We start from the raw sequence: 56,016 nt of genomic DNA on the forward strand, positions 1-56,016 counted from the left end.
GATGTATATTTCAAATCTGTCATGTGTTGAAGGGAGAAAATTAAGCTTTTCAGAAAGCACATCTTTAAAGTATGGTTCCAGTATGTTACAGTAAGTTGATGGATATTTCAAATCTGTCATGTGTTGAAGGGAGGAAATGATAGAGAAACACTGTCCTATATTTGGCAAGCCAAGAGTCTGACTTTATAACATCTTAAAATCTGCTTCTACTTATTAAAAAAAAACAAAAACTCAAGTTTCTCCCTTAAAAAGCAAAATTAATATGTACAGCCTAGTCATAGTGTGAAGCCATGCTGGTAAACGTTCCTTCATGATTAATACCCAAGAGTTTTCCCAGGCTCATCTTACCACCCTGGCCCTGTGGCCAACCCTATCTATCACAGCTGGGAAAGGCTACCTTTTGAATGCTCTTTTTTTTAACTGCAGCCTTGACCTCCTGGACTCAAGCAATCCTCTCCTACCTCAGCCTCCACGCCCAGCTGATTTTTGTGTATTTTCTAGAGACAGGGTTTCACCATGTTGCCCAGGCTGGTCTCGAACTCCTGGGCTCAAGTAAGCCACCCACTTTGGCCTCCCAAAGTGCTGGGATTAGAGGCGTTAGCCACCGTGCCCAGCCTGATCTTCTTTCTATAAAAACAAAACAGGCCGGGCGCGGTGGCTCAAGCCTGTAATCCCAGCACTTTGGGAGGCCGAGGCGGGTGGATCACGAGGTCAGGAGATCGAGACCATCCTGGCTAACATGATGAAACCCCGTCTCTACTAAAAATACAAAAAACTAGCCGGGCGTGGTGGCGGGCGCCTGTAGTCCCAGCTACTCGGAGGCTGAGGCGGGAGAATGGCGTGAACCCGGGAGGTGGAGCTTGCAGTGAGCCGATATCGCGCCACTGCACTCCAGCCTGGGCGACAGAGCGAGACTCCGTCTCAAAAAAAAAAAAAAAAAAAAACAACAACAAAATGTATACATAGATGAACAACATCAGTCGTCCACCAGGATGCCTCCTGTGACGGTTAATTTTACGTCAAGTTGGCAGAACCACAGTACGCAAATATGTGGTCAAACATTATTCCAGATGTTTCCATGAGGATGTTTTTGGATGACATTAACATTTAATAGGTGGACTTTTGAGTAAAGCTGATTGCCCTCCACAGGCCTGACTAGAACAAGACTGACCTCCCCCTAGCTAGAGGGAATGCAGCAGACAGCTTTCAGACTTGAACCGCAACGTCAGCTTTTTCCTGGGTCTTCAGCCTTAAATGGCAGCAATGACTCTTTTCTGTGTCTCTAGCCTGCCAGTCCACCATGCAGATTTTGGATTTGCTGGCCTCCTTAACTATGAGACAATTCCTTAAAATAAACCTCTTTATCCACACACCCTTTAGTTCTATTTATTTGGAGAACCCTGACTGATACACTTCCTCCAATCACTTTGTACCACTGCTGTGCACACACACCTGCCCCTTCACTCAACTTCAACCCGCTTTCACTTTCAAATGCCCACACTGAAGCGTCATCTTGAGAGCACTGCCTTTGTTCAGCCTATTAAACTGCTCTGCCTGCATGTGCAGAGCTAGGCGTGCCTGCACACTTAACATCCTCTTCAGCAGCCACATGAAAAACAGGGTAAGTGTATGCAAGCCCAGCTCCCTTATCTCCGGCAGCGATAACTCTGAGGTATCACCTATACTCCCTAACTCTCCTGTGAAGTCATACTGAAACGATCTTTTGCAAAGGTCTGCCTCAGCTTTCATCCTTCTTGGCTTCCATTTCCTATCTTGCTTGCTCCACTTCTTTACCAAAGTTTAGAGCCAAAACGAAGTTAACAGCCTATCGTTTCTTCCTGCCTTTTCTGATCCATTTTGATCCACTGCACTAATCTCTCTAAAATACACATCACGTCATTTTTTTTTTTTTTTTTTTTTTTTTTTTTTTTTTTTTTGAGACGTAGTCTCACCCTGGTGCCCAGGCTGGAGTGCAATGGCGGATCTCGGCTCACTGCAACCTCCGCTTCCCGGGTTCAAACGATTCAGCCTCCCCAGTAGCTGGGATTACAGGCGCGCACCACCACGCCTGACTAATTTTTTGTATATTTAGTAGAGACGGGGTTTCACCATGTTGGCCAGGCTGGTCTCGAACTCCTGACCTTGTGGTCCGCCCGCTTCGGTCTCACATCACTCTTTAAATTAAAAATGCGTTTACCATAAAGTCCAAACGCCTCAATACGGTATTGAAAGCTATATTTTAGCAGCTGCATCCCTCTCCCGCCTCATCCCAATTCACCCCTACGCACTTTACTGAACTTTGGGTTCTCTCAACCCAGAAACCGTTCTGCCTGGAAGGCGCTTCCCTCCTCAAATCCTCACTGTGTGTGACGCCTCCTCCAGGCCCCGCTCAACTGACATTCGCACACCCAGACGTCTGCCGTGGGCTTTTCGCCTCTTCCGAGCGGGCGGACGGTCCTGTTAAGACCCAAGACATTCCTGTTTCGCTCAGGTTAAAACCCTGAAGTACGTGGTCCGCTCATTTGGATTTGGCTCCTGCAGCCACACCTTTCGCCCCAGCACGAGACCTCGATTTCCCGGAGTCGCCATCCCGTGGCCCAAAAACAGACCAGCGCGCTACCCCGCCTCTGACGCTGCGCCGGGGGCGGGGCGGGACGGGAGGGCTGCGCCGGGGGCGGGGCGGGACGGGCGGGCTGCGCCGGGGGCGGGGCGGGACGGGCGGGCTGCGCCGGCGCAGGGCGGGCAGTAGGCGGGGCCTGGCGTGGAGCGCGCGTTCGCTGTGGAAACGCGTCAGGCTGTCTGCCGTGGTGAAGGAGCGGAAAAGTCCGGGCCACAGTGAGTACCAGAATCCGGTGAGATCGAGGCGCGGAGCCGGGGCTCCTCAGAGCGTTTGGTTCCATTGCATTCCCCTCGCAGCCGCAGCCTGGAGCCCCCTGCGGCTCGGCCTGGGGCAGGAGACACACCTTCCAGGCTATTAAATTAGTATTTGTAAAAATACACTGCAAACTTGGGAAGAAATTGCCACCTCGCGGCCTGTGCAGCGGCTCACACCTGTAGGCCCAGTTAGTCGGGAGGCTGAGGCGGGCGGATCACTTAAGGTCAGGAGTTCGGGACCACCCTGGGCAACATGTCGAGCCCTCCCCCCCACCACAAAAAAAATCCAAAAATTAGCCGGGCGTGTTAGTGCACGTCTGTAATCCCAGCTGCTCGGAGGCTGAGGCAGGAGAATCACTTGAACCAGGAGGCAGAGGTTGCAGTGAGCCCAGATCCCGCCACTGCACTCTAGCCTGGGAGACAAGAACACAACTTAAAAAAAAAAAAGGAAAGAAAAAAACCTTGGCACATAGTTTTAAAAGATTATTGGAAGTCTTCCTTAGTAAAGCATTTACTAAACATTTTTTCTTTTGGTCTGTGAACTAGGCTGGGAAACATTTCCTTCCTCAGTAATTTTCCACAGATTCTAAAGAATTGCGGTAGAGGGGCCGGGCGCGGTGGCTCAAGCCTGTAATCCCAGCACTTTGGGAGGCCGAGACGGGCGGATCACAAGGTCAGGAGATCGAGACCATCCTGGCTAACACGGTGAAACCCCGTCTCTATTAAGAAATACAAAAAACTAGCCGGGCGCGGTGGCGGGCGCCTGTAGTCCCAGCTACACGGGAGGCTGAGGCAGGAGAATGGCGTGAACCCGGGAGGCGGAGCTTGCAGTGAGCTGAGATCCGGCCACTGCACTCCAGCCTGGGTGACAGAGCGAGACTCCGTCTCAAAAAAAAAAAAAAAAAAAAAAGAATTGCGGTAGAGAGAATTTTACCTGAGCCACAAAGAGCTTCCTGCAAGTGGGTACTGGTGGGGATTGCAACTTTAAATCCAACTAGAAAAGATTTGTCTATAGAAGAAAACACCCTCTTAGTTCGTAGGTAATGCCTAATACATTTTAGCAGTAATTTTAACATACACCACTTTTTTCAGCCACTTACTGACAGTCTTAACAAAAATGGGAAGCAGTTACCAGCATCTTCTATGTAGCTATGTGTTCAGCATTATGTCAGGTTCTAGGAGGAATCAAAGAAAAATGATTCCTGCCCTCTGGAAGTCTGCACAGTCTTCTGTCTTTAAAACAAAATTAGTGCATTCTGGGGCCGTTTCTTGACGATGGCACTTTGGGAGTCCCCATATAGTTCTGGGTAGTCATTAACTGAGCATGGTATTGTGTTCTTGTGAAAAACAGTAAGTTCAGGCCATGCGCAGTGGCTCACGCCTGTAATCCCAGCACTTTGGGAGGCCAAGGCAGGCGGATCACAAGGTCAGGAGATCGAGACCATCCTGGCTAACACGGTGAAACCCCGTCTCTACTAAAAATACAAAAAAATTGCCAGGTGTGGTGGCGGGCGCCTGTAGTCCCAGCTACTGGGGAAGCTGAGGCAGGAGAATCGCTTGAACCTGGGAGGTGGAGGTTGCAGTGAAGCAAGATCACGCCACTGCACTCCAGCCTGGGCAACACAGACTGCATCTAAAAAGAAGAGAAAAGGGGCCTGGTGCGGTGGCTCACGCCTGTAATCCCAGCACTTTGGGAGACCGAGGTGTGCAGATCACGAGGTCAGGAGATTGAGACCATCCTGGCTAACACGGTGAAACCCCATCTCTACTAAAAATAGAAAAAATTAGCCGGGCGCAGTGGCAGGTGCCTGTAGTCCCAGCTACTCGGGAGGCTGAAGCAGGAGAATGGCGTGAACCCGGGAGACGGAGCTTGCAGTGAACCTAGATTGCACCACTGCACTCCAGCCTGGGTGACAGAGCGAGACTCTGTCTCAAAAAAAAAAAAAAGAAAAGAAAAATGAGCTCTAACACATCACTAAGTGTTCAGTGTGTGAGAGTATAATGTGAATCTGAGTCTGCACTGGGCACTTAGGTGGGCACCAAGGAGACCCTTGTTCCTAACTTCTCCAGATGAGAATCTAAGCCATGATATCAAAACATTTACCTCAAGTGAACTTTACCAGTGGTGAGACGAGTGAGCCTTCTAGAGCATAATTCTCCAAGTGCCTTCCTGAACACTTTATGTATCAGAAGTTACCTGGGATGGTTGTGAAAAATGCAGAACCTGGGTTCCCCCTCCCCGAACCTACAAAATCAGACCCACTGTTGATGAATGCAGCAGTGTATAAAAAGAAAGTTGATGCATCCATTTTTACCAAGCATGCACTGCACAAAACATCCATACTCTGTAACCTGCCCTGTTAGTCTCTGAATGGTTTATTCTTACCCCTGTAACATCATCTTATTCTCTCCCCCTTTCCTGCTAAGCTACAGTTACACTTAGTGCTTTCATTGCTTTAAAAAAAAGTCAAGCTGTGGCCTTTGCAATCCCAGCGCTTTGGGAGGCTGAGGCGGGCAGATCATGAGGTCAGGAGATCGAGACCATCCTGGTTAACACGGTAAAACCCTGTCTCTACTAAAAATACAAAAAATTAACCAGGCATGATGGGGGGCGCCTGTAGTCCCAGCTACTCAGGAGGCTAAGGCAGGAAAATGGCATGAACCCAGGAGACGGAGCTTGCAGTGAGCCGAGATCGCGCCACTGCACTCCAGCCTGGGCAACAGAGCAAGACTACATCTCAAAGAAAAAAAAAAAGTCAAGCTGTTTACTGTTGCAAGGCCCTGGCTCTTCTATCTGGATACTTCTGTGTAGGAAGCTGCTTCCTTCTACCACCTTGAAAAAAGTCTGTTGTTTTCAGTGCTATCACCTTAGAAAAGCCTTTCCTATTGGCCGGGCACGGTGGCTCACGCCTGTAATCCCAGCACTTTGGGAGGCCGAGGCAGGTGGATCACAAGGTCAGGAGTTCAAGACCAGCCTAGCCAATATGGTGAAACCCCATCTCTACTAAAAATACAAAAATGAGCCAGGCGTGGTGGCAGCTGCCTGTAGTCCCAGCTACTCAGGAGGCTGAGGCAGGAGCATCACTTGAACCCAGGAGGAAGAGGTTACAGTGAGCCGAGATTCCACCACTGCACTCCAGCCTGGGTGACAGAGGGAGACTCTGTCTCAAAAAAAAAGAAAAACCTTTCCTAATCACCCTTTCTCAAGAAGTCTTCCCCCTGCATTCTCTCAGTTTCCCTCTTGGCACTTAACACTCTTTTTGATTACTTACATGTTTATTTGTTTGTATATTGTGCTGCCTAAGGCCATGAAGGCAAGCGTGATACGTGTTTTGTTTACTATTGCCTATCTAGTACTTTTAATATTGTCACCATGTAATACTTATGTATACTGAATGAATGAATGAGCACCTAGCCTGCTTACAAGACTTCTGAGATTCCATGTGACTGTCCTTCCACTTAGCCATTCAATCTTATCTTCTTCAACTTGGATCTCCCTATCTAGCCAGGCAGTTTTCTTACTAATGCCTCATGCCAGATAACTTAATGCTTCCGATGCTCAGAATTCCCTCACGAACCCTTCGGTTATCCATATTTTTCACATCCTTCTACTGCAGTTTGTGCCTTCTGAAGCCTTCACCAGCTATTTCAGCCCTCAATGATAACTTTGTTCTTTGGCCTATGTGAAAGTTGTCAAATTCAAAATGGAGTCACTTGTGTCAAACCCTGGTATAATGGAGCTAGGGAAGGCAATGAAGGGAGGGCTCTCACACATGATTAGACTGATAACAGGAACTATCACAAAAATTTTTTTCCAAACCAAAGCTTACTACATGTGTCACACAAGGATAGCTAGCAGCACAAGGACAGCTAGCCATTATATGAGAGCACCTGCCTGACACACCCAGTCCAAAACTGGAAGAGCCTAACCGTAACTCCAGGATTACAAGTCCTACCTAACAACTGCTGACACTCATCAATCAGAACACACCAGCTATAAGACGCTGCCAGTGCCAATGAACTTTCCTTAAAGAAACAACTTTGAGGCCGGGCGCGGTGGCTCAAGCCTGTAATCCCAGCACTTTGGGAGGCCGAGGCGGGCGGATCACAAGGTCAGGAGATCGAGACCACAGTGAAACCCCGTCTCTACTAAAAATACAAAAAATTAGCCGGGCGCGGTGGCGGGCGCCTGTAGTCCCAGCTACTCAGGAGGCTGAGGCAGGAGAATGGCGGGAACCCGGGAGGCGGAGCTTGCAGTGAGCCGAGATCGCGCCACTGCACTCCAGCCTGGGCAACAGCGTGAGACTCCGTCTCAAAAAAAAAAAAAAAAAAAAGAAACAACTTTGAGGCTGAGCATGGTGGCTTAGGCTTGTAATCCCAGCACTTTGGGAGGCCGAGGCAGGCAGATCACAAGGTCAAGAGATTGAGACCATCCTGGCCAACATGGTGAAACCCCGTCTCTACTAAAAATACAAAAATTAGCTGGGCTTGGTTGGCCAGCACCTGTAGTCCCAGCTACTCAGGAGGCTGAGGCAGGAGAATTGCTTGAACCGGGGAGGCAGAGATTGCAGTGAGCCGAGATCGCGCCACTGCACTCCACCCTGGCGACAGAGCCAGACTCTGTCTCAACAACAACAACAACAACAACTTTGAAAAACCTTCTCTTTCTCCAATAAAACCCTAACTTTTTTGTTGTTGTTCGCAGGACATACTGGATGCTGCCCTGGTCTGTATATCCTAATCACCATCCTACTTATATGTTATTCCCAAATAAAACCTTTTTACTTGGAGATCTGTGTCTCTATGTTCATTGACCCTTGACCAACGTGGTTTGAACTGTGTGGGTTCACGTTTTTTTGCGGGGGGAGGATACAAGGCCTTACCTGTCACCCAGGCTGGAGTACAATGGCACTATCTCGGCTCACTGCAGCCTCGACCTCCCAGGCTCAAGCAGTCCTCCCACCTCAGCCTTCCAAGTAGCTGGGACTACAGGCACATGCCACCACACCCAGCTAATTTTTGTATTTTTTGTATAGACGGGATTTCACCATGTTGCCCAGGCTAGTCTTAAACTCCTGAGTTCAAGCAGCCCACCCACCTGAGCTTCCCAAAGTGCTGGGATTACAGATCTGAATGTGTGGGTCCACTTATACATGGATTTTTTTCAATAAAATATTGGAAAATTTTTGGAGATTTGTGACAGTTTGAAAAAGGATGAACCGCATAGCCTAGAAATACCATCACTTTGGGAGGTTGAGGCAGGAGGATCACTTGAGCCGACAAGTTCAAGGCTGCAGTGATCTGTGATGACACCACCACACTCCAGCCTTGGTGACAGAGCAAGACCTTGTCCTTAATTAAAAAATAATAATAAAATAAATTTTTAAAAAAGTAAAAATCAGCCAGGCTCAGTGGCTCGCACCTATAATCCCAGCACACTTTGGGAGGCTAAGATGGGTGGATCATTTGAGGTCAGGAGTTCGAGAGTAGCCTGGCCAACATGGTGAAACCCCATCTCTACTAAAAGTACAGAAAAATTAGCTGGGTGTGGTAGCACATGCCTGTAATCTCAGCTACTTGGGAGGCTGAGGCAGGAAAATCGCTTGAGCCCAGGAGGTGGAGGTTGCAATGAGCCGAGATTGTGCCGTTGCACTCCAGCCTGGGCAACAAGAGCGAAACTCCATCTCAATAAATAAATAGGAAAAAATCATAACTGCATGAATTAACTGTAGTACTTACTGTAGTACTATAATAATTTTGTAGCCATATTTTTTTTTTTTTTTTTTTGAGACGGAGTCTCGCTGTGTCGCCCAGGCTGGAGTGCAGTGGCCAGATCTCAGCTCACTGCAAGCTCCGCCTCCCGGGTTTTACGCCATTCTCCTGCCTCAGCCTCCCGAGTAGCTGGGACTACAGGCGCCCGCCACCTCGCCCGGCTAGTTTTTTGTATTTTTTAGTAGAGATGGGGTTTCAGCGGGTTAGCCAGGATGGTCTCGATCTCCTAACCTTGTGATCCGCCCGTCTCGGCCTCCAAAAGTGCTGGGATTACAGGCTTGAGCCACTGCGCCCGGCCTGTAGCCATCTTCTGTTGCTATTGTGGTGAGATCAAGTGTTGTGTATAGCCACTTGAAATGTCATGTGACACTAGTCATGCCTGTATGGGCATTTTGTCTCCAGTAAATTGAATATCACAGTAAAAAATGATCTCTCCTGGTTCTCAAAAATATATGCTACTCACAACACTTAGAGGCACTTCATATGGGTCCCATGGAGTTATTAAAGGTTTAGAGTAAACATGCTATACTTGCTGTACTGTAAACCTTTAATAACTCCATGGGATCCACATGAAGTGCCACCAGTGATGCTGTAAGTGCTCCCAAGAAGCAGAGAAAAGTCGTAATATTATGAGAAAAAGTTAAATTGTTTGACATGTACTGTAGATTGAGGTCTGCAGCTGCGGTTGCCTGCCATTTCAGACAGGTGATTCATCTTGTAAACAGATGATGTTAACTTACGGTATTGATAAATAGAGTACAGTACTGTAAATGTATTTTCTCTTCCATATCTTTTTTTTTTTTTTTTTTGAGACAGGGTCTAACAGTCTCCCAGGCTGGAGTGCAGTGGCACAGTTATAGCTCACTGCAGCCTCAAACTCCTGCGCTCAAGCGATCCTCCCACCTCAGCCTCCCAAGTAGCTGGGACTACTGGCACCATACATGGCTAATTTTTTTAATTTTTGTAGAGGTAAAGTCTCACTTTGTTGCCCAAGCTGGTCTTCAATTCCTGACCTCAAGTGATCCTCCTGCCTCAGGTTCCCAAAGTTCTGGGGTTATTAGTGTGAGTCACCATGCCTGGCCTTTATGATTTTCTTAATAACATTTTCTTTTCTCTAGCTTACTTTATTATAAGAATACAGAATATAATATACATAACATACAAAATGTGTGTTAATCAACTGTTTATGTTATCAGTGAGGCTTCTGGTCAACAGTAGGCTATTAAGTTTTTGGGAAGTCAAAAGTTACACATAGATTTTTAACTATGTGGGAGCTTGGTACCCCAACCCCTGTGTTGTTCAAGGGTCAGTTACATTTTTTAATATATATTAACAGCCCCTATAGCTTTTTTGTTTTTGTTTGAGACAAAGTCTCTATCTTTTGTGCAGGCTGGAGTGCAGTGGTGCACTCTCAGCTCACTGCAACCTCCTCCTCTCAGGTTCAAGCGATTCTCATGTCTCAGCCTCCCGAGTAGCTGGGATTACAGCCACCTGCCACTATGCCCAGCTAATTTTTTTATTTTTTAGTAGAGACGGGGTTTCACCATGTTGGTCCGGCTGGTCTCGAACTCCTGACATCAAGTGATCCACCCACCTCTCTGACCTCCCAAAATGCTGGGATTACAGGCGTGAGCCACGGCACTCGGCCAGCCCTTGTAGTTTGAATCTGACTCTAACCAGTATGTGATTAATTGCTTCCTAGTTAGTCTTGGCCACTCACTAAGCATGTAAGTGCTTGAATGTCCCTTGTTTTCCAGGTATACTGTTGAGCAGTCTTTGAGTTCTACGTAAGGACATCGTCCCTATCTGCTTTAGCAGTAACTCCTAAGCCTGTTCCAGTAGTGGAGAACAATGAACTGTGTGATGTTTATCAGCAATAACTGGGCCCCACTTAAACCTTATCAATGTATTAATTCACACTTATAAGCTATGGTGTTGTGAATGCTCAAAGCTCTATAAAGATATTTTCATTTGTCATTGCATCTAATAATTTTTTATTATCAATAAAAGTAGTATTTGTGAATGATGGTGGAAAATCAAACCTTAAGGTTTGTAAGTTTTCACATATTGATAGATTAGAATTCCAATCTTAATCAGCATTGACTTTTTTTTATAAGACAACCTTGATGAGGTTAGATTTGCTTTGTTTTATTTTATTTTATTTTTTATTTTATTATTTTTTTTTTTTGAGATAGTCTCACTCTCTCGCCCGGGCTGGAGTGCAGTGGCACCATCTCGGCTCACTGCAACCTCTGCCTCCTGAGTTCAAGCGATTCTCTTGCCTGAGCCTCCCAAGTAGCCAGGATTACAGGCGCCCACCACCACGCCCAGCCAATTTTTTCTGTATTTTTAGTAGAGACGAGGTTTCACCGTGTTGGCCAGCCTGGTCTCAAACTCCTGACCTCAGGTGATCCACCCAGCTCGGCCTCCCAAAGTGCTGGGATTACAGGCGTGAGCCCCTGCTCCTGCCTGTGCTTTATTTTAGGATTTCAGGATTGATCACATTCATGTTAAATGAGGCTTTCAAGCAGTGTGAATGAAACTGCCCCCGAAGAAAGATAAGGCAGATGTGGTATCTGTACCCAAACAAACCTAGAGAAGATTGGGCGTTAGCGTTGTTTTAAGCAGATATGTAGTTCAGCTTAAACTTGATACACTGTGGTGTGCCCCCACCCCCAATCCCACCCAGGCCAATCTCTTAGGAATTGTGGAAATGGCTTTCACTCCTGGAGATGAGGTAAAGGACAGCCACTGGATATGTCACTGACCCACAGGAACAGTGAGGCAGTAGGAAGGAAAGCTGCAGGGCACTGATGAGTATTAGCTTTACTGACAGCAGTTACTGGATAGATCATCAAGCCCCACAAGTGTTTGATGGGTTTTTCACGTCTGCACCGTTGGAAGGACTTTTGTGTATTGGTATGTTCAGGTATATGTGATAGTTGTAAGCCTTCAGTAGACTAGAAGGGACTTATTTATCATGAACAGCACCACAGAGAATTTCACCAATAAATTTGTGTGCAGTAACCAAGTTGTGGAAAGAGTATCTCTTTTATCGCTTCTAACAAAGCCTCTGTTGTTCCCAGACTGGTCTTAACATAGGATTTAATGTGGTAACAGAAGTGTCTATGCTTATCAGATATAGCTGCTTATCAGTTTGTAGCAGAAGGTTAGCCATCTGTTTGGTTTCTGGTAAAAAAAAAAAAAAAAAAAAAAAAATTCTTTAACAGAGAGCATCATCAGCTCTTTACATCTATAACAGGCATTTACTGTTTGTAATACTTATGTTTAAGGGAAACTGATAGAGATAGTGTATCCAAATCCACCTGTATGTCTTCAGAACAGGAGAAATTGCTTACCAGTGTTCTTTCTACGTTTATTTTCCAGTTTATATAAAATATGAAAAGGGGAATAACAGTAAAGAATTTGAAAGCCATAAACTTACAAATGTCGTTCTGTAAGAATCATTGTTTTGTTATTGAGTACCTTTAGATTGTTCTGCGAGCTAAAACTTTTCAGGACTTTTGTGTGCTAGCATTTTCTAAGTAGAAAGTGTTACACTTAATGACTACTTCATTGCGACACAATTCACATAGGCTAATGTTCACCTTTTTAAAGTGAATGATTCCACATTTAAAGTTTTCGGTATATTCACCAAGTTGTGCATTGATCTCTACTGTATAATTTCAGAACATTTTATCATTGTCTTAGTCTTAGCTTATGCAAGAGGAGGAACTGAGTGGCTGCAGGTGTGACTGAATCCAAGGTGCCTTAGTATGTTTTCTGTTGCTATAACTGAATATCTGAGACTGGATAATGTATTTGAAAAATAAATTTATTTGTTACAGTTTGGGATTCTCGGAAATCCCAGGTCAAGGAGCCATACCTGGTCGACTTCTGGTGCGGGCCACATGCTGTGTCTTCATGTGGCAGAAGACATCGCATGCCAAGAGAGAGCCAACCTGGCTTTTATAACAGACCCAGTCTCGTGATAACCAACCCATTCCCCTGATAACCCATCCATCCATTAACACCTGAATGGATTAACTCATTCATGACAGTGAAGCCCTGGAGACCCAGTAACCTCTTAAAGGCCCCACCTCTTAGTGTTGTTACATCGAGGATTAAGTTTCAACCCGAGTTTTGGAGGGGACAAGCATTCAAACCATAGCAGTCATCCCAAAAAGAAACCTCATAGCCATTAGTAGTCACTCACCATTGCCCTCTACCCTCAGTCCCAGATAACCACTAATCCTTCTTTCCCTATGAATTTTTTTCTGCTTTCTTTGACTTAGCATAATGTTTTTAGGGTTCATCCATGTTACAACTTGTATCAGAACTTCGTTCCTTTATAGGGCCAAGTAATATTTCACTGTACAAATAATCACATTTTGTTGATCCATTCATCAGAGGATGGACATTTGGGTGGTTTCCCGTTTATGGCCATTATGAATAATGCTGCTGTGAAGATGTGCCTAGAAGTTTTTGACAATGTGTTCTCAGTTCTCTTGTGTATATACTTAGGAGTGGCGTTGCTGGTCACGTGGTAACTCTATGTTTAATTTTTGAGGAACTCCCAGGCTGTTTTTCAATGTGGCTTTACCATTTTAGATTCCTACCAGCCAGTGTACGAGAGTGCCAGTTTTTCTGCCTTCTTACCAGCACTTTTTACCGTCCATCTTTTAAATTATAGCCTTCCAAGTACATATGAAGTGATACCTCATTGTGCATTCAATTGGGATTTCCCTAATGATTAGTGATTTTAAGTAGTGCTTATAGGCCGTTTGTAGATCTTCTTTGGAGAAATGTCCATTAAGATCCATTGTGCCCATGGCCGGGGACGGTGGCTCACGCCTGGAATCCCAGCACTTTGGGAGGCCAAGGTGGGCAGATCACGAGGTCCGGAGATGGAGACCATCCTAGATAACACATTGAAACCCCCTCTCTACTAAAAATACAAAAAATTAGCCGGGGGTGGTGGCGGCGCCTGTAGTCCCAGGTACTGGGGAGGCTGAGGCAGGAGAATGGCATGAACCTGGGAGGCGGAGCTTGCAGTGATTCGGGTCGCACCACTGCACTCCAGCCTGGGCGACGGCGAGATTCCGTCTCAATCAATCAATCAATCAATCAATAAAATTTTTAAAAATCCATTGTGCCCACTTTTAATTGCATTGTCTCTTTATTGTTGAGTTGTAAGAATTTCTTATGTATTCTGGATATAAGGCCCTTACAAAATACATGATTTTTATGGATTTATGCTTTCTTTTCTTTTAAGAGTTGTCTCGTTTTCACTCTTATTTAGGTACCTGATTTGTTTTGAGTTGATTTTTGTATATGGTGGAATGCAGGGGTCCAGTTTCACATATTTGATTGGAGATACCTAGTTCCCCTAACAGCATTTATTGAAAAGTTTATTCTTTCCCTTTCAAGTTGTCTTGGCATACTGGTCAAAAATCAACTAAGCATGCATGTAATGGTTTATTTCTGGACTCTTAGTTTTACTCCATTGGTGTAGGTCTGTCTGCCCTTGTACTAGTACCACTCTGACTGTCTTGAATACTGTATCTTCATAGCTATGAAATTGGGAAATGTTCTTTTTTTTTTTTTTTTTTGAGACAGAGTGTGGCTCTGTCCCCCAGGCTGGAGGGCAGTGGCGCGATCTGGGCTCACTGCAAGCTCTGCCTCCCTGGTTCACACCATTCTCCTGCCTCAGCCTCCCAAGGAGCTGGGACTACAGGCGCTGCCACCACGCCCAGCTGATTTTTTTTGTTGTTGTTGTATTTTTAGTAGAGACAGGGTTTCACCGTGTTAGCCAGGATGGTCTCGATCTCCTGACCTCGTGATCTGCCCACCTCGGCCTCCCAAAGTGCTGGGATTACAGGCGTGAGCCACCGCGCCTGGCCGGGAAATGTCCTTTTTCAAGACTGTTTCGGCTATCTGTTGCCTCTTCAGTTTTCACATGAATTTTAAGATCAGCTTATCCATTTGTTTTTTTTTTTTTTTTCCGAGATGGAGTCTCTCCCTGTCGCCCAGGCTGGAGCGCAATGGCATGATCTCAGTTCACTGCAACCTCCGCCTCCGGGGTTCAAGCCATTCCCCTGCCTCAGCCTCCCAAGCAGCTGGGATTAGAGGCACAGGCCACCATGCCCAGCTAAATTTTTGTAGCTTTAGCACAGACGGGTTTTCAACATATTGGCCAGTCTGGTCTCAAACTCCTGACCTTGTGATCCACCTGCCCCGGTCTCCCAAAGTGCTGGGATTACAGGTGTGAGCCATTGTGCCTGGCCCAGCTTATCCATTTCTAAGCTAGCTGAGATTCTTACATGTATTGCATTGAATCAATTTGGAGAGTATTGCCATCTATAAAATACTATTTCTTCTGTTCTATGAACATGGGATATCTTTCCATTTATTTGGATCTTCTTTAATTTCTTAAAATATTTTGTAGCTTTTTGCATACAAGTTTTGCATTTATTTTATTTTTTATTTTTTTGAAACAGGGTCTCATTCTGTTGCCCAAGCTGGAGTACAGTGGCACAAACATGGCTCACTGCAACCTCAATCTGCTAGACTCAAGTGATCCTCTGCCTCAGCCTCCTGAGTAGTTGGGACCACAAGCGTGTGCCACACCTGACTAACTTTTTTTATTTTTTATTTTATTTTATTTTTTTGAGATGGAGTCCCGCTTTGTCACCCAGGCTAGAGTGCACTGGTGTGATCTTGGCTCACTGCAACCTCTGCTTTCTGGGTTCAAGCATTTCTCCTGCCTCAGCCTCCCGAATAGCTGGGATTACAGGTGCCCACCACCATGCTGGCAAATTATTTTGTATTTTTAGTAGATACAGGGCTTCACCATGTTGGCCAGGCTGTTTTCAAACTCCTGATCTCAAGTAATATGCCCACCTCAGCCTCCCAAAGTGCTGAGATTACAGGCGTGAGCCACCGCGCCCCGCCAAACTTTTTTTGTTTTCACTTTTTGTAGAAACAGGGTCTCATTATGTTGCCCAGGCTGGTCTCAAACTCCTGAGCTGGAACCATTCTCTCACTTCAGCCTCCCAAAGTGCTGGAATTATAGGCATGAGCCACTGTATCGGGCCTATCCCTGAGTATTTTGTTCTTTTTTACACTATTGTATGTGGAATTGTTCTCTTAAATTTATTTTTGCATTGTTCTTTGTTAGTGTGTGGAAATACAATTGATCTTTGTATATTGATTTTATGTCCTGCAACCTTCTGAATTCATGTATTGGCTTTAATGATTTTTTTTCTGTGTGTGTGTGGATTCCTTAGAATTTTCTGCCAGTAAGATCATGTCACCTGTAAATAGAAGAGTTTTATTAATTTTAGATGGTTTATCTAAGGAAGGAAAGAATGGTCCTCACATTGAAAGACAGACTCTAAGAAAGAAGAAAGCAGATACTTTATAACTATTACTTTAAATTCAGCCTTAGAACTTATAATTTGTACAGCTCCTTAAGGAGAGCCTTAAATAGAATGTGTTTAATCATTTATTAGTTATATTTTTATTTTTCTTGGCAGAAGGAAAAATTAAGGCAAAATGGTTTTGTATTTTTAAATCATGACTCAGTCATGAGTCAGGAACTGCTTATGTTCAAATCCTGCCTCCTTCATTTATTAGCTAACCTTAACTTCTTTATACTTAATTTTCTTACCTCTAAAATGAGAATGATACTAGTACCTACTTTTAAGGTTGTTACGAAGATTAAATGATTTCATATATGATTCTTAGTATCTGGCACATAGTCAGTGCTGTATAAATGTGAGCTGTTCCTGGTATTAGTTGAGCAGCAACCAGACCAAGAATCTTTTTGTTGCCTTTCTTAGTGACTATGCCAACTTGGAGAAAACCTGGCAGAGCTTATTGTGATGGCAGTTATGACTCATTACTTAATGGCACTCCTCTCTCCTGCTAGTATCAGTAGAGATCACCACAGTCAAGGCACAGGAGTGTTTGGAGTTGTCAAATTAAAGTCTCAGTGTAATGGCAAGAATACATATTGCTTGTTGTCAATCATTAAACACCAGAAATATCAAACTCCTGTTTTCTTTTTCTTTTTCTTCTTTTTTTTTTTTTTTGGAGAAGGAGTTTTACTCTTATTCCCCATGATGGAGTGCAATGGTGCTATCTTGGCTCACTGCAACCTCCGCCTTCCAGGTTCAAGTGATTCTCTTGCCTCAGCCTCCCTAGTAGCTAGGATTACAGGCGCCTGCCACCACGCCCAGCTAATTTTTTGTATTTTTAGTGGAGATGAGGTTTCACTATGTTGGGCAGGCTGGTCTCAAACTCCTGACCTCAGACAGTCCACCCACCTCAGCCTCCCAAAGTGCTGGGATTACAGGCGTGAGCCACCGCGCCTGACTTGAACCGCCGTGCCTGGCTTCCTGTTTTCTGTTTTAACTAATAAAATACAAATTGTCTTGAGGAACTGTTGGGTTTGTCAGTAAAACCCATTCTTTTCATCCAGAAGAGCCCCCAACACATGCTGACTGTGCCGTGAATTAATAAGGGGGATCCTGAGGGTAAGAATTATAAGAGAAATTCTGTTGTAAATGTGCTTCTCATCATTCTCTTGGCATCAGTAGTTCTGTGGTGTAGGATAAGAAATGGGGTCAGGATGGGAGCAGCCTCCAGTTCCCCTTGCCAGCCGCTTTTTGTCTCAGACATACATTTTCTATTAAGAGAGAGAAAGCAAATTTTGAGAATTCTTCAGCAGCTAGAAATACTGAAAACTACCTTTTCAACTGAGAAAAATTCCCATAATCATGCCCTTTATTTGCAAGTGTAAAGGTGTATAAAGGATAAAGCATGGATCTTAACGTTCTTAGATGTTATTTATTGGCTGAATAAAATTCATGTGACTTTCTGCCCCCTTAGTGAAGCCAACTGGACTTCCTGGGTGGAGTGGGGACTTGGAGAACTTTTCTGTCTTACAAGAGATTTGTAAAATGCACCAATCAGTGCTCTGTAAAAACGCACCAATCAGTGCTCTGTGGCTAGCTAGAGGTTTGTAAAATGCACCAATCAGTGCTCTGTAAAAACGCACCAATCAGTGCTCTGTGGCTAGCTAGAGGTTTGTAAAATGCACCAATCAGCACTCTGTAAAATGGACCAATCAGCACTCTGTAAAATGGACCAATCAGCAGGACATAGGCAGGGACCAAATAAGGGAATAAAAGCTAGCCACCTCCCCCCACCCAACCCAGCAGCAGCAACCCACTTGGGTCCCTTTCCAGGCTGTAGAAACTTTGTTCTTTCGCTCTTCCCAATAAATTTTGGTGCTGCTCACTCTTTGGGTGCCACCTTTAAGAGTTGTAACGCTGACCACAAAGGTCCACAGCAAGCCAGTGAGACCATGAACCCACCAGAAGGAACAAACTCTGGACACATTAGGAGCCCCTGTCCCTGGCAAAGTGTGAACACAATGACCCCAAGGAGAAGGAGCCACCCGTGCATCAGCCCATGTCCTCCTCTGACACTGAGACATCCAGCAGTGACAATGAGGTGGGTGTGGAGGGGCCAGACCCCAGGCATGGCTAGGCATCTGAGGGTCTCTCCTTCCCTAGATGTTTACCGTTTCTTAAGCTGAGATACTTTCAAGGGGGAAAATACTTACCTGTTCACTGACTAAGCAAAAGTAACTTGAGCAAATTTCCAACCAAGACAAAGTTAGCTTTTTAAAAACTTTTTATTTGAACTACTTATAGAAGCTACAAAAATAGTACAATGAGTGTCCATATGTCCCTCTCCATCCTTCCCCAGTGTTCACATTTTATATAACTATTCCTTGTCAGTTTTTGAGGTAACCACAAACCAAGTGAGAAAGTCTCCAAGCAGTTTTGTCCAACCCTTTGTGTGCACCCGTTGAAGAAGAAGCACGTTCAGCTGTCTTGACAGGCAAGCCACAGTCCGCCTTGTAGGGAACGAGATCTTGAATGACTTCCCTCCTAAGAGTCAGAGCCTATGCTGCTCCCTTCCGGTCCCAGACCCACGTGCCCGTGGGCATGTTTCACATACTCCAGTCTCCTGTGGGCTTCTACCTCATCCATCATGACCATTTGTGACATTTGCCTGTTCTTTGAAATGCATCATGAATTCTTTGGCCCAGGGGCTACTAGTTAGTACAGAATATCTTTAAAATAAAGCAAATATCTAACTGTTTTGGAGAGGTAAGAAAGTAACTCACAAGCTTTAATAGTCCTCCCTTCTACAAGAGATCTTAGTGGTACTGATGAGACTCCAATTTGAGGCAGCCTTAGGGACTTTCGAGTGCACAGGAGACTTCTCCCTCCAAATCAATCTTCATACTTGTCTAAGGTGGTGAGAGCCAAGTGTCATTGTGGAGTGAAGTGAGTACATATTTATTTGTAGTCTCTGCCATCTCTTTCCATTTTCTTCCATAATTTTGTTAAGTTTTGTTTGAGATAATTATAGGTTCACCTGCAGGTACAAAAACTGTTACAGAGAAATCCCATGTACCCTTTACCCAGCCTTCAGCAATGGTAACATCACCCAAAACTATAGTACAATGCAACCAGAATATTGACATTGGCATAGTCAAGATACTGAAAAATTCAGTCACCACGTGGATCACTCCTGTTGCTGTTTTATAGCCACAGCCACTTCCCTCCCACCTCCACCCCCTTCTTTACCACTAATCCATTCTTCATTTCCATAATTTTGTCAGTTGAAGAATGACAAAGTGGAATCATACAACATGTAACCTTCAGAAATAATTTTTTTCACTTGGCATAATTTTCAGGAGCTTCATCCTGGTTGTTGTGTGTGTCAGTAGTTTGTTTTGTTCTTTTTTATTGCAGAGTAGTATTCCATGGTGTAAGGGTACCAAGTTCGCTTAACCCTCACCTACTGAAAAACATCTGGAGCCAGGTGCAGTGGCTCACACCTGTAATCCCAACACTTTGGGAGGCTGAGGCAAGTGGATCACTTGAGGCAAGTGGATCAATTCGAGGCCAGCCTGGCCAACAAGGTGAAACCCTGTCTTTACTAAAAATACAAAAATTAGCTGGATGTGGTGGTGTGCACCCGTAATCCCAGCTACTGGGGAGGCTGAGGCAGGAGAATCACTTGAACCTGGGAGGCAGAGGTTGCAGTGAGCTGAGATCATGTCACTGCACTCCAGCCTGGGCAATAGAGTGAGACTCCATCTCAAAACAAACAAACAAAAAAAAGTTCGTTCAATCAAATAACTCAGCAGTCACTCAGATTAGTACTTTGTGAAGATATTTAGGAGCCATCACGGGAAATGTGAACCATCATGGTTTGACCCATGACCTGCCCTTTCTGGGAGAACCTGTGCTTGCCAGAAATAGAACCTATACTTCCCAAGAGTTCTAGGAGATGGGATTGGCTCCATTTTCTGGCCTCCCAGGCAAAGCGCTCTTATGGAGCAGAGGTTTATCCCCAAGCAGAGCAGAGAGTGTTGTCCCCCTCAGAATCACTTGACACAGGGCTCCCTTTGAATCCAGCTCAGTCCCTAGCCAGGGCAGCAGGACTGGTTTTGTTGAATGGCCAGGGCAGGAGTGAGCCGTTTGGACAGGCATTCCTTGGAAGAGCACATGGTCGGAGTGTGCCTTGAGAGCCTCACGACACCACTCCAGAACAAGGAGTCAGGATGGAATTGGAACATAGGAAGAGACAGATGGCAGAAGTGTTTACCCTCCCTTTATTCCTTGTTACATGCAGTGTCTGGTGTCACTCATACACTACCCACTGCTCCTGTGCTCTGCCTGAAGGCAAGATCTTTAAAAGGCTGAGTGAATGACCTTGGCCCCTCAGCTTCTTGGGCTTCCCGGGGGTGCACCACAGCAGGGGTGCCCACGACTGGCAGCCCAGCGTCTGTGAGCCCTGCTGGCTGACCATACCGACGGAGGGAAATGTTTGTTTCCATTGTCTCTTTTATTGCTCCGCTCACAACATCCCATCTCAAGCTGCTTTTGCTTTGTTTGGGATATTTTCTCCAGGTGAAGTTGAGGCCCTCAGTTCCCTCTCACAGTTCAACTGTGCTTTACTTACCTGATGGTTCTTCTTCCTCCTTCAAACCTTAGTCATCCATCACAGCAACAAATAAAGCAAAAGTAGCAGGGATTTTCTGAGGAGCCCAGTGTGCTGGGGTACCCCATAAATTAGAGCTGATTTTACACTGACGTCTGGGTCCCCACAGAGCTTTCAGTTTGGCCCCCAGTTGTTCTCTTCAGAGGCCAGAGGGAGCCCTTTGGCCTTCAGTGTCCCACATTGCAGGGAGTTTTGACTCTCGCAGGGAATCCCGGTGGCCACCTGGATGTGCTGGATGGGACGACGACCCCAGCTCCAGCTGCCTTTTCTGTGGAGAATCAGAGTTCAAATTGGAACATACCTTTTTCTCTCACTCAGGTATGCAAAAGAGGGCCCTGACATTGCGATGGGTGGATTCCGGAGATTCAAATGCCCGCTGATGGGCCCCAACTTCTCCACTTAGAGTCTGTGGTTACTACTTCCAGCAGGCCAAGTTGGACACCATAGCCCTTGTATAAACTTCCAGTCTTATACAGCTCCACAAGGCAATGATACCTTCTTTAATAAATGTTGGGCTGGACGCGGTGCCTCACGCCTATAATCCCAGCACTTTGGGAGGCCGAGGCAGGCGGATCATGAAGTCAGGAGTTTGAAACCAGCCTGATCAACATGGTGAAACCCCGTCTCTACTAAAAATTAAAAAATTAGGCCGGGGCCGGGCGCGGTGGCTCAAGCCTGTAATCCCAGCACTTTGGGAGGCTGAGACGGGCGGATCACGAGGTCAGGAGATCGAGACCATCCTGGCTAACCCGGTGAAACCCCGTCTCTACTAAAAAATACAAAAAAACTAGCCGGGCGAGGTGGCGGGCGCCTGTAGTCCCAGCTACTCGGGAGGCTGAGGCAGGAGAATGGCGTGAACCCGGGAGGCGGAGCTTGCAGTGAGCTGAGATCCGGCCACTGCACTCCAGCCTGGGCGACAGAGCGAGACTCCGTCTCAAAAAAAAAAAAAAAAAAAAATTAAAAAATTAGCCGGGCATGGTGGCGGGCACCTGTAATCCCAGCTACTCAGGAGGCTGAGGCAGGAGACCCAGGAGGCGGAGGTTGCAGTGAGCTGATATCACACCACTGCACTCCAGCCTGGGCAACAAGAGCCAGACTCCATCTCACAAAAATAAATAAATAACTAAAAATAAATGTTTAATACTGCCACCTTCATGCTGACCACAAGAAGGTGCTGTTCCTCCACTCATGCACAGAAAGGTCTATGGTTTCTTACAAAACCCAGTGACACAGCTGAAACTGAGCTGAGACGTACAAATGGGGATTTACTAAAATCCTTGAGAAAAGGAAAGGGAAAATAAATGTTGAGGCTGTCACGACTCAGTTAATCTTGTGTATAGGTCGGTTTTCTCACTGTCAGCTCACACTTGACCACAAGGAGGCCTCTGGTCTCAGAAGGGACCATCTTTACCCCCACCACCAAGGAACTTCTTGGGGGACACCTCTACCCCTATGTCCAGCCCCAAGAAAGGAGGGCAAAGAGAGATTGCCACATCCCTTCTCCAGCTTGCTATTAGGAAGAAAGTCCTCCCAAGACTAAAAGACCCAGCTCACTCTCAGTAACTAACAGCAGCGGCCATGCTCCCTAAAGATTCTGCCTCGCCTGGCAAGGCCTCACTCCTCTAGTGTGGTCTCCAAAGTCCCAGAATATTCCTGGGATATTCTGGAATACTCCTGTCAGAGCATATGTAACTGGGCAGGCACCAACTCTCACTCCCTCTGAAGCCCAGTACTTCAGCTCCCGTCTTCCCATCTACCTTCTCAGGAGGGTTTCCTGTCTGAGGATCACAGCCTTCCCGGGCGTCAGCCCTGCACACACCTCTGCCTCAGCATTTCCAGCGGTGGGTGAGGAGGACCACAGATCGTTCAGCCTGGCGAGCCACACCAGTCTTAGTTCTGAGGGGAGGAATGCTTCCACCAGGTCACACAACAATGACTTCATTGAACTGGATGACAAGACAAACACCCAGCCATTGCAGGCTTTGCATGCCTCTGAGTCAGCAGGTAAAGAAGGGAGTCACTCGACTGCCTGGGATGACTTTTTTCCTAATTACGAAGGGTCACTGGACTTCACGATAGAGGTAAGGAAAAATATGTCTGGGATGCAGGACATCCACTGGGGCGTCTCTTAGAATTAATACACCTTCTGATTAAAGTCAATGGACAACTACAACCCAATGCAGGCAGGACTGTGAATGGCGCAGCCCCTTCAGGAACGAAGGTTTGGGTCATCCCACCAGGCAAAAAAACCACACAACCAGCTCAAGTGCTTGCTGTGGACAAGGGAATATGGAATGGGTAACAGAAGGTATTTATAAATATCAGGTATAATAAACACGTGACCAGTTGTTTAAATGAGAATGGTAGTTGCTGTGAATATTTATTTTCTTATGAATATGTTGTGTGTGTGCGCGTAAAATCTTTTCTGCCTTCTTTTATCCCCTTATATACCGTAGGATGTATTAACTTTTCACTACAATATTTAAATACTCTTAACTTTTATCATAGTATTTAAGTTACAGGATATTAAGAAGAGTGAACATCGCCCAAGGATTTTGCATCCTTTTCTGGGGAAAAGTTAATGCATTTTCAGTTATATTTTTTGAGACAGAGTCTCGCTCTGTTGCCCAGGCTGGAGTGCAGTGGCACCATCTCGGCTCACTGCAACCTCCACCTCCCGGGTTTAAGCAGTTCTTCTTCGTCAGCCTCCCAAGTAGCTGAGATTACAGGCACCTGCCACCACAGCTGGCTAATTTTTGTATTTTTAGTACAGAACAGGGTTTTACCATCTTGGCCAGGTTGGTCTCGAACTCCTGCCCTCAGGTGATCTACCCACCTCAGCCTCCCAAAGTGCTGCGATGACAGGTGTGAGCCACTGCGCCCAGCCATTGCATTTTCAGTTCTATGCCAGATAGTTGTATCCTGTTAGGCAGATGTATGACTTTGTTATTATCTTTATATGGAGATTAAGTATGGTTTTAAGGAGATGTGTATGGGTGCCAGGTTGACCAGAGATGGACTGGTGATTAATTTTATGTGTCAGCTTGACTAGGACATGATACCCAGTCGTTTATAACAACACTTAGACATGATACCAATCTAAGTGTTGTTATAAAGGTATTTTTTAGATGTGATTGACATTGAAATCAGTAGACTTTGAGTAAAGCAGATTACCCTCCATAATGTGGATGAGTTTCATCCAGTCAGAGGAGGCTTAAGCAAAGACAGGTTTCCTGAAAAATAAGCATTTCTCAAAACTACAAGATGTTTCCAGCCTCTTGCTGTGCAAAATTAGGACTCAAGACTGCAACGTCAATTCTTACCTTCATTTCCAGCCTGGTCACCTGCCCTACACATTTCAGATGTACCAGCCCCCACAATCACTACTAAGTTTCTTAAAACAAATTTACTCTTGGCTGGGCGCGATGGCTCACACCTGTAATCCCAGCACTTTGGGAGGCCAAGATGGATGGATCACCTGGGGTCAGGAGTTTGAGATCAACCTGACCAACATGGAGAAACCCTGTCTCTACTAAAAATACAAAATTAGCCGGGTGTGGTGGCGCACGTCTGTAATCCCAGCTACTCAGGAGGCTGAGGTAGAAGAATCACTTGAACCCAGGAGGCGGAGGTTGCAGTGATCTGAGATCGCGCTATTGTACCCCATCCTGGGCAACGAGAGTGAAACTCCGTTTCAAATAATAAATAAATAAAATTCACACACTCTCTCTCTCCATTTTAAATATATATATAATGTCTCTTTATATAGAGATATATACATACACAGATATATACATACACAGATATATAGATCTATATATATAGATATCTATATATAGATCTCTATCTAGAGAGATCCAGTAGATCTATATGGTCTGGTTCTCTTCTGGGGACCCCTAATACAACACTCAAAAAATTAATGAGACCGGGCACGGTGGCTCACGCCTGTAATCCCAGCACTTTGGGAGGCCGAGGCGGGTGGATCACAAGGTCAGGAGATTGAGACCATCCTGGCTAACACAGTGAAACCCTGTCTCCACTAAAAATACAAAAAATTAGCTGGGCGTGTTGGCAGGCGCCTGTAGTCCCAGCTGCTCGGGAGGCTGAGGCTGGAGAATGGCGCGAACCCGGGAGGTGGCGCTTGCAGTGAGCAGAGATCGCACCACTGCAGTCCAGCCTGGGGACAGAGCGAGACTCCGTCTCAAAAAAAAAAAAAAAAAAAAAAAGATTAATGAATTGTGCACCCACATACACAGTAGCTTTATTCATAATAGCCAAAGGATGGACACAACCCACATGTCCATCAACAGATGAATGGATAAAGAAAATGCGGTAGATACATTCAATGGAATATTATTCAGGCTTAAACAGGAAGGAAATCCTGTCACATGCTGCAACAAGGGTGAACCTTGAAGACATTGTGCCAAGTGAAGTAAGTTAATCACAAATGGACAAATGCTGTTTGATTCCAGTTATACAAGATAACTACAGTAATCAAACGCATAGAGATAAAAAGTAGAATGGTGGTTGCCAGGGGCTAGGTAAAGCAGGGAATGGGGAGTTAGTGTTTAATGGTTATGGAGTTACAGTTGGAGATGATATAAAAGTTCTGGAGATGGATGATGGTGCAGGCTGCACAACAGTGTGAATGTACTTAATGCCAATGAATTATACATTTAAAAGTGGTTAAAGTGGGAAATTTTATGTCATTTATATTTTACCACAAAAGGGAGAAAGATTTTTTAAAATTAACAAATTAAGAAAAAGTTGGTGTTGTCCCCTCAGAGCTGTATTCTTGGTAGTTGAATCTCTAGTTGAACTTGTCAGAAGATATTCTGGAGGAGGCTTTCTTGGGCAACACAGTAGCTACACTGGCAACTCTACACTCATGTGGTGCTGCCTCTGTATTTTTCAGTGTGTGTTCTTTGATTTCTTTTAAACCATGGACATATGAAATATTATGTCAAATTATAACAAATATTAGTAGGTCATTCCTAAATAATAACAGAATGGAAACGGTAATAGTTTACATTTACTTTTCTTTAATCATAGTATCTAAAGGTACCGTATTAGTCTGGGTCCAATAATGAGACTGAAACCACACTGTAGGTTAAACAGGTAAAGTTTAATATAATGAATGAGTAAACTCTGATCAGCCAGGCATGGCGGCATGCACCTGTAGTCTCAGCTACTCAAGAGGCTCAGGCAGGAGGATTGCTTGAGGCCAGGAGTATGACACTGTAGTGTGCTATAATCATAGCACCTGTGAATAGCCACTGGACTCCAGCCTGGAAAACATAGTGAGACCCCATCTCTGAAAAAACAACAAATCTGATTAAAGTATGTCTAGAAAATATAAGGAACCTATGGCTAAGGACAAATAAAGAAGATAAACTTGAAAGGGACCCCTTCCCCAAATCTGGGTTTCAGATCTGACGCGAGCAGGTATAGGTCAGCCTACTGGATAGCTACTGTGTAGAAGTTTGATGGCTTGCCCAGGCTGGATCTGGTGTGCAGTCAAGGGGAAGGCAGGAAGGAACCCACCAGAATGCAGGCAGGACATAGGTCATCAGCAAGCAGTGGCGTGAGTGCAGAGGGAATGGTGATGGGTACAGGTTGGCCAACGGCTCTACAGAGAGCGGTGGCTCGATGGGAACAGGTGAAGAATTGGGGGCGCAGGTGAGGAATTGGGCTGCTAGTGGAGTTAGGAGGGCTTTCGAGTTCCAGTTTTCATATCAAGTGAGGTGCTAGGTTATTGCTAGAACAGCCAATAGTTGCAGTGTTGCCAAGGAAGTGCATATCCTGGTAAAGTGCCAGAGGCAGAGCTCCACCCACTACCCTCAGGGGACTATTTGAAATCCCCTTCCTCCTGCAACGTCCTGCCAACATTGTCTATTAAAAATGCTTAATATATTGCTCATTACAAAGGTTAGATGCTTAGAGGAAATCTGTCCGTTGTCACAGAGCACATAGTGAAGGGTTAATTTGGAGCTGAGAAGCAGTAAGTTGGTAAGTGTCAGGTACTGATGCTCCCTAGACAATACCTTCTAATTTCTGCATTTCTGCATGGCTACTGTTCCTCCTACAAAACTATGTTTTGATGATATCTGAGTTCATCACTCTGCAAAAACTAAGTCATGTGGCTCTTTGGATTTGAAAATGAAATTGTCTAACCTGTCATTTATTTCACATGAAATATGACACCAAAAGCAGTATGTGAAAGAAAACTTTTCATTCGTTGATATCAGTTATTAACTAGAGCTGCCAAAATACCACCATTCTTACCTGTATATCAATTTCTGCTTATCAAAACACTGCTTACAATAAATTTGGTGACATCTGGCAAACTGCCTGTTGCGAGTGCTATTCATCAGCCTGCACTCTGGTCATGCATTTATTTCCAAAAACTCATAAAGCTCCTCACCAGGCCCAGTGGCTCACGCCTGTAACCCCAGGACTTTGGGAGGCCAAAGCAAGAAGATTGCTTGAGCCCAGGAGTTCAAAACCAGCCTGGGCAACATAGAGAGACCCTTGTCTCTACAAAATCAAATCTAAAAAAAATTGGCTAGGCATGGTGGTACATGCCTGTGATCACAGCTACTTGGGAGGCTGAGGCAGGAGGACTGCTTGAGCCCAGGAGGTGGAGGCTGCAGTGAGCCATGATTGTGCCAATGCACTCCAGCCTGGGCAACAGAGCGACACCCTGTCTCAGAAAGAAACTATCTTGACTTAGAAACATACCCATGCTTAAAATTTTCTAAACACACTGCAGAGCTTCTCAAACAGAGCACTTAATGTGTGCTCAATAAAGTATACAATCTTCACACAGGTGAAAGCCAGAGGATACAGCATCAGCCCTTCCTGCGCTTTGTGGCAGAGTCACATCAGTCACATAGACCTGCCTAGTGCTCCGCCCCGGAAATATTCTTCAACTCAACAAAGACCATAGATAAAGGATGTACTTTCTGAACTCCAAATCCGTACACAAGGGTGAGTAAACTTATGAAGACAAAAGAGCCTGAATGTTACCTGGTCCTGCTCTGGAAATCTCGGACACACGGTTAGCACCCATGAGAAACCCGAGAAAGACAAACCTCTAAATCCAGGGCCAGTTTGGTCTCACAAAGGCTGAGATCCCCAGATTTCCCTATGCCTGCCTACCCACCCCAGGAGAAACTGAATTGGCAGTGTGTGATTTCTACAAAACAGCTGCTAAGCCATCTAACTTCATCATCCTCATCCCTCCCAGCTCACCTTTTTTTTATTTTTATTATTTATTTTTTTAAAAAACGAAGATGGTGTTGCCCTCTGTTACCTACCCAGACTGGTCTTGAACTCCTGCCCTCAAATTATCTTCCCGCCTCGGCCTCCCAAGTCGCTAGGATTACAGGTCCGGCCTGTGTGTCTACAAAAGGTGGGCCCAGCCCTAGCCCACCTTTTCACACATACCCATTAGTTCTCGAATAGGTGAGAACCTCCGCTCAGGTGGCTACGGAGGGCGCGGGCGGCTTTCTTCCTTAATAACGTTTGCTCGCCCTGGACGGACCTTACGTTCTCTCTCTGTCCCCTACCCTGACAGCAGAGTCAGAACCGCCCGCGGGGTTCACTCCGGCAGCTCCCAGGCCCGCGCAGCGCGGCGGAAACCGTGGCTTGCCAGGTCCCGCCCCCAGCCCCCCGCCCCCCGCGCCCCGCCCCCCGCGCCCCGCCCCTGCGCGCCCCGCCCCCCGCGCCCCGCCCCTGCCCGCCCCGCCTCTGCACGCCCCTCGCCCCGCCTCTGCACGCCCCTCCCCCCGTGCCCCGCCTCTGCGCGCCCCGCCCCGCCCCGCGCTGGCAGAGCGGACCCAGGCCCTTGGCCGCCCCGCGTCATGGCCGCGCCCGCCCCGGTCACGCGGCAGGTTAGCGGCGGCACCGCCCCGGTCCCGGCCCCGAGCGGCCCCGACCGTGGGCAGCCCCTGGCGGCCGCCGTGGCCGAGCTGCCGGTGCTGGACGCCCGCGGGCAGCGGGTACCTTTCGGCGCGCTGTTCCGGGAGCGCCGCGCCGTGGTGGTGTTCGTGCGGGTGAGCGGGTGGCGCGGCTGGGAGGGAGGCGCGGCCCGGGATCCCGGGCAGGCTGCGGGATGCGAGCTGCTCCTCCTGCTTCTTAGGACGGAAACGGGAAGGCAGCCTCCCCAGTCGCGGCCGCTTCCCAACTAGGGCGGGGCACGACGAGGGCGAGCCCGCTTCCCACGCGCCGGGCGTCCGGGCAGCCTGTCCCGGCCCCGCGGGCGCCGCCTTTAGTCGCGTCACGCACAGCGAAGTACCGGGCTCTTTCGGGGCGCGCGGGTGCTGCGTTCCTAACTTGCCCTTTCTGCCCAATTGGCTTTCAGCATTTCCTGTGTTACATCTGCAAGGAATACGTAGAGGATCTGGCCAAAATCCCCAAGAGTTTCTTACAAGTGAGTTTCTGAGCGTGGGCGGCCCAGTGCAGGCTTCTGCAGACCTTGCGAGCTGGGCGGGGGAGGACGCGGCTCCAGCACGCACTTGCAACCCGTATTGCCCCTCCCCGCACCTCTCTCCATCCTCGCCCCTCCAAAGGAAGAGAGACGTCAGAGATCTATTTCTGTCGTAACTCACTGGGTGCTGCCTGGTGGTGAACGTACTAACAATTGTGGTGTTGCCTGGTAACCTAGCGCCCGTTCTCAAATGTTGACTGATAATGCCCTAAAACAAATGCTGGAAATGGTTGATATTTTCTTCCCTTTAATTTTGTTGCACTCCAAATAGCTGCTTATTATGGGAAAATACTAATATATCGTAAAGGTGCAAATGTTTATGTTAATAGGCTGCAAGTTCCATGTTCCCTAGCATAGCCACATACTTGTTTTTCTTCAGGCACAGATAAGTTCGTGCCCAAGTGAGCTTTTTGAGGGAAGGCATTGGGCAGCCTTTGTAAAACAGATGTTTTTTCAGCAGGCCTTATCAATTAGGATGTGAAAAAACTGATTAAATAACTGTGCCTAGTTTTAAAAGTATGTCTTTGGGGAGAATATAGAGAATTATTGACTATATCATTTCGAAAACAATGTTTTGACTGTTCGTCTGCGTATCCTTTTATTCTCTTTTTAAAAATTGACATATATAATTGTATATGTTTATGGGATGCAGTGTAATATTTTGATAGGCATTTACTTTTGTGGAATGATTAAATTGAGATAATATACCCATCATGTCAGATAGTGATTTTAGTTATTTTTTTTGTGATGACAACGTGTAAAAACTAGTCTTTAAGCAATTTTGAAGTATACATTATTAACTAGTCACCATGCTGTGCAGCAGATCTCTAAAAGTTATTCCTCTTGTTTAACTGAAACTTGGTACCCTTGGATCATCTCCCTTCTCCTCATCCGTGAGTAACCAGTCTCTGGTAACCATCATTCCACTCTACTTTTTTCGTTTCCATAGCTAAGTGAGATCATGCGGTATTTTTCTTCCTGTGCCTGGGTTATTTCACTTACATGATGTCCTCCAGGTGCATCCACTGTTGTCACAAATAACAGAAAAATGTCTTTTTTATGACTAAATAATATTACATTGTGATACCGCATTTTCTTTTTCTTCTTTTTTTTTTTTTTTTTTTTGAGACGGAGTTTTCACTCTTGTCACCCAGGCTGGAGTGCAATGGCGCGATCTCGGCTCACTGCAACCTCCGCCTCCCGGGTTCAAGCAGTTCTCCTGCCTCAGCCTCCCGAGTAACTGGGATTACAGGCATGCACCTCCATGCCCCGCTAATTTTGTATTTTTAGTAGAGATGGGGTTTCTCCATGTCAGTCAAACTGGTCTCGAACTCCTGACCCATCCACCCGCCTGGGCCTTCCAAAGTGCTCGGATTACAGGCGTGAGTCACTGCGCCCAGCCTGTACCGCATTTTCTTTATATTTATCCATTGTTGAACACTGAGGTTGCTTCTGTATCTTGGCTATTGTGAATCATGCTGTAATAAAACATGGGAGTGGAGATACCTCTTCAACATACTGATTTCATTTCCTTTGGATAAATGCCCAGTAGTGGGATTGCTGAATCATATTATAGTTTATTTTTGATTTTTTAGTAACTTCCAGACTGTTTTCCATAATGGCTGTACTAATTTACATTCCTAACAACAGCGTACAAAAGTTCCTTTTTCTCCACATCCTCACCAAACACTTATCTTGCATCTTATTGATAGCCGTTTAACAAGTGTGAGGTTATATCTCATTGTACTTTGAATTTGTATTTCCCTGATGAGTAGTGATTTTGAGCATCTTTTCATATATCTCTTGGCCATTTGTATGTCTTTTGAGAGCTATTCATATCCTTTGTCCTTTTTTTTTCTTTTTTTTTGAGGCGGAGTCTCACTCAGCCCCCCAGGCTGGAGAGCAGTGGCCCAATCTTGGCTTGCTGCAGCCTTCGCCTCCTAGGGTCAAGTGATTCTCCTGCCTCAGCCTCTAGAGTAGCTGGGATTACAGGCACGTGCCACCACACCCAGCTAATTTTTGTATTTTTAGTAGAGACAGGGTTTCACCATGTTGGTCAGGCTGGTCTCGATCTCCTGACTTCAGGTGATCCACCTGCCTTGACCTCCCAAAGTGCTGGGATTACAGGCGTGAGCCACCATGCTCAGCCCTTTGTCCATTTTTTAATCAGGCTATGTTGTTTTCTTGCAAAGTTGTTTGAGTTTCTTTTACACTTTGGAAATTTGCCCCTTATCAGATGTGTAGTTTGCAGATATTTTCTCTCAATCTGTGAGTTGTCTCTTCTCTGTTGACTATTTCCTTGGCTGTGCAGAAGCTTTTTAGTTTGATATAGTCCCATTTGTCAATTTTTGCTTTGTTTTCTGTATTTTTGAGGTCATATTCTAGAAATGATTGTTTATACCCATGTCATGTGGCAGTTTTGTAGTTTTCTTCTAGTAGTTTTATAGTTTTAGGTCTTACATGTAAGTCTTGAAATTCCTACTTAGCAAAAGAAACATCTGAATTAATATTTTACCATACATATCTTTGCATTAACTCACACAATTTTGCTGTTTATTCCATTCCTCTAGAAGCCTATAGGTGGCATTAGAATGAAACAGAAGAGTTGGGTTAAGGGATGTTGTATAAAACGTGCATAATTTCTAATGATATATAATGTCATTTTTTTCCTCCCAAGGAAGCAAATGTCACCCTTATAGTGATTGGACAGTCATCCTACCATCATATTGAGGTAAATATCTAGTACATTGGGAGACTAAAGAATAAAATCTTTTTCCGACATAAAAATTACATTATTTAAACCACTAAATGTAGGCTAAATTGGCTGAAGTTAGAGTATCGTTACTTTTCTCTCATTTGTTCTTATAAAAATTCCAACCATTCTCTTTTCAGCCTTTTTGCAGACTGACTGGATATTCTCATGAAATCTATGTCGATCCTGAGAGAGAAATTTATAAAAGATTGGGAATGAAAAGAGGTGAAGAAATTGCCTCCTCAGGTAAGACATAACATGTCTCAAATAGAAAACACTGGTGGTGTATTTTCATATTTGTGTATATATGCATAGGGAAACATGGTCAATTCATAAATCAGGCCTTTTTTTTTTTTTTTTTTTTTTAAAGATGGAGTCTCTCTCTGTTGCCCGGGTTGGAGTGCAGTGGCGCAATCTCGGCTCACTGCAACCTCCACCTCCCGGGTTCAAATGATTCTCCTGCCTCGGCCTCCTGAGTAGCTGGGATTACAGGCGCCTGCCAGTATGCCTGGCTAATTTTTTGTATTTTTAGTAGAGACAGGGTTTCACCATATTTGCCAGGCTGGTCTCGATCTCCTGACCTGCCTCGGCCTCCCAAAGTGCTGGGATTACAGGCGTGAGCCACTAAGCCCGGCCTTGGGCCGCTTTTTATTATTCTAACAAGTGGTCCAGATACACCAGGCTCCAGAAGATTCATTTTCTGGGTGTAATGACATGGAAGGCTGTTAGCAAAGCACTGTTCAATGGAAATAAGCTGCAGAAGTGTTTTCAATGTGGTTCCATTTTTGTGAAAACAGAAATGATTTTCATAAAGATCGTGCGCGTGTACACTTCATTATATGCTCTATTATTGCATTTAAGGGGACCAGAGAGTATAGTTAGTTGAAGAGTTTCATGTTTATTCATCCTTACATTATCTGTGTTCTCTGCCCTTGCCACAGTTCCTTGTAATTAATAGAGCTTAGAAAACTTGAGTTGCACTGGTTATGTGTGTTTCTGAAATGCCAGATAAGAGAACTTGGGTTGCACTTGTTATGTGTGTTTCTGAAATGCCAGATAAGAGAACTCAACTCAAACAGAAATCAATCATTTTGAATAAATATTATTGACGTCTTGTCTGATACCCACTGTGTTGGATGCTCCCAGGAGGACAGTGGTAAAATACATAGCATGCAGACTCATCATCTACTCTGGGAGAGAGACACAAACAGCTAATCACAATGCCATCTAAGGGCCAGTGATGGAGGGAGGCATTCCTGACTTGAAATACCTTTGTCAGCAATTTAAGTGGAGAAGGATCTGGGCGGGCTTCTCAGAGGAGATGGTCTCAGCTCACTGTAAAAGGAGTTAGCTGGGTGAAGTGAGGGTGGGGAAGGGCACTCTAGACAGAAAGTAGCATGTGCAAAAGCACAAAGGCATGAGAAAATGTGACTCCTTCAGAAAAATACAGGTCCCTCCCTCTGGCCAGAGTGTAAGACCCAGCTAGGGGAATTGGTGTGAGCCAAGGGATAAGTTATAGCCAGTTTATGTTGAACCTGGGGTAATGTGCCAAGGAGTTTGGATTTATTCTGAAGCAGCTGGGGAATTATACAAGTGTTTGAAGCAGAGAAGTGAGACAGTCATATAACCCATGTGGAGCAGGGATTAGTGCTGGCCAAACCAGAGCCAGTGATATTCGTGACAGGGTTGTAGGGTAGATATAAGCTAGAAAGAAATGGCAAGGCCTCAAGAGGGGATAGAGAGGAGGAGATGGGTCTGGGAGCTGTTTGTGAGGCAGAGGTGCATGATACCTTTATTGATGTTTTTTGTTTGTTTTTTTTTGTTGTTTTTTTGTTTTATGAGACAGAGTTTCACTCTTATTGCCCAGGCTGGAGTGCAATGGTATGATCTCGGCTCACTGCAACGTCTGCCTCCCGGGTTCAAGCGATTCTCCTGCGCCAGCCTCCTGAGTACCTGGGATTACAGGCATGCGCCACCATGCCCTACTAATTTTGTATTTTTAGTAGAGATGGGGTTTCTCCATGTTGGTCAGGGTGGTCTCAAACTCCCGACCTCAGGTGATCCACCCCCCTCGGCCTCCCAAAGTGCTGGGGTTACAGGCATGAACCACCACACCCGGCTCATTTATTGATGTGTTTAAAGAAAAAGACCTAAACTTGATCAGAACTCATGATGATCCAGCATAAACACAGAGTCTGCTTGTTTCTCTCTCTTTAGTGTAGGAAATCAGCAGTACAGATTGTGAACCTTGCTTTTTGGTACACAGTTTTTATGTGCTGTAATAGAGTCTCAGCATGTGGAAGGTCTGTTTAATTATTTAGCACTTTAGGGCTGGGCGCAGTGGCTCACGCCTGTAATCCCAGGACTTTGGGAGGCCAAGGCGGGCGGATCACCTGAGGTCGGGAGTTCGTGACCAGCCTGACCAACATGGAGAAACCCCATCTCTACTAAAAATACAAAATTAGCCAGGTGTGGTGGTACACATTTGTAATCCCAGCTACTTGGGAGACTAAGGCAGGAGAATTGCTTGACCCTGGAAGGCAGAGGTTGCGGTGAGCAGAGATTGTGCCATTGCACTCCAGCCTGGGCAACAAGAGTGAGACTCTGTCTCAAAAAAAAAATTTAGGCCGGGCGCGGTGGCTCAAGCCTGTAATCCCAGCACTTTGGGAGGCTGAGACGGGCGGATCACGAGATCAGGAGATCGAGACCATCCTGGCTAACACGGTGAAACCCCGTCTCCACTAAAAATACAAAAAACTAGCCGGGCGAGGTGGCGGGCGCCTGTAGTCCCAGCTACTCGGGAGACTGAGGCAGGAGAATGGCGTAAACCTGGGAGGCGGAGCTTGCAGTGAGCTGAGATCCGGCCACTGTACTCCAACCTGGGCGGCAGAGCGAGACTCCGCCTCAAAAAAAAAAAAAAAAAAAAAATTTAGCACTTTAGATATAAACTGTGAGTTTCACTTTAGTAGCACCTCACTATTCATTGGCACAGTAAAGATATGGAATTGCAAAGTAAATAGATGAATACTAAGTTGAATATATGCTTGTAATTATAAGAGAGAGTGTATTCAAATCTTCACTACTTCGACCTGTGTTAAAGGACTGCATTGCCAAACAAAATATTAGGTTCTCATAAAATGATTTTTTTAAAGTTTCTCCCTAAAAAAACATAAAGCATAAATCTCAAAGTCAGTCTCAGAATAGTCTTACTTGAAAAACTAAGGTACTAAAAATACACAATTATAATTTAAAACTAATGGTACCTATTTTATAAAGACGAAGAATAAGAAAATGAAGCCATTACATACAAGGAGTACTGGGTTTATAGAAGACTGAAAAACGAAGTTTGACACATAAGAATTAAATTCAAACTGGCAAAACTAGATTGTGCTCGACAACAAAGATTACTTAGTTCTAAGCTATGGAATCTCAAGTTGAATTTCTAAAATTTCTGAAATATTAACTGACCCCTTCTTTGAACATAAGAAGAGAGTTTGGGCCGGGCGCGGTGGCTCACACCTGCATTCCCAGCACTTTGGGAGGCCGAGGTGGGAGGACTTCTTGAGTGTAGGAGTTCAAGACCAGCCTGGGCAACATGGTAAAACCCTGTCTCTACAAAAAAATACAAAAATTAGCTGGGCGTGGTGCGTGCCTGTACTCCCTTCTGTGTGGGTGGTGCGTGCCTGTACTCCCTTCTGTGTGGGTGGTGCGTGCCTCTACTCCCTGCTATGTGGGAGGCTGAGGCGGGAGAATTGATTGCAGTCTGGGAGGTTGAGGCTGCAGTGAGCCGTGATTGTGCCACTGCACTCCAGTCTGGGTAACGATTGAGGCCCTGTCTCAAACAATTTTTTTGAAGTTTAAAAAATAAGGAGAGAGTTTGGATTTCTGAACATTTATTTCACATATAGAATCCTATAAGATAGTAAAATTCAAGGCCAGGCACAGTGGCTCACACTTGTAATCCCAGCACTTTGGGAGGCAGAGGTGGGAGGATCTCCTGAGGCCAGGAATTTGAGACCAGCCTGGTCAACAAAGTGAGACCCCCATCTCTACAAAAAAAAATTTAAAAATTAGCCAGGATTGGTGGCATGAACCAGTCAGTGGTCACAGCTACTTAGGAAGCCGAAGGGGGAGGATCACCTGAGCCCAGGAGTTGGAGGCTGCAGTGAGCTATGATGGTGCCACTGCACTCCAGACTGAGCAACAGAGCATGACCCTGTCTCTTAAAAAACAAAGTAAAACTTAATCTTTTACTCAAGTCTCTATGCTAGTGAGCCTGTATTTGTTTCTTGGTAAGATAAATGCTCATTATAATGTAAACATGAAAGAAATCAAAGAGTTGAAGAGATGAAGGGAAATAATAGATATTTGGAAATCTTAGGAAATGAGGCAGGCCAAAGACTGCATAGTCATTAAAATAAAAAGCTAAAAGACAGACATAAAGGCAGGGATAGGAGAAAAATTAATTACAAGGAGAGTAAAGAGACTGAGTTTCTTTGCTCAGACGAAGTGGAAATTAAGTATCAGCCACTGTGAGAACAGAAATAGAAAACTGACAGCCAAGGAGAAGTGAAGAGGTAGCTGCAGTGGCTGTTGTCACAGCTAAACCTCCATGTCTCAGTAGCATGACATGGTAGGAGGTTATTTCTTTTTATCTTAAATTTCAAGAACGGGTTTTCTATTTGGATGCTTTTCCTCTTGAGCAGCAGTTCCAGGATCCAGGCACCTTCCATCTTGTGCTTTGCCATATTCAACCCAAGCCTTCCAAGAATGTAGAAGGAACATGAGAATCACTTGTGGGAGGAGCTTGGTCTGGAAGCAGCACAGATCATTTCACTCATTGTTTGTAACGTAGTCACATACCTTGCCTAACTGCAACCAAGACCGGAAAATATACTTTAGCTGTGAGCCCAGAAAGAGGAAACATGTTTTGACCAACACGTAACAGTCTGTGTCACAATGTCTCTTGAAAAGGATTGTAGCTGCCTATTAATAAGTGAGAGACTAAAGAGAGTATAAACGGGGAATTAAAATGGAAAGCACTGCTAATTTGAGAAGTCTATAGTTGACATTTTTCTTTGGCGGAAAATGATGTGAGTCTGTCATCACGTTTTCCTTTAAAGCAGTAGTTCTTACCTGGGACATTTACTCCTCTCTCCCCTGGGAGACATCTGGCATTGTCTGAAGACGTTTTTGGTCTTTTTTTTTTTTTTTTTTTTGAGACGGAGTCTCGCTTTGTCGCCCAGGCTGGAGTGCAGTGGCACCATCTCAGCTCACTGCAAGCTCCACCTCCTGGGTTCACGCCATTCTCCTGCCTCAGCCTCCAAGTAGCTGGGACTACAGGCGCCCGCCACCATGCCTGGCTAATTTTTTATATTTTTAGTAGAGACGGGGTTTCACCGTGTTAGCCAAGATGGTCTCGATCTCCTGACCTCGTGATCCGCCCGCCTTGGCCTCCCAAAGTGCTGGGATTACAGGCGTGAGCCACCGCGCCCGGCCGTTTTTGGTTTTTACAACTTGGTAAACGGTGCCACTGGTATTTAGTGGGTATAGAAGGCAAGGATGTTGCAAAACACCCTGTGTCGCACAGGACAAAGAATGATCTGAGCCAAAATGTTGATAGTAAAAGGTTGAGAAACCATTCTTTGAAGGAAGAAAGATAATGTTTTCTAGAAATACATTATCTTCTTAATATCAAATTGAATATAAAATGACGTCTAAAGACGGTTTTCAACATTTCAGGACAGAGCCCGCACGTAAAATCAAATCTACTCTCAGGAAGCCTTCAGAGCCTGTGGCGGGCAGTGACTGGCCCGCTCTTTGATTTTCAAGGAGACCCAGCTCAGCAAGGTGGAATCCTCATTTTAGGTCCAGGTAAGCGTTCAAAGCCCAGGGTCAGCAGTGGACGTCTTGTTCCTTTTACAAGTTCAGAGGCCGCCATTTTCTTTTCTTTTTTTTTTTTTTTTTTTTTTTTTTGAGACGGAGTCTTGCTCTGTCACCAGGCTGAAGTGCAGTGGCGCGATCTGAGCTCACTGCAAGCTCCGCCTCCCAGGTTCACGCCATTCTCCTGCCTCATCCTCCCGAGTAGCTGGGATTACAGGCGCCGCCACCACGCCCAGCTAATTTTTTGTATTTTTAGTAGAGATGGGGTTTCACCATGTTAGCCAGGATGGTCTCGATCTCCTGACCTTGTGATTTGCCCACCTCTGCCTCCCAAAGTGCTGGGATTACAGGCGTGAGCCACCGTGCCCAGCCCAGAGGCCACCATTTTCTTCATAAAGCAGACACCCTGTACAAATGGACATCTTGGTATTACAATCAGGATGCTGTGCTTTTGTAGAGGGGCCTCTTCTGTTTTCAAAGGCTTCCGTGTATTTTGATATTTATGCATTTGATGAGCGTGTCCATCATCCTGTGCCTGGATGATTCCCCACAGTCACCTGTGGGTTGGTGATCTGTATATGGCCTTGACACTCCCCTATTTAGGAATGTTCAGTGGAGATGACCATTTCCGAATAGGGGAAAATCGTCACACGCTTTTTTTGTCAAGAAAAGAATCCATGTAGTTATTTATACCTAACAAAACGAGGAGACTTACTCAGTGTCAGCAAGTAAGTCAGTGCTAGGGACAGCTCATCCCATTGAGGCCGGGCACGGTGGCTCACACCTGTAATCCCAGCACTTTGGGAGGCCGAGGTGGGTGGATCACTTGAGGCCAGGAGTTCGAGACCAGCCTGGCTAACTTGGTGAAACCCCATCTCTACTAAAACTACAAAAAATTACCGGGCATGGTGGTACATGCTTGTCATCCCAGCTACTTGAGAGGCTAAAGCAGGAGAATCACTTGAACCTGGGAGGCGGAGGTTGCAGTGAGCCGAGATTGTACCACTGCACTCCAGCCTGGGTGACAAGAAGGAAACTCCCTCTCAAAAAAAAAAAAAAAAAAGAATGGGATTGAGGTCCAACTATAAGCCACACACTGTTAACAACTTTATTGATGGGTGTGGACCACCTGAGATTGCTTTGGCTTGTCTCTGCTAAGTGTTTGAACAGATGTATTTGAACAGATGTAAGGATTGTGGACATCTAAGTGTATTGTAACTGATTACATCTCTACTGTGTTCCAGCATTGCAGCAAGGAACAAACACCCATATCAGACAGGGTCCAAAAGCCTAAATCACTATATTGTAAGATCATCTTTTTGCTTTTTCTTCCTCTTTAAAACTGTCCATCTTAATGAGCATAGCTTATTAAGAGTTATAAAAGTAATATTTATTTTCATAAATACGTTTTTTTTTTTGAGATGGAGCCTCGCTCTGTCACCAGGCTGGAGTGCAGTGGTGCGATCTCGGTTCACTACAAACCGGTGCCTCCCAGGTTCGAGCGATTTTCCTGCCTCAGCCTTCCGAGTAGGTGGGACTACAGGCGCCCACCACCACACCCAGCTAATTTTTGTATTTTTAGTAGAGGCGAGGTTTCACCAGGTTGGCCAGAATAGTCTCAATTACTTGACCTCGTGATCTGCCCACCTCTGCCTCCCAAAGTGCTGGGATTACAGGTGTGAGCCACCACGCCTAGCCAATACCATATTTTTTAGAAGGAGGGTTTTGACTGAGTAATACGACTTTTGGACTTTTTGCAGCTGGAACGTTATAGCCAAAATCTCCTTTTCCCTCCCTCTCGTGAGTTTATAACGTTAGATTAGTTATAAAAAGAAGCCCTGATTAATGAGAATGAATCCTATGCATTAGCCCAGAATGACATTAGCCAAATTTCTGAACAACTTATTTCTATCCTCAGACCCAAAGGGGATGTTTTTGGGCCCCTTATCTCCATGTCTCTGAATCATTTGTCCACATCTTCTGTTGTGTAAGAATAAAGAGTACCTGGGCCGGGCACGGTGGCTCACGCCTGTAATCCTAACACTTTGGGAGCCAGAAGCGGGCAGATCACGAAGTCAGGAGATTGAGACAATCCTGACTAACATGGTGAAACCCCATCTCTACTAAAAATACAAAAAATTAGCCAGGAGTGGTGGCGTGCACCTGTAGTCCCAGCTACTCGCGAGGCTGAGGCAGGAGAATCACTTGAACCTGGGAGGTGGAGGTTGCAGTGAGCCAAAATCATGCCACTGCACTCCAGCCTGGGCGAGAGACCGAGACACCATCTCAAAAAATAAATAAGTAAAAAATAAAGAGCACATGGAGAGCATCATTTGTGTGCCAACTTGGGACCATACAGTTCATCCCTCAGCATCCATGGGGGACTGGTTCCTGGACCTGCAGTGGATCCCAGAATCTGAGATGCTCAAGTGTCTTATATAAAATGCTGCAGTATTTGGATCTAGCCTATGCATGTCCTCCCCTGCACTTTAAATCATCTCTGGCTTACTTTTTTTTTTTTTTTTTTTGAGACGGAGTCTCGCTCTGTCCCCCAGGCTGGAGTGCAGTGGCCAGATCTCAGCTCACTGCAAGCTCCGCCTCCCAGGTTTACGCCATTCTCCTGCCTCAGCCTCCCGAGTAGCTGGGACTACAGGCGCCCGCCACCTCACTCGGCTAGTTTTTTGTATTTTTTAGTAGAGACAGGGTTTCACCGGGTTAGCCAGGATGGTCTCGATCTCCTGACCTCGTGATCCGCCCGTCTCGGCCTCCCAAAGTGCTGGGATTACAGGCTTGAGCCACCGTGCCTGGCCTTCTAGTTTACTTATAATACCAAACGCAATGTAAATAGTTGTTGTACTGTACTATTTAGGGAATAATGACCAGGAAAAAAATGTCTGTACATATTCAGCACATATGCAGCTATCCTTTCCTTCCTGAATATTTTCAATCCGTGGTTTGTTGAATGAGGATGCAGAACCCATGAATGCAGAAGGCCAGCTGTGCTTAGAAAACATGCCTCATGGCCCAGCGCAATGGCTCACACCTGTAATCCCAGCACTTTGGGAGGCTGAGGTGGGTGGATCACAAGGTCAAGAGATCAAAACCATCCTGGCCAACCTGGTGAAACCTCATCTCTACTAAAAATACAAAAATTAGCTGGGTATGGTGGTGCATGCCTGTAGTCCCAGCTACTCAGGAGGCTGAGGCAAGAGAATCACTTGAACCTAGGAGGCGGAGGCTGCAGTGAGCCAAGATCACGCCACTGCACTCCAGCCTGGGCGACAGAGCTAGACTCCATCTCAAAAAAAAAGAGAAAACATGCCTCATATGATACTTACATGTAATGGTTTAAGTTAAAATTCTTGTCTTGAGTTCAAGAATCAAACTAGATTTTGATTTTAAATGATTGATTTTAAATTGATGATTGTAAATTATAAAATCTGTATGTGAACAGATGTAAGGATTGTGGACATCTAAGTGTGTTGTAACTGACTGTCTTTTCAGGCCTTATTTTGGAGCCTCTTTTGGGCTATGGTTATAATACAGATAGCCTGTTAAATCAGTATTTGGGAGTGGATTTTTTGAAGTGAGTGATTTATTCCCTTATTATATTTATTCTGTTATTAGATTTAAGAAACAGATGTGATTTTCCAGCTTGATATCTATGGGAGTTCTGTATTCTGCCCGTCCAACAGGACATTTTATTTAATTATATTTAATAAAACCTAACAGAAGGTTATAATTTAAAAATCTTTCCCCTTGGATCTTATAAAACATCAAGTATCGCTCTTATTTAACCATAATCCTTGTCATACTTTATTACCATGATTAAAAATTATTATGGCATTATATAGAGAATATAATGCATGCCAGGTAATTAATTTTTCCCTTTGGACTAATTAAAGGTTGAAAAGCTTCCTTGATTTTAGTAAGCAGTAAATCTGATGAATAATACTTACTATGCCTCAGCCTTTTATTCTTACTCTCTTCTAGGTAACAACATCCATTTTATACACCGAGATAGGAATAGGTTGGATCACAAACCTATCAACTCTGTTTTACAGCTTGTAGGAGTTCAGCATGTGAACTTTACAAACAGACCTTCAGTTATCCATGTGTGACTTAAAATGCAATCAGTCACTTTCAGCTGGACCTTCTGGAATGTGACCTTCAACATCCTCGTGCAGTGTCTAACCTGCTGTCCCTTCCCAGCCTTTGAGGAGTTAGGGAAGCATAAAGGGGGCTTGAACCAGTTGAATTGCATGCTGGGAGGCATCAGTTGTCAAAAATGTGATATATACTTCCATTTTATAACTTTTAACATTTTACACAAAATAACAAAAATGAATATACAAAATATAACTTTAAACCTATAAAACCTATAAAATCATAAATATTTAAATTATTTTACATTATGGTATATTCAGTCAATGAAAGATTTTTTTGGCAATGTAAATTCTGATGAATATATAAAGGGACGGGAGAGCAGCAGAAGACCATTGTATTCAGTGAAGAAGACAAGATATCAAATTCTGTCAACAATGTAACTTCATTTTTATATGTATATATTTGTATTTTTGTATGCTTAGGAAAAAGACAATAAACACTGAAATGTTGCCAGTAGGTATCTCTGTGTTAAGATTACAGTGTTGGCCGGGCGGGCGCGGTGGCTCAAGCCTGTAATCCCAGCACTTTGGGAGGCCGAGACCGGCGGATCACGAGGTCAGGAGATCGAGACCATCCTGGCTAACATGGTGAAACCCCGTCTCTACTTTAAAAATACAAAAAACTAGCCAGGCGAGGTGGCGGGCGCCTATAGTCCCAGCTACTCGGGAGGCTGAGGCAGGAGAATGGCTTGAACCCGGGAGGCGGAGCTTGCAGTGAGCTGAGATCCGGCCACTGCACTCCAGCCTGGGCTACAGGGCGAGACTCCGTCTCAAAAAAAAAAAAAAAAAAAGATTACAGTGTTATTATTTTCTTTTCTGTACGTTTCTGTATTTCCCAACTGTTACATAATGAGCATGATTAATATCGTAGGGCCAGGAAAAGGTCTTTAAACATTGTACAACAGTTTTATGCCTACATAACAACCTTCACAAAAGTGCAAATGATGTAAGCTGCAGTCCACTTTTCCATCCTAACTGCTTTACTCAGAGGAGGTGTGGCAATCCAAACATCTGATATATAGCCAGTGTCCACAGCACCTTCTCAAACTACATACTTGCTATCCATTTCACTAGGATTTTGGGGGGTTGGGGGAGCTATGAGAAAAAATTTTTTAGATATTTAAGATATGTATTTAAAATATGGTCGGTATGCTTTTTGAAAGGGAACTATAAGGCTTTTTGTTTGTTTGTTTTTGTTTTTGAGATGGGAGTTTCACTCTTGTTGCCCAGGCTGGAGTGCAATGGCACAATCTTGGCTCACTGCAACCTCTGCCTCCTGGGTTCAAGCGATTCTCCTGCCTCAGCCTCCCGAGTAGCTGGGATTACAGGCATGCGCCACCACGCCTGGCTAATTCTGTATTTTTAGTAGAGATGGGGTTTCTCCATGTTGATCAGGCTGGTCTCGAACTCCCGACCTCAGGTGATCTGCCTGCCTCAGCCTCCCAGAGTGCTGGGAATACAGGTATGAGCCACCACACCTGGCCTATTTTTCTGGAATCTTAATATGTTTAGTTGGGAAGTGTCCCAGAAATCCTGATGAAAAGTATAGCAAAATCAGAATTTTGGTAATTATTAGCAAGTACAATACTGCTTTGAACTCAATACTTTTATATGAAGCATATAAAGTTACAAAAAAAACTAATGTATTCAAATATTTGGATATATTTTCATGTTTGTATAATGCTTTTATTCAATAAAAATGTAATTTCTCATTTAAACTATTTGTGCTTTTTTTTTATACTAAAGGTGACCTTTGCTGATTTTAGACTTAAAACTGCTGAATCACAAGCTTACGCAAAAAGTATATACAATTGACCCTTGAGCAACATAGGTTCAGACTACATGGGTCCAATTATATGTAGATTTTTTTCCAATTAAAGTTATACCAAGTGTGCCTGCCTCCCCTGCCACCTCTTCCGCCTCTGCCTCACCTGAGAGCAAAACCAACCCCTCCTCCTCCTGCTCCTCCTCCTCCCCCCCCCTCCTCCTCCTGCTCCTCCTCCTCCTCCCCCTCCTCCTCTTCCTCCCCCCCCTCCTCCTCCGCCTATTCCAGGTGAAGATGAGAATGAAGACCTTTCATTTTTCCTTTCTCAGCACATCATGTCCCCTACCAAGAAGGAATTACAAGGCATATGAAAAGACAAAAAACAATTTGAAAAGATAGAATGAGCACTAGAACCAGATTCAGATATGGCCAGAATGTTGGAATTAATCAGACCAATAATTGTTTTAAGAACTATGATTAATGTACAAAAGGCTTTAAAGGAGAAAAATTAGCTGGGTGTGGTGGTACGTGCCTGTAATTCCAGCACTTCGGGAGGCCAGGGCGAACAGATCACCTGAGGTCAGGAGTTCAAGACCATCTTGGCCAACATGGTGAAAACCCGTCTCTACCAAAAATACAAAAATTAGTTGGGCACGATGGAGTGTGCCTGTAATCCCCGCTACTTGAGGGTGAGACACAAGAATCGCTTGAACCCAGAGGCAGAGGTTGCAGTGAGCCAAGATTGCACCATTGCACTCCCAGCCTGAGTGACAGAGTGAGACTGAAAAAAAAAAAAAAAACTTGAAAGAAGGCAGAGAGAAATAAACTACCTTACCTATAGAAGAGCAAAAAGAATTACGTCCAACTTCCCCTCAGAAACCATGCAAGCAAGAAGAGAGTGGAGTGAAATAGTATTAAGAGGAAAAAGTCACCAACCTAGAATTCAGTACTCTGCAAAATTATCCTTCAATAACTTTCTAACAGAAGAAAAAAGATTACCCTTCTAAAGTGAAGGATAAAGACATTCTTCAGACAAAAAATGAGGGACATTGTCGCCAGTAGACCTGTCATGCAAGAAATATTAAAAGAAGTTTCTCAGAAAGAAGGAAAGTGATAACAGAAACTCAGATCTACATTAAAAAAAGGAAGGGCACTGGAGAATAAGTAAGTGAAGTTAAAATACTTTTCTTTTTCTTTCTTTTTTGGTTTTTTTTTTTTTTTTTTGAAACGGAGTTTTCCTCTTGTTGCCCAGGCTGGAGTGCAATGGCGCAGTCTCGGCTCACTGCAACCTCCTTCTCCCAGGTTCAAGCGATTCTCCTGCCTCAACCTCCCGAGTAACTGGGATTACAGGCGCCTGCCAACAAGCCTGGCTAATTTTTGTATTTTTAGTAGAGACGGGGTTTCACCATGTTTGCCAGGCTGGTCTCAAACTTCTGACCTCAGGTGATCCACCCGCCTCAGCCTCCAAAAATGCTGGGATTACAGGGGTAAGCTACCACGCCTGGCCTTATTCTTCTTATTCTTAGTTGATCTTACAGAGAACAGTTCAAAATAATAATACCACCAATGTATGTGTGTTTTTGTGTGCTTATGTGTGTGTATATATTTATATATAGATAGATATGCTTACATATGAATCACACTTATATATAAATGAATGACAGCAAAGATACAAGAGACAAGGTGAGGGAATTAGAAATATTTTGTTATTGCCGGGCGCGGTGGCTCAAGCCTGTGATCCCAGCACTTTGGGAGGCCGAGACGGGCGGATCACGAGGTCAGGAGATCGAGACCATCCTGGCGAACACGGTGAAACCCCGCCTCTACTAAAAATACAAAAAATTAGCCAGGCGTGGTGGTGGGCACCTGTAGTCCCAGCTACTTGGGAGGCTAAGGCAGGAGAATGGCATGAACCCGGGAGGCGGAGCTTGCAGTGAGCCGAGATTGCACCACTGCACTCCAGCCTGGGAGACAAAGCGAGACTCCTTCTCAAAAAAAAAAAAATAAATAAATAATAATAATAAATTTGTTAAAAACTTTATTATTATAGGGTGTTTGCACCACCTGTGACATGGAATTGGATTCGTTGTAAATGTCTATTGCAAACTCTAGGGCAACCAATAAAAAAATTTTTTTTAAAGTAAATAAATATAACTGACATGCTAAGAGGGAGAGAGAAATGGAATCACATAAAATGTGAAAACCACAAAAGGGAGAAAAAGAATGAAAAGCCAAATTAGGAACAAATAATAAGGGCAACAAATAGAAAACAGTAACAAACCCAACTATATCAATAATCACTTTGAATGTCAATGGTCTAAATGTGCCAATTAAAAGATTGTCAGAGTGGATCAAAAAAACAAGACCCAACAGCATGTTGTCTATAAGAAACCCACTTTAAATATACACACATAAGGTTAAAAGTAAGGGAATGGGAGGCCGGGCGTGGTGGCTCACGCCTGTAATCCCAGCACTTTGGGAGGCCGAGGTGGGTGAATCACTTGAGGTCTGGAGTTCAAGACCAGCCTGGCTAACATGGTGAAACCCTGTTTCTACTACAAATACAAAAAATTAGCTGGGCATGGTGGCAGGTACTACTCAGGAGGCTGAGGCAGGAGAATCATTTGAATCTGGGAGGCGGAGGTTGCAGTGAGCTGAGATTGCGCCATTGCACTTCAGCCTAGGCAACAAGAGCAAAACTCTGTCTCAAAAAAACAAAACAAAACAAAAAAAACACCTAAATGAATGAAGAAAGATTTAATGCGCTAAAGAAGTGGGGGCCGGAAGCGGTGGCTCACGCCTGTAATCCCAGCACTTTGGGAGGCCGAGGCGGGCGGATCAGGAGGTCAGGAGATCGAGACCATCCTGGGTAACATGGTGAAACCCCCATCTCTACTAAAAATACGAAAAATTAGCCGGGCGAGGTGGCAGGCGCCTGTAGTCCCAGCTACTCGGGAGGCTGAGGCAGGAGAAGGATGTGAACCCGGGAGGCGGAGCTTGCAGTGAGCCGAGATCGGGCCACTGCACTCCAGGCTGGGCGACAGAGCCAGACTCCGTCTCAAAAAAAAAAGAAAGTGGGAATAGTTATAGTGATCTCAGACAAAGCTAAGTTCAGAGCAAGGAAAGTTATCAGGAGGGATGAAAGGAGCCATTACATAATGATGAAGGGGTCAGGGGTCAGTTCCTCCTGAAGACATAATAATTCTCGATGTGTGTGCTCCTGACAACAGAGTAAAACCTGATAGAACCACAAAGCGAAGTGGATGAATCCACTATTATAGGTGGAGATTTCAACACCCCTCTATCAGAAATGGATAGGTCCAGCAGGCAGAACATCAGTTAGCACATAATTGATCTCGACAGCACCATCACTAAATTACTATAATTGACATTTCCACATTACTTCATCCAACAGCAGAATAGCACACGTTCTTCTCAAGCTCACATGCAACATTCACCAAGATAGACTGTATTCTGGACCCTAAAACACACCTTAACAAATGAAAAATAATAGAACTCATAGCATGCCTGCTCCCAGACCACAGTGGAATTATAGTCAAGAGCAATAACTGGAAAAATCCCCAAATACTTGGAGATTGAAAACATACTTCTAAATAACACATGAGTCAAAGAAAAAAAAATCTCGGCGGGGCATGGCAGCTCACGACTGTAATCCCAGCACTTTGGAAGCCTGAGGCAGGCAGATCACTTGAGGCCAGGAGTTTGAGACCAGCCTGGCCAACATGGCACAACCCTGTCTCTGCTAAGAACACAAAAATTAGCTGGGCTTGGTGGCACACACCTGTAATCCCAGCTGCTTGGGAAGCTGAGGAGAGAGAATGGTTTGAACCAGGGAGACAGAGGTTGCGGTGAACTGAGATCGTGCCATTGCACTCTAGCCTGGGTGACAGAGCAAGACTCTGTCACGGGAAAAAAAAAGAAAATGAAGACCTTTATGATGCTCTACTTCCACTTAATGAACTGAAAATAGATTTTCTCTTCCTTGTGATTTTTCATAAAAGCATTTTCTTTTCTCTAGCTTACTTTATTGTAAGAATATAAGTATGTAATAAATATAACATATAAAATATGCTATTGACAGTTTATGTTATTGGTAAGGCTTCCAGTCAAAAATAGACTATTACTAGTTAAGATTTTGGGAGGCGCAAAGCTATATGCAGATTTTTGACTGCGTAGGGGATTGGCATCCCTACCCCCAACATTGTTTAAGGGTCAACTGTATTTATAAATGTGCACCACATTTTTCTTTATTTTTATTTCTATTTATTTATTTATTGAGACAGAGTCTCGCTCTGTCGCCCAGGCTGGAGTGCACTGGCGCAATCTCAGCTCACTGCAAGCTCCGCCTCCCGGGTTTATGCCATTTTTCTGCCTCAGCCTCCGGAGGCTGTTCCTTGGCCAACTCAAAGGCCTGGTACAGTAGAGAATGAAAACTATGGCTCTAGTGTAAAGCAGGACCTAAGACCTGTGCCTGAGACGGGGAACTTTTTGGTTTTTTGTTTTTGTTTTTGTTTTTGAGACAGAGTCTTGCTCTGTCGCCCAGGCTGGAGTGCAGGGGCGAGATCTCGGCTCACTGCAAGCTCCACCTCCCCCGTTCACGCCATTCTCCTGCCTCAGCCTCCTGAGTAGCTGGGACTACAGGCACCTGACACTACGCCCGGCTAATTTTTTGTATTTTTGATAGAGACAGGGTTTCACCGTGTTAGCCAGGATGGTCTCAATCTCCTGATCTCGAGATCCGCCCGCCTTGGACTCCCAAAGTGCTGGGATTACAGACATGAGCCACCGTGCCCAGCCAATAGTGTTTCTTGTTTGAGATTTGTGCTGTAGTGCTGCCCTACAGGTGATGTGGTCTGATAAGGAAAAGATGGTTTCAAGTGCCTGTATGTGTTGGTACCCTGGGAGATTTAAAGGATAGATAAGGCAGAATTTCTGCCTTTAATCATTGAGGAGCTATTTGGGGAGGGCAGGAAGAATGTCAGGGTAAGTAACAGAAGAGGGCAGGGATGATAAACAGTCCTTTGCATAGTGCAGTAAATCTCACAGCAAATTTGAAGGTCTTGGAGGAATCATGGATGGAAGTGTTCAAAGAAGGCTTGCATATAATTTTTTAAAGCAGCTCACAAAGCCCACAAGTGTAATTAGCCTTATTCATCATGATGAGGTATTTGATCAAAGCTCTTATGGGAGTAAAACTCGTTTCTAGAAAATGATTTTAAATATTATATCAATTTTCTTACAATGCCATTTTTAAAAATAGGTAAGTAGAATTTTTTTTTTTTTTTTTTTTTTTTTGAGACGGAGTCTTGCTCTGTCACCCAGGCTGGGGTGCAGTGGCCGGATCTCAGCTCACTGCAAGCTCCACCTCCCGGGTTTACGCCATTCTCCTGCCTCAGCCTCCTGAGTAGCTGGGACTACAGGCGCCCGCCACCTCGCCCGGCTAGTTTCTTGTATTTTTTTAGTAGAGATGGGGTTTCACCATGTTAGCCAGGATGGTCTCGATCTCCTGACCTCGTGATCCACCCGTCTCGGCCTCCCAAAGTGCTGGGATTACAGGCTTGAGCCACCGCGCCTGGCCAAGTAGAATGTTTTTAAGGTTTGTTTAGAAATCATTACAGAACACTGTTATTTAACTTCACTCTAAGAGCAGCCTGTAATCACTAACATTTTCCAGATTTTGACGCCTAAGGATTTAAAATGCCAAATGTGGCTGAGTGTGGTGACTCATGCCTGTAGTCCTAACAATTTGGGAGGCCCGGGCAGGAGGATCTCTTGAACCCAGGAGTTCAAAACTAGCTTGGGCAACATGGAAAAACCTCATCCCAGCACTTTGGGAGGCCAAGGCGGGCGGATCACCTGATGTCAGGAGTTCAAGACCAGCCTGGCCAACATGGCGAAACCTTGTCTCTACGAAACTACAAAAATTAGCCAGGGGTGGTGGTGGGCGCCTGTAGTCCCAGCTACTTGGGAAGCTGAGGCAGGAGAATCACTTGAACCCAGCAGGTGGAGGTTACAGTGAGCCAAGATTGTGCCACTGCACTCCAGCCTGGGTGACAGAGTGAGATTCCATCTCAAAAAACAAAACAAAACAAAACAAAACAAAAAATAGCCGGGCATGGTGGCATGCACCTGTGGCCCCAGCTACTCGGGAGGTGGAGGTGGGAGGATCACTTGAGCTCTGGAAGTCAAGGCTGCAGTGAACTGGGATGGCACCACTGCACTCCAGCCTGGGTGACAGAGTGAGACCACTCCATATATGATCCCCCTCCAAAAAAGGTAAGTCAAATGTGAACATATTTACTGACTTTATGTAAACAAGGAATAGCTTCATATTTCCAAGCAATGCATATCCATGTCTCATAAGCATAACATTCATCCTACTTTTTGCTGAATCCAGTGGGTTTTCCACTTCATTTTCCTAGACTGAAAGCTCAGATTTTGATATTTGTTGCTCTTGTCTACATTGGCAAGTACAAAGACCTCCTGTGAATTAATAATTTGCCACACAATAAGAAAGTGAAACAAAAGCAAATGCTTTCAAAATGTATTGGAAAAATGATGAATGCTGTATAATTAGGAAAGTAAAATACAGCACTGGAGACATTCTGGTAGAGAGACCTGTGACCAGTCGAGCACAGTGGCTCACGCCTGTAATCCCAGCACTTTGGGAGGCCAAGGAGGGCGGATCACGAGGTCAAGAGTTCAAGACCAGCCTGGCCAATATGGTGAAAACCTGTCTCTGCTAAAAATACAAAAAAAATTAGCTGGGCGTGGTGGCACATGCTTGTAGTCTCAGCTACTCGGGAGGCTGAGGCAGAAGAATCACTTGAACCCAAGAGGTGGAGGTTGCAGTGAGCTGAGATCGTGCCATTGCACTCCCGCCTGGACAACAGAGTGAGACTCCATCTCAAAAAAACAAAAAAAAAGAGACCTGTGACCACAGATAAACAACTTAAGCATCTTTCTGCCATCTTTTTTTTTTTTTTTTTTTTTTTTTTTGAGACAGAGTCTCGCTCTGTCGCCCAGGCTGGAGTGCAGTGGCCGGATCTCAGCTCACTGCAAGCTCCGCCTCCCGGGTTCACGCCATTCTCCTGCCTCAGCCTCCTGAGTAGCTGGGACTACAGGCGCCCGCCACCTCGCCCGGCTAGTTTTTTGTATTTTTAGTAGAGACAGGGTTTCACCATGTTAGCCAGGATGGTCTCGATCTCCTGACCTTGTGATCCGCCCGTCTCGGCCTCCCAAAGTGCTGGGATTACAGGCTTTTCTGCCATCTTTGTAGGAAGAAAATGTGTTCACTTTCCTAATGTTGAGAAACTAAATATTCTAGTATTGACTTAGAATCATGGGCTGCAATGTAATCAAACATACATAGCTTCATGAAAAACTATCAAGGTAATTCTGCATGAATGTTTTCTTAGGTCGTGTTAAGATAGAAAAATGAGCCACATTCAGGGAATTAAAATATGTATATATGCTTGTATACACATAAACTATATCTCAATATGTAAACAATTGCAAACGTTGTTTACCTATAAGGAAGGCAACTGGGAGATTTGGAGATACCAATGGGATGAGCTTCTTTACCATATTGTTTTCCACTTTCAAAATTCTGAACCATGTGGATGTACTATCTATTTAATAAGTAAATAGTTACTTTTATCAGTAATAAAAATCCTAAAGCGTCATTGCCCTATAACCTTCTCTACATTATTTGGTACTAACTGTTCATAGAAGATTCAACTAAAATGTAGGGCCACAAAGATCAAGCTCATTTCTTTTTCTTTTCTTTTTTTTTTTTTTTAAGACAGGGTCTCACTCTGTCACTCAGGCTGGAGAGAAGTAGTGCCATCTCTGCTCACTGCAACCTCTGCCTCCCGGGTTCAGGTGATCCTCCTACCTCAGCTTTCTGAGTGGCTGGGACTACAGGTGTGCAATACCACACCCAGATAATTTTTTGTATTTTTTGTAGAGACAGGGTTTCACTATGTTGCCCAGGCTGCTCTGGAACTCAAAGGTTTAAGCGATCCTCCCACCTTGGCCTCCCAAAGTGCTGGGATTACAGGAGTGAGGCACTGCGCCCAGCCAACCTCATTTCTTTATAATCCCAGTTGTCATGTTATCTAGAATGTATTATTCTCTATTTCCCACAAACAAAAGAAGATGTATTCACTCACACTGGTCATGAGGAAAATGTCGATCAAATCAATGAGATGCCATTTTTCTGCATATCTGAGAGGAGTTAGGAAGTTAGAGTTGCCAGGAGCACAGCTCAGTGTGGTGTTCTGAGGTGGTCAGGGAAGACTGCAGTTAAATGAATATTTGAATAGTGGTGAAACGAGTAAGAGCCAGCCACCCCAGAGGAGGAGTGGCAGCAGCCTCAGGCAGAGGCCAGGGCATGAGCGAAAGCAGCATAGGAAGGAGCATGGCATGTTCAGGTGCTCAAGCTGGGGGGGTGCATGGCTGAAGCGCAGAGGAGGGCAAGTGGAGGACCCACAGGAGGAGGTGCTGGTGCTGATGCCAGGCCATAGCGGCCTTGATGCCTCCTCAACACCATCGCCCACTGAGAGGAGCTCCACCTTCCTGGAGAAATGGCTGGTTCCAGCACTGGGGCAGGGAAGGACCAATTAAACCCGGAACATCTTGTATTAGAAAGTAAAAAAGCATTAAAAAAAAAAATGATGGGACATGTTAAAAGGGCACAGAAGCCAGTATGAGCGGTACCCACTAGTCAAACCGGGGACAATTTGAGCATTGAAATAACGACAATAAGAGATGATAACCCGCCCGGCGTGGTGGCTCATGCCTGTAATCCCAGCACTTTGGGAGGCCGAGGCAGGTGGATCACGAGGTCAGGAGATCGAGACCATCCTGGCTAACAAGGTGAAACCCCGTCTTACTAAAAATACAAAAAAAAAAAAAAAAAAAAATTAGCCGGGCGTGGTGGCGGATGTCTGTAGTCCCAGATATTTGGGAGGCTGAGGCAAGAGAATGGCGTGAACCCGGGAGGCGGAGCTTGCAGTGAGCCGAGATTGTGCCACTGCACTCCAGCCTGGGTGACTGGGCAAGACTCCGTCTCCATCTGAAAAAAAAAAAAAAGATGATAACCCATAGCATAAAACAAGAATTAAATAATCTTTAATTCACTCATCCGTCCACCTTCATATACGTATATGTATCCACATACATGAAAGAGGGAAAACAGAAAGAACTTTCTATTTATTTTATTTTACTCTTTTTAAATTTATTTATCTATTTATTTTTTTGGAGACAGTCTCACTCCATCACTCACTGCAACCTCCGCCTCCCAGGTTCAAGCGATTCTCCTGCCTCAGCCTCTGGGGTAGCTGAGATTACAGGCACCTGCCACCATGCCTGGCTAATATTTGTATTTTTAGTAGAGATGGCATTTCACCATGTTGACCAGGCTGTTCTCGAACTCCTGACCTCAAGTGATCTGCCTGCCTCAGGCTCCCAAAATGCTGGGATTACAGGCATGAGCCACTGCATCCAGACTATTTTATTTTTATTTTTTTAGATAGGATGCTGCTTTGTTGCCCAGGCTGGAGTGCAGTGGTGCAATCATAGCTCACTGCAGCCTCAAACTCCTGGGCTCAGGCAATCCTCTCACCTCAGCCTCCTGAGTAGCTGTGACCACAGGTGTGCACCACCACACCTGGCTAAATTATTTACTTTTGTAGAGACACTATCTTTCTCTGTTGCCCGGGCTGGTCTCAAACTCCTGGGCTCCAGAGATCCTTCTGCCTCAGCCGCCCAAAGAGCTGGGATTAAAGGCATAAGCCCCTGTGCCTGGCCCAGATCTTTCTATACAGTAACAGTTAAGAGTTGTAGACTGGTAATTAGAAAATTACAACTGATTCAGAATTATCATTATCAATGTATACTAAATCAATATATGGAAGTTTGTGGTCTTAAAGTATCTCCCCACAAATTATTTATTAATAATAAAGAGAGGGCCGGGCGCGGTGGCTCAAGCCTGTAATCCCAGCACTTTGGGAGGCCGAGACGGGCGGATCACGAGGTCAGGAGATCGAGACCAACCTGGTGAACATGGTGAAACCCCGTCTCTACTAAAAAATACAAAAAACTAGCCGGGCGAGGTGGCGGCGCCTGTAGTCCCAGCTACTCGGGAGGCTGAGGCAGGAGAATGGCGTGAACCCGGGAGGCGGAGCTTGCAGTGAGCTGAGATCCGGCCACTGCAACTCCAGCCCGGGAGACAGAGCGAGACTCCGTCTCAAAAAAAAAAAAAAAAAGAGAAAAATTATACATTTACAGTGGATAAACATGGCAGATACCACTTTAATGAATCTAGTGATCGAAGTCCATGTATTACTCAGAATAGGACAAACAAACTGTTGTCCTGGCCTCCTACTCTGATCTAACAAAGATATACTGTCACAAAGAACTGCAAAAGTATATGTCCTGAGGCTAATCCATAGGAGGTTTAGGATTACTATCTGATGAAGAAAAAAATGCTATCCAGGACACTTTTAGGACAATTGGTGAAATATGAAGATGGACTAAACTATACTGTAATCAAATGAAGTTTTCTGAATTTGACAATTACATTAGGATTATGTAAGAGAGAGTCACCTGTTCATGGGATATGCAAGTCATGATGTCTGCAACACACTCTGATGGTTCAGATATCTAAAATTTTCCCTAAATTAACTTTCCCATAGGTTTGAAATTTTTCTTTTTCTTTTCGTTTTTTTTTTTTTTTTTTTGGCGATGGACTCTTGCTCTATTGCCCAGGCTGGAGTGCAGTGCAATGATCTTGGCTCACTACAACCTCTACCTCCAGGGTTCAAGGGATTCTCCTGCTTCAGTCTCCTGAGTAGCTGGGATTACAGGCGTGCATCACCACGTCCAGCTAATTTTTGTATTTTTAGTAGAGATGGGGTTTCACCATGTTGGCCAGGCTGGTCTTGAACTCCTGACCTCAAGTTATCTACCCGCCTTGGCCTCCCAAAGTGCTGGGATTACAGGCGTGAGCCACCGTGCCCAGTCAGGTTTGAAATTTTTCTAACTAATAAAAACAAAAAAATCACTCCCATAAAAATGTGTAGGATGGTTCAGAAGAGAAAATCCAGTAGAAGGAGACATTCCCTAAATGGGATGGGGAATTTTAATTGATAAAATGATACAATTAGGTTTGCCACTTGGAAAGTTTACTGCAGAGCAGGTCCCAGAGCCAGACATGCTGGGCAAAGGACAAATCTGATTCCCAAATTCTGTACTTTAATTTTCTTGTTTGTTTGTTTGAGACAGTTTCACTCTATTGCCCAGGTTGGAGTGCAGTGGAACGATCTTGGCTCACTGCAACCTCCGCCTCCAGGGTTCAAGCGATTCTCCTGCCTCAGCCTCTTGAGTAGCTGGAATTACAGGTACCTGCCACCACACCCAGCTAATTTTTGTATTTTTAGTAGCAACAGAGTTTCACCATGTTGGCCAGGCTGGTCTCGAACTTCTGACCTCAGGTAATACGCCTGCCTCAGCCTCCCAAAGTGCTGTGATTACAGGCATGAGCCACCACGCCCGGCCCACTTTGATTTTCTAAATATGTTTTTTGTTTGTTTTGTTTTGTTTTTGTTTTTGAGACAGAGTCTCCCTCTGTTGCCCAGGCTGGAGTGCAGTGGTGCAATTTTGGCTCACTGCAAGCTTCACCTCCCGGGTTCATGCCATTCTCCTGCCTCAGCCTCCTGAGTAGCTGGATCTACACACACCCAGCACCACGCCCGGCTAATTTTTTGTATTTTTCGTAGAGAGGGAGTTTCACCGTGTTAGCCAGGATGGTCTGGATCTCCTGACTTCATGATCTGCCAGCTTCGGCCTCCCAAAGTGCTGGGATTACAGGCGTGAGCCACTGCGCCTGGCCCTAAATATATTTTAATGTTATTTTGGCAGCTAGATTTAAGTCAGATGCATGACTTTTTCATATAATGTTTATTTATTCATTTACTTATTTATTTTAAAGACAGGGGTCTCCCTCTGTTGCCCAGGACAGAGTGAAGTGACACAATCACAGTCTTAAACTTCCGGACTCAAGCAATCTGAAGGCTCAAGCCTTCTGAACTGCAGCCTTGAACTTCTGGGCACAAGCAATCTTCCCACGTCAGCCTACCAAGCTGCTGGGACTATAGGTGTGCACTACCACACTCAGCATTTTTTTTTTTTCTTT

At 45.0% G+C, this 56,016-nt stretch overlaps 1 protein-coding gene and 1 long non-coding RNA gene across 5 annotated transcripts; one reads left to right on the top strand and one right to left on the bottom strand.

The window, feature by feature from the left end:
• Window positions 1-25,843: 25,843 nt before the first annotated feature.
• On the bottom strand, window positions 25,844-28,384 carry LOC123569070 (uncharacterized). Its single transcript, XR_006692586.3, has 2 exons — window positions 28,189-28,384; window positions 25,844-26,053 (listed from the first exon to the last, which is right to left on the bottom strand). It is a non-coding gene; the product is annotated as an uncharacterized lncRNA (long non-coding RNA).
• A 184-nt stretch (window positions 28,385-28,568) lies between these two features.
• On the top strand, window positions 28,569-42,488 carry PRXL2C (peroxiredoxin like 2C). Of its 4 annotated transcripts, XM_015436630.4 has the most exons (7): window positions 28,569-28,796; window positions 29,105-29,173; window positions 31,908-31,961; window positions 32,123-32,228; window positions 37,725-37,856; window positions 41,370-41,451; window positions 41,859-42,209. In XM_015436630.4, exons 1-7 carry the CDS (start codon window positions 28,605-28,607, stop codon window positions 41,860-41,862), a joined length of 639 nt encoding a protein of 212 aa, XP_015292116.1. In that variant the 5' UTR covers window positions 28,569-28,604; the 3' UTR covers window positions 41,863-42,209. The 4 variants fall into 4 exon arrangements, with proteins under 4 accessions (XP_015292116.1, XP_005582393.1, XP_073874067.1 ...); XM_005582336.4 differs by lacking the exon at window positions 41,370-41,451 and having other exon boundaries at window positions 41,859-42,488; XM_074017966.1 differs by lacking the exon at window positions 41,370-41,451 and having other exon boundaries at window positions 28,569-28,634; window positions 41,859-42,488.
• Window positions 42,489-56,016: the final 13,528 nt, after the last annotated feature.

The sequence above is a fragment of the Macaca fascicularis genome, chromosome 15 (assembly GCF_037993035.2).
Source record: "Macaca fascicularis isolate 582-1 chromosome 15, T2T-MFA8v1.1".
Lineage (NCBI taxonomy): Eukaryota > Metazoa > Chordata > Mammalia > Primates > Cercopithecidae > Macaca > Macaca fascicularis.

Coding starts and splice junctions, on each gene's coding strand:
- PRXL2C (XM_005582336.4), top strand. CDS start 28,605: ATGGCCGCGCCCGCCCCGGTCACGCGGCAGGTTAGCGGCGGCACCGCC. Junction 28,797..29,104: donor CCGTGGTGGTGTTCGTGCGG/GTGAGCGGGTGG, acceptor ATTGGCTTTCAG/CATTTCCTGTGTTACATCTG. Junction 29,174..31,907: donor TCCCCAAGAGTTTCTTACAA/GTGAGTTTCTGA, acceptor TTTCCTCCCAAG/GAAGCAAATGTCACCCTTAT.